Source organism: Eretmochelys imbricata, chromosome 4 (assembly GCF_965152235.1).
Source record: "Eretmochelys imbricata isolate rEreImb1 chromosome 4, rEreImb1.hap1, whole genome shotgun sequence".
Classification (NCBI taxonomy): Eukaryota; Metazoa; Chordata; order Testudines; family Cheloniidae; genus Eretmochelys; species Eretmochelys imbricata.
In genome coordinates, this window is record NC_135575.1 from 84,390,816 (window position 1) to 84,458,203 (window position 67,388).

General features: G+C 43.0%; 1 protein-coding gene across 2 annotated transcripts; it reads left to right on the plus strand.

Annotated features, from left to right (window-relative positions):
* Positions 1-29,243: 29,243 nt before the first annotated feature.
* TLR3 (toll like receptor 3) lies at positions 29,244-60,676 on the plus strand. 2 transcript variants are annotated; one of them, XM_077814551.1, is made up of 5 exons: positions 29,244-29,622; positions 47,137-47,582; positions 55,148-55,339; positions 57,658-59,486; positions 60,448-60,676. In XM_077814551.1, the coding sequence occupies exons 1-5, from the start codon at positions 29,244-29,246 to the stop codon at positions 60,674-60,676; spliced, it is 3,075 nt and encodes a 1,024-aa protein (XP_077670677.1). The 2 variants fall into 2 exon arrangements, with proteins under 2 accessions (XP_077670677.1, XP_077670678.1); XM_077814552.1 differs by lacking the exon at positions 29,244-29,622 and adding an exon at positions 42,758-42,836.
* Positions 60,677-67,388: the final 6,712 nt, after the last annotated feature.

Below are 67,388 nucleotides of genomic sequence, written 5' to 3' on the forward strand. Positions count from 1 at the left end.
AACTATGAACCCAGCATAACTGATGCAGGGGATGTGCTTGAGAGCTTGGAACAATAGCTCTGAGAGGTATGATTTGCCCTTGTTCATCTAATTGAGGCACTAACTCAGATGCTCACTGGGGATTTTAAATGAATATATATTTCATTGTTGATGAAAGCAGAGAGGAGGGGGTGATCTTATTCTAGAATGAGATTTCATTTTGCCTCCAAGTGGGTGTCACTTGGTAGACCACCATTTAATTCCCTCCCTCCCCCCAACCCATGGAGCCAACATGGCAGAGGGGAGACAGAACCCAAGGGAGGGCATCTGAAACTCACCATGGTGGAACTATTCCCACGGAGCTCAGTAAGGCACCTGAGCCTCACTGAAGGGGAGGCAAGATTAAGGAGCCCAGTAGTGCCCATGTATCCAAAACTCATTTAGGGAATACCAAATCTGAGTTGCTTAGAAGAGCACATATGATCATGTTTTGAACATCCAGACAATCACCTGTGAGTGGCATATCAAGTGGGCAGAGCTTGGAAGTGTACCACTGCACTCTTTTCCAGTTTGACTACTGACTATAATTGAAGGGGCCACATATAACAAAAAGGGTTCCAAGCAATTATAGGAGTACACATGGGGGAGGGAAAAATCTTGGTGAAATCCTGACCCCACAGAAGTCAGTAGGAATTTTGCCATTGATTTCAATGGAGCCAGGATTTCACATTCTATATTCTCTTAATTCAAAGAAATCTTAAACAGATCAAAGAGTGACTCACCAGTCAGCACACCTCCTTTTGGTATAGGAGGTTCTGCTCTTCTGGCATTCCCTGCTGACAGCTACTCCAGCTCTGCAGGGATCTGTTTCTTCTATCTTGGCCCTCTGGGCAGGTCGCACTCAGTGGTAACAAAGTCCAAACAGGTAGTTCAGTGCTCTTACACTAGGCCTTCAGAGGCTGACTCTAGGCCCAGTGTTCTTTATAGCCATTATCTCACAGCTACCAATAGTCCTTGCCTCTTTTATCCTGAGGGAGTGCGGGGCACCCTTCCTTCCTCCATGGTCTTCAGGGGAACCCAGGATCTCCTTTTACTGTGGGTTCCAACCCACAAATGCTACAGTGATCAGCCTAGGTTTGCTCCCTTAGGCACCTTGATGCTCCCCTAGACATCTTCCTACATCAGCTAGTCACCATGCCCTTTTCCAGGCTCTGCAGAGTCCTTTCCAACTCCAATAGTAAGCAAACTCCCTGAGCTTTCTCTTCAGAGAGCCAGTTCCTAGCCCTTTCGGAAGGGGCATGTCATCCCTAAGGTTTCTCAGTACCTCTCCAACTCTATTATTAGAGCTCCTGTCTCAAGAAAGGATCCCAAGGCCTACTCTCCCCATAGACTGGTGTTCTTCTCCCCTAAAGCCCTTTCTTTACATTAACCACCCAGGTCCTCTGTAGCTGAATCTCACCTGTAATTGAGCCTGACACCTGTGTAGTTACCAACAGGTGCCCTCATTAAGCTCTCCAGCTCCACTTAACCCTTTCAATATGTGTGTGTGTGTAAAATACATTCCATCATAGAGGTATATCAAATATGCTGTATTCACTCAGGGATACCAAATATTTTACCAGTACAGCCATAGGCCCAGATTTTACCTGTACAGGGGAAGGGAGATACAAGTTGCACTTCAATGCCAGCGAAGGCTGTAGTGACCAGGGGTCATTTGCTTTTTCCATCACTGCCCTCCCACTTTGATTGAGGATAGGACGGCTGTAAGTTCTGCTAGGAGCACCATAGGAACCCTGTGGTTCCATGAATCAGAGAACAACCCAGCCACCCCAATGCTCTGATAAGTACCTATACTGGTTGGCTGCAATCTCCAGCAGAGGAGAGGCTGAGGAAGACTTGTGCCACTGCTGGACCTGAATTGAAGTGAATCTAAGTCACAGTTTAACCATACTGGTATAAAATGCTTCTCATCCCAGTGCTACCTGCTGGCTAACAGCCTGTAAAGCTAGGGGTGCTCACTATCAGGCTATAGGTAACCCTGTAACTTGTTTTATTTGGTTTGGTGTAGAGGGAGGAGGAACAGAGGGGTCACACAAAGAGAGGAAAATCAGGAGGTGAAGAGGGAAAGAAGAAAAGAGGCATTAAGGAAAATGCAATTGGTAAGCTACTGTTTTGATCTTGCTGCAAAGCTGAACCCACCAGAAATGTGTTGTCCCTCAGTGCTAGTGCTAAGGCTTTTCTGTCAGACTAGCTGAAACTGATCTATCTATGCTAGGCTAGAATCTCTAGCTTACAAGTTAGAAGTGTTGTATAATGGATGCTAGAGGGTCAAGCCAGTCTTACAAGGTGCTAAGCATGACCCTGAGAAGTGCTGGACACCCTCTACTCCAGTGGAAATTTCAGCTGCTTACAGAATTGGCCCACTATAAAGAATCTGTTAATGGCACAATTGTTAAGGATTAACAGGCTGGATGCAACAGATTTGAATAAGTTTAGTTGTAATTACTAGAATCATTTTACAGACACACTACACCGGGTAACATACTCCCAACCACAGACACAGCAGTGCCTGCAAACTTAATTGCCGCAGATAATGTCATAGTGCAGATACCAGTAAGGCACAGTGTTTTTTCCCCTGAGCAGTTCTCTTATTCACTCCCACAACCCCCCCAATCATCTGACAAGTAATAAAGAACAAAGCAATCTGTCCCCTTTACATTCCTCTCCATAAGGGCTTAACTATGTCAGGTGCAAAACTGTGAACCTTATTAGGCTCAGGGGTAACCTTCACTGCTATGAAGATAGTCAATATGGAAGACTCCATGGAATCAGAGTAAAGAGCGGCTTAGTGAAATGAGATACTGCAGCTCCTATGAGTAAGGAGTCCTGTCATAGCCTCTAGCTCATAAATTATGTGTGATAACGGTTTAGTATTGGAGGACTGCAAATACACACCACTAACTTGGGGGGAAAAAAACCTCACTGCTTCTCTCTCTACAGAAGGGTGAGGGCTCCAGTGTTTTATTGCTGCAATGCCTGAGTCACAATAATGAAGTGCACAATACTGTTGGAAAACTTTCAACTGTGTGTGCATATGGAGGAAACAGCTGACTTGTTCCCTAGTGATTTATGCCACCTTATAGAAATTTACATATTCTCTCTCAAAACATCATGATTCATCTTAAGATTTTTCTGGCACTATCAATTGACTTGTCAAGTGTACGCAGGTCCCTTTTTTTATTTATATAAAATATGAAAACATTTCCTCAGTGTACTGTTGCCCCCCTTTGACCAGAGCAGCTAATCCAAGTTCGGGACCATGGTGGTGTTCCAGTTGGGAATAAAAATTGGTGGCAGTCTGGCAGTTCTTTCATGCAATTTTGTTTATTTATAAAGAACATGGAGAGTCCTGTGTCTCTGAATGCAAAAAGAATCAAATAGCAGCAAACAGCCTCTTCTGCTCACGGCACTAAGAGCCCTTTTTCCAGCCTGATTTCCTGACCCAAAAGAAACTTCTCCCTATGTTTCTTCCAGGGGAAGTCACACATTTTCAGTTGCTCCTTCAGCCTGTCACTCTCCTTAAGTCTACTCTGTTGTCAGTTTGTATGTTTACCTCTTACTCACAATCCCCAGCCTCTGTGCACCAGATGCTAGTTTCTGAGCAGCTTCCATTAGGCTTTGTTTTAAGTGTGGCCCCTTAACTGTCTCTTACAACTTACTTAAATGGGGGACTAATTTGCATATCAGTTTAAGGAGGTTTTAACTTAACCCATAAGATGGGTGAAACAGTATAAAACAGTACAGTAACTCTGTGGTTGTTACTTTCCACATATGCGGTAGATAAGTTTCTGAGGGGAAAGGGGGAAGCTGCATTTAAGCATCTTAAATTTCACTAAAACAAGTGTTTTTCTACAGCCTGCAATGTTTTGATTAATCCATTTACATTAGGGATCTTGGATGAAAAGAATGATTGCCCTAAAATGCTCCTGTATCATTTTCAAGTTGAAGCTTTTATACGACAGTTCAATCACAATGGGCTAACAGATTTGCCTGTTTGACCTTTCTGTTGCTGTTTAATATACAGTTCCCCATATGCACAACTGGCATTTGGTTTCAGCCACAGTTATAAAGTCAGTGACATATCACATTTACTGTCTACTTAAAAGCAACAAGAGTCATTTATGTCTCATCATTATACATGCAGGATATTTTATTAAAGATCAAAGTTTTGAGAATTCATTTAATAACAAACGGGAATGGTGCAATAATATATTCTAATTATGGAGGCAACATGCAGAACATATGAAAATACTGTTAGAAATAACTAATCCCCTTTGTTTGAAATCCCAGAAGGCTTTTCTTGCCCCTGAAAGCAACTGCCCCCTACTTTGGTCAGTAACAGGGGAAGTATGCCTGAGGGTCCTTGGGGAGAAAGAGAAAAATATCAAGCAGTGAGTTAATGCTTTAATTGCTGCTCCTCTTCCACCTTATCAGTTATGCCTCTTTCATTGTCTCTTTCCATTTCCTTGAAAACAGTGGTGAACTCAGCAGAGAGTGTCCCTTCTATGTTACTGAGGTACATGTGGAACATGAAATACTCAGCAGCACCATTTGAGAAATTTAAAGAGAGCATCAGTGGTAGAGATGTATCTGTAGAAGATGAATATACTGCCATGGTGGAAGGTAAAGTGGCTGTGGCATTGCCCATTTGTTTAACACTCAGAATTGTTTATTAATATTCATCAAGGCTACTAGAGTTACTAAGCATACAGGCCTCATTCCAAAGATTCTGCCCATCTCTCTCACTAGTGTATGATGTACAGTATTACTACTTAGCAGTGGTGCTAAGACAGTAGGGTGAGGAATCTGAAGAGCAGGGTTAGAGTTTTTTCAGGCTCTTTTAGATTGTTTGTACCTGAAATATAATTACAATTTAGTTCTGAAAAACCGGAAAAAAAAAAGAAGAACAAAAAAAACCCCAACCAACAATAACAAAAAAACCAAAGACCAGAACAAGCTTAAAAATGGACACAAGAGGTATTGATAGCTCAAGACAGAAGTCCTCCATTTAACCAGCAATCCAATCCTGCTACCACTGCAATCAATGAAACTGGTACCATGAGCAAGGAGTGGTAGAGCATTGGCAGTGATAATACAAACTCCCACACATTTGTCAGGATTGCTCCACCTTAATGATTATAAGATCCAGAGGGGCCTATACTCTGCTCTTCATACTCCTGCTAGGTTTTTTTTACATTTCTGATTGCTTTTCCACCTACATTCCCTTCTGTCTGACTCAATATCACTGGAGGATATTACCTTCTCTCACTAGTCAAATAATATCTGACAAGAAGCTGGTAAGTTTATTCTTGATTTTTTTTTTATTTACTTGCTTTTTTGCTACAGGAGGATAAAAGCAAGCTTAGGGACTGATTACTAGGACCTTACTCCAGTTTTATGCTAGTGTAACTGCATTGATTCCCCTCTTGCAGCATTGGCCCCTAATGGGAAAAATCAAACTCTAAATGGATATTAATTGCTTCAGACTACCAAAACATAGTTCACTTATGTATTCCTGGTAGCAAATCTCAGTATGTAGAAAAAATCCCAAACAAAAAAAACCACACCCACACACCTCTAGACTTAGGACAGACTTCAAAAGCTTCCTTCTTTCATGTTCTGTGTTCTTATTCCTTGGCATTCTTCCCCCAAGTCCCTGAGTAACAGCCTCCATTGTAGCCATTAACTAGCATCACTACAGGCAGTCTTTTACCAAATACCATACAGTTTAAAGTAGGGCTGTCAAGTGATTAAAAAACAAAATTGCGATTAATTGCACCTTTAAATAAAATACCATTTATTTAAATATTTTTGGATGTTTTCTACATTTTCAAATAAATTGATATCAGTTACAACACAGAGGGGTAGTTGTGTTAGTCTGGATCTGTAAAAGCGGTAAAGAGTCCTGTGGCACCTTATAGACTAACAGACGTATTGGATCATAAGCTTTCTTGGGTGAATACCCACTTCCTCGGATGCATGTAGTGGAAATTTCCAGAGGCAGGTATAAATATGCAAGCAAGAATCAGGCTAGGGATAACGAGGTTAGTTCAATGAGGGAGTATGAGGCCCTCTTCTAGCAGTTGAGGTGTGAACTGCTTTTGTAATTGGCTAACCATTCACAGTCTTTGTTTAATCCTGAGCTGATGGTGTCCACTCAGTCCTACTTCTTGTTTAGGCAATCGCTCAGACAAACAAGTGTGTTTACATTTGCAGAAGATAATGCTGCCCACTTGTTTACAATGTCACCTGAAAGAGAGAACAGGCATTCGCATGGCACTGTTGTAGCATCACAAGATATTTACGTGCCAGATGCATTAGAGAGTCATATGTCCCTTCATGCTTCAGCCACCATTCCTGGGGACATGCATCTATGCTGATGACAGGTTTTGCTTGATAACAATCCAAAGCAGTGCGGACTGATGCATGTTCATTTTCATTATCTGAGTCAGACGCCACCACTAGTTCTTTTGTTTATCATTTTTACAGTGCTATTTTTCAAAATATACACTTTAATTTCAATTACAACACAGAATACAATATATATGAAAATACATTTCAATTGGTATTTAATTGCATGAGTTAACTGTGATTAATTGACAGCCGTAGTTTAAAGGTATCCAGCTGACAACATACCAACTTCCCCTGCTCCCCCACCAACCTCTTACAGTGGCTTTTTTTTTTTTTAAATTAATTTCGCTCCTTGTCCATTGTGTAGTGAACACCAGGGATTTTAGTTTTCCTGTGATAAAAGCCACAACATTCTCAGATAAAAACAAAAATATCTATTTTAATTGCAGGAAAATTGAACACTGAACTTTTAGTTTCCCTGGCCTTCCAGAGCTGGGCAGCTGGGGAGAGGCAGCTGCTGGCTGGGTGCCCAGCTCTGAAGACAGTGCCACTACTAGCATCAGTGGAGAAGTAAGGGTGGCGATACTATACTATGCCACCCTTACTTTTGCACTGCGCTGGAAGAAATGCAGCCTTCAGAGCTGGGCGCCTGGATTCTCTGTCAACAGAACACAGATCTGCAAATTCTGCATATTCCCCCATGGCAACTGGATTTCTAGGATCTCTGGTGAACACTAATGCTTGCTGTGAGGATGCCTATGTTTTCCCCCAGCCTCTTACTGCTACAGGCAAAATAAATAAATAACTAAAACCCATAATTTAAGTTTGTTTTTTGCAAGATTTGTGGAAATTCTTAAACCTTCACACTTTCCCAAATGTGTGTGGCCCAGAACAGGAAAAGTGTCTCAAGATTCCATTGAAAAATTCAAATTGATGGCTGCCACAATATCAAGCCAAAATATAAAACTCACTTTAAAAAGCCATTTTCTCCACTTCTGCTTCAAACCCTGTGAATAGAAAATAAATTTGCCTCTCAGGAAAACTCTTTGGAGCAGTTTGAGAGTCTGGAAACAGCTGTGTGAAGTGTACACATTACTGTTCAGGGTTGAGGCTCAAGAGACAGACATTGGTGTTCTGCAAAAAAAAAAGTGAATGGTTTCTGTATGACTTGAAAAGCTGGGTTTTGTTCTTTTAAAGGCTATGGAGTGGATTACTATTTAGAATGTGCCATATTTAACTATGAAAACTATGCTAATTTAAAGAGGGAATGTAGAGGCAGAAAGACAAGCTTAAGGGAAAAGGGTAAATGAAGGACATGCAAGAAGTAATATTTAGTAAGTACTTGGAACTGGAGTTTGTTAGAAAAGAAGGCACAACACTTGATTAAGTGCATGAGAACTCAGTTCAGACTTGAGTCTGCTCAGCTTTCTAGAAACCACCCAGCTCTGAGGCTTAACAGAAGGATTAATATAGTTAGTCCTATACTAATTTTGCATCATTTGAGGCATTCAGATACTGTTTATAAGGATATGGAATAAAAGTCTAGTAGTACTTATTTGAAATTTATTAACTCATACCTTTCCTTACACTAGGAAGAGAATGTTGCTCACATGCCACTTTTCTTAATGCTGCCAAGCAGAGTGAATGGAATTTATGCATGTCACAAGTTATGTGAGGTCATTATTTGCCTTTCAGTGATCCACTGAGCTAACCTGATTTATTTATTGGAACTGAATTTTCCCCAGTGTGCTCTTTGCATCCCTTGCCTCTGTCCTATATTGCGGCAAAGGACCCTATACAAAACAAATTGTTGTTGAGTTTTACAAGTCCAATTTTTTTTAAAATCCTCAGACCTTATGCCCCATTTCGAAGTAGAATTGAGATTAAGGATGCATCCACACCAACTCTGTTGTGTGTAAACTCATCCTGCAAACTCAGTAAATCTGCTTTCAAAGTGAGTTTAAAGTTTAAAATGCATTAAAATAGTAGATGAGTTGCAAGACACAATGTGAAATGGCTCAAGTTAACCCACAACCTACTTCAAGTGAAGGTAAACCCTAACTCATCTAAACACAAATAGAATTCCAGGTGCAATCCTGCTGTGGGTGGGGTCGGGATGAGGGGAATGGCTGGCAGTCTCCTCAACTCAAACTGAAATTCATGGCTGCAGAGAGATCTCCTCATAGGAAGAGCATGCCCTACTCTGCGACACATCAAGCTCCACACACAGTTTCTGAACTGATATAATTATTACTTGGTTGTGTGTTTTTTTTTTTGTTGGTTTTTTTTCCAGACACAGAAATACAACCCCTAGTAGGGATGCAGGTTATAACAGTATAGCTTTTCATAGAATATCAGGTTGGAAGGGACCTCAGGAGATCATTTAGTCCAACCCCCTGCTCAAAGCAGGGCTAATCCCCAATTTTTGCCCCAGATCCCTAAATGACCCCCTCAAGGATTGAACTCACAATCCTGGGTTTAGCAGGCCTGTCATAAATATAAAGGGAAGGGTAAACCCCTTTAAAACCCCTCCTGGCCAGAGGAAAAATCCTCTTACCTTTAGCTTCTTAACCCTTTACAGGTAACCTCGGTGGCACCTGACCAAAATGACCAATGAGGAGACAAGATACTTTCAAAAGCTGGGAGGAGGGAGAAAAACAAAGGGTCTGTTTCTGTCTGAATGATGCTTTGTCCGGGGACAGAACAGGAATGGAGTCTTAAAACTTAGTAAGTAATCTAGCTAGGTATGTGTTAGATTCTGATTTCTTTAAATGGCTGAGAAAATAGCTGTGCTAATAGAATGAATATTCCTTTCTGTGTATCTTTTTTGTAACTTAAGGTTTTGCCTAGAGGGATTCTCTATGTTTTGAATCTAATTACCCTGTAAGGTATCTATCATCCTGGTTTCACAGAGATGATTCCTTTACTTCTATTAAAAGTCTTCTTGTAAGAAAACTGAATGCTTTTTCATTGTTCTAAGATCCAAGGGTTTAGGTCTGTGGTCACCTATGCAAATTGGTGAGGATTTTTACCAAACTTTCCCCAGGAAGTGGGGTGCAAGGGTTGGGAGGACTTTGGGGGAAAGACGTGTCCAAACTACGTTTCCCAGTAAACCCAGATAAAGTTTGGTGGTGGCAGTGGAAATCCAAGGGTAAAATAATTTTGTACCTTGGGGAAGTTTTAACCTAAGCTGGTAAAAGTAAGCTTAGGAGGTTTTCATGCAGGTCCCCACATCTGTACCCTAGAGTTCAGAGTGGGGAAGGAACCTTGACAAGGCCAATGCTCAAACCACTGAGCTATCCCTCCCCCTTTTCTTGTACAGAAATAGCTATACCATTATGAAGCACTGTTATACCAGCATAACTGTATCCACAAAGCCATGCTACTTTGTGTTTTTAAAAGCGCAAAGATTTTCTCTGAGCTTCCCTGCCCTTCTCCCACTGCCTTCTTTCATTAGAGGCCTGATTCTGCAAGGTATCAAATGTCTCAACTCCCAATAGAGACGAGTCAGCAGAAGTTGGTACTCAGCAGCTTGCAGGACTGACTCCCTGGAGTGGACCTTTTGCCTCAATAGCAGCTCATCCCTAGTGCCATAATTCACCCTCTCCTCCCACTAAAAAAATCCACTCAATAGTGGAACGTGTTTTCCAACTGAAAAAAAAATTATGCATCATAACAGCTAGACGCTTTAATAATAATAAAAAAAAAGAAAGTCAATGTTCTAGAGAACAAATCAGTGTCTCCAGAGAAGCGCCAGTATGGTATGTGTATGCATACAGTTGTTTATGAGCCCTGCTCACATGCGTTTCATTGACTTCCATGGAACTACTCTTGAGCATGGTTTTCTCTAATATCTACCAATATGAATCAGTCCTGCAGGTAACTTGGGTTAGCGGTTAACATTTTAAACCCTATTATTAGAGCTGGTTGCAATTTTTCCATTTAAACACTTGACAGAAGAGGGGCAATTTTTCCCTCAAAAACATTTTTGGCAGAAAATTTGCTTTGGTAAAATTTTATTCTGAAAGGAAAAGGCAGGGGGCTGACAGAGGGGAGGAGTAAGAAAAGATTATTGGCTTTCAAAAACTAACCCCCAAAAAGTTTTTTGAAAACTGAAATTTTCTGCTTAATCTTTTCAACAAAATCACACTAAGTCGTCACTGGATATTAAAAAATTAAAGTCCCACAGAAAATTAGTAGAGCTGGTCAAAAAGTATCAAATTCAGGAATAAATTAACTAATTTTACAAGTAATGGAGAAACATGAAGTTTATGAGGGGTCTAATTCTGTTACTCTTAGGCCTTGTCTACACAAGAAGGTTCTATTGCTTTAACTATACCAATAGACCCTATATAAATAAGGCAGACAACCCTCTAGAGTGGACACAACTATACCAGGATACTTGTTGTGATACTGTTTGGAATCTGGGGGACACTTGAGGATATTATGATCAATATTATAAAATTGAATGAGTTATGCCAGATATGCCACGTAAGATTATCTGCAAAAATGTTATAATTTGCCAGATATGATCTCATTTATGTGTTTGTATCACCTTTGTATTTTGGGTTATAGATATGTATGTCTGTCTATTTCAAACTTGGGCTATGCTTCTGGGTTACACCCCCAGACAGTTTGGCATCAGTACTGCCTACCCTGCTTAATGGCCCATTAAGGACCATCAGCGATAGAACTGATCCATTGGGAGAAGGCAGATACACCTTTATGACTCAGCAAGGCATGCAGGGGCATGACTATGGACAGAACTCCAAGGTCTCCAAGCCATGTGCTGGGCAGCTTGTGTTTGAAACAAAGGAAGCACAGGCGCCATGGCAAAAGACTATAAAACAGGAATGGGCAAACTACAGCCCACGGGCTGGATCTGACCCATCAGGGCTTTGGATCCAGCCTGCGGGATTGCCATCCCTGTGGTGCCATGGGTCCTGCTCTGCTCTGGGAAGTGGCTGGCACCATGTCCCTGCAGCCCCTGGGGGCTGCCCTTGTCCTTGGGTACCTCCCCCAAAGCTCCCGTTGGCTGTGGTTCCCCATTTTCCCACCCCCATGTGGCCCTTGGGCCAAAAAGTTTGCCCACCTCTGCTATAAAAGGTAGCTGCATCTTCTCCATTTTATCTTCAATCCTGCTTCTTACCTCTGGAGGAACTTTGCTACAAACTGAAGCTCTGAACAAAGGACTGAATGACCCATCCAAGCTGTGGATGTATTCCAGAGGGACTTTCAGCAACCTCACCAATACTGCTAGGAACCTGATATATGGAAGTTTTTGTATGCATGTAACTGCTTTACGATTTAACAGCTCTCCTCTTGTTCTTTCTTTAGAATAAACCTTTAGTTTTAGGCATTAAAGGGTTGGCTGGCAGCATGGTATTTTGGGTAAGATCCAAACTTATACAGGCCTGGTGATGTGGCTGACCCTTTGGGGTCAGAAGAACATTTTGTATATGTGAGCAGAGTTTTTTACATAGCTTCTCACTGTACTGGACCTAGGTGCTGATTGGGGACCAGAGAACTGGAATGCAATAAAGGGGGCTGTGAGATTTCTTTTTTGCTTCTTGATAACGAGTGTGGAGGATCAGAAGCACAGTTTGTGACTGCGTGGGGAGTTTAACTTCACTGTTACTACCAAGGCTGGTGGGTATCTGCTCTCCCTTTTGCAGCCTGCCCTGATCTTGGCATTTCCAGAGAGGGCTGCCCCAGGCACCACCGGTCACACTTGTGTTTGTACCAATATAAAATATTACTGTACACAAAAGTGAATAAGATAAACTGCATCTGTGCTAGAAGTTGTGTCTGTATAACTACTTTAAAAAAAAAAATCCATATACTTCAAACTGAAATAGTTATATCAGTACTAAATGTGTATGTGTTAAGCTAGGCTTTCTGCTGAGCAGTAATTTACCCTGCCTCTAATCCTACTGAAAATCAACTTGATTAGAAGTGGCTGAATTGGGCCATAACCAGAGAACATTTCAGAACAAACTGTAAAGTTTTCAAATAGGTAACTGAAAGTAGGGAAGCTGAGAAATCACTAAGGGCAAGGTTTCTTATTGCAGACACTAGCATAGTAAGAAGAATTTTTCTTGCAAGGACATTCCAGTGCAGGTGTAGTATTGAAAAATAAATCATTTTTGTGCAACTGGTACCGTGACAACAACACTGCTTGCTGGATAGAAGATCAACGTTTAGGGCTAAAGATGCCTTAGGGTCTTTCTGCTCAGTTTGCTGGAGTTCAGACACTATACAACAGTAGTAGAAGTAGTAGTAACTGAAATGGCTCTTTGGTTGTTTTGGTTCGGAGTTCTTCTTTGGTTCAATTTGATGTTTCAGTTACAGATTTAAGTTTAGAAGTTTGCTAAATGTTATTACATGAGCAACCAGGTTGTGGATATCCATGACAGATAACAGTGTGACAGCATCCCTAAAAGCTCTTGGAACTAAGCCCTAATGCATTTTTAGGGCAAGCTTTTTGTTACAGTACAGTTTCTGGTTACCAGGTTCTTTTTCAGCTTCCCAAACTAGACTTGTTATAGAGATGACATGGTTTATATTTGTTGTATCTGACATCCAATAAAATGCTTGTTCTGCATGAGACTTTGTTTAATAAAGTTTTTAAACTCAGCTGCTTACAAGTAAGTTTCTATAATACAAATATTTCTGCAAATAGGTAAATAAAATGGCATATCTGTAGGACACAATGATTTCTTTCTATGGTAGATCAGACATCTCCATGTTTGGGGGCACCTGGATTTCTGAAGCACTTTGTATTACATCTTTCAGAGTAACAGCCGTGTTAGTCTGTATTCGCAAAAAGAAAAGGAATACTTGTGGCACCTTAGAGACTAACCAATTTATTTGAGCATCAGCTTTCGTGAGCTACAGCTCACTTCATCCCGATGAAGTGAGCTGTAGCTCACGAAAGCTGATGCTCAAATAAATTGGTTAGTCTCTAAGGTGCCACAAGTACTCCTTTTCTTTTTGTATTACATCTGTATTCTTCAGTTGCTCAATTTCATGGCAATCGAGTAATTAAGCTTTTCAAACAGAATCCCTGGTAACAAATAAGGAAGAAAAAAATCCAAGGACTTCCTTTCTCTCCCTCCTCCCAAAAATCTTGATAAAGGCTACATGTTTGAGAGATGAATCAGAGAAATTGGACAACAGCCAGAAAGTGAGATTAAGAAAAGAAGGAATCTTAGTCTGACAGCAGCATGAGAAAGTCATTTCTAGGACTTAATAGTATGACACCAGCGAGCCTTTTAGTCCTCAAATCTGCCACTGTGTTTATGTTAAAATTGAATTAACTTCAGCTCGGTTCACTCTATGTTGTGTGCAGCAAAGGAGTGAGTCCCCTCTAGGAAGTAGATTTGGTCTTAAGTATACAAGGTTTCTAGACTTGAATAGTTTGTTTTAGACTAGTCAGGAGAATAAACAAAAGAGACCCCTGAAAAAGTGCTCAGTAGTTGTTTGGAGCCAAATTCTTGGCTAGCATAAACTGGCATAACTCCACAGAGTATGCTGAATTACACCAGCTAAGGATCTAGCCTTTAATATATAAAATATTAAAGCGGGAGCTGGTAGCGGCCCCTATAATTAGGTTGCCTAATACTTTCCATTAGAGAGGATTCCTGGCACATTTTCTTTGAGAAGCTTTCACATATCTATTGTGTGCAGCCGGCCTTTGATAGTCAGCAAGCGGAATCCCCTGAGCTACAACAGTGCTTTTCCTTTGTCCCATGAAATTCCATTCAGATTTGGCTGAGTTATAAACAATTAAAAATTGCCACTCTCGCCTCTCAATAGAGTTCAAGAAAATGTTGGCATCCTGTCCAAATAAAAAAAAAAAGTCACTGAACATTCCAAGGCCAGGCTCACACCACCACCGACTGCAGTAGGAACATCAGTGAGCTGCCAGAGCAAGGGGATTGAACAGGAGTAAGAGGTAGACACAGACTTTGTCCAAGAGTTCCTCAAACATTGTCCAGGAGTTCCTCAAACTTCCAGGCAGGTTAAGAGAGACAAAGGGTGGACTCCCCACAAGCCCCCCTCAGATACACCAGAGGGGACCAGTAGTCGAGCTCTTTCACAGGGGGCATTTTTCATCTTTAGGCCACTAGAATGCAACAGTGTCAGCCCCCTTGAACAGCTTATCAGCAGGCAGTGTCGTAGCTTGACTTCAGTGAAGCAATGACACTTTACACCACCAGCAGAGGGTCTGCTCCTTTATATTTAGGCTAACAGTTCTTTATCTGGAGTCTGAAAACACAGAAATGATGCATCAGAAACCAATATACATCCCTAATTGAAATCTGTTCTAGAAGTAAACAATGTACTGTATGCACCACTTTAGTCTACTGTAATACATATCCTTTGCCTCAGACCTGCTTGGGTTTATAACAGGTTCCTTTACTTGCTGGGACTTCTTTAGCTTACAGCGGAACTGTGCAGCGCTCAAAGTAATCGGAAAACTTCTCAGTGCATGGATTGTACTGTACAATAGAAAGGTAAGCTTGAATTCAGCTCTCATTTGAAATGGGGTCAGTGGTTTTCTTTAACTAGTACAGTCAAATATGTGACTGGGTGTGACTGTTGTGGGAGAAAAGGAGTTGGTGGGAGTTCTCAAAGTGGGCAATCTGAAGGTTACTGTTGTTTTCTCTCCCCCCGCAAAACACACTTCACAGTAATGTTGATTAAAAGAAAACACCCTTCTGTTCTCGTCTCATATAGCTATTGAGTGATAAATGTATTTGAGTTAAATTTCTTTTGGCTAAGGCTCAGACATAGTCAATGATTTCTAGTTGCACCAACAATGAAAGTAATTGATTTGCTCTGATTCAGAGAGGAGAGCTATTGCACTCCCGTCAGTACCTGGCCCAGACTGGGGAAGCTAATGATCCAACCAGTGGACGAAACTGGGTGATGAATTTTGGTCACATGCCACATGAGTCACATTGTGGAAACAAGCTTCTTTATAGAGGTCTTCTCCTTAGCATATCCACAAGTCCTAAGCAGAAGTTAGAGACATGGTATTTTGTTAGAGGAAAAATTGAGACTACACTTTAGAAACAAAACAAAAAAATCAGAAACAATTGATTTGACTCCAAGTACTTCAGGATGGAATGATAGAATCAGGTTTACTAGGCCAATAAAACCTTTCAGCTTTGGACAAAATGAAAGACTGAAAAGAGTAGATCAGCCAATTGCTGGCCCTCTATATACAGTTGTATATAATCTAAGCTTGTGGGTTTGAGCAGAGTGGATGTTCAACTAAATTTATTGTGCACCTAATCAATGCATCTCAGCAGTTACATCATCCTCCCTTCAAACTTTTATTCATCTAGCTCCACGCCCATAGAATGAGGTATTTGGGTGCTGACCTAAGGTCTTACACCAATTGTAAGACAGAAGCCTCTGTCACTCCATTTTCTGAAATCAAATTTGGACAATCCAACAAGTGGACAGCATTGGTGGCATTATTCTGTTCCAATTCTTGCCTTAGTTTTTGGGAAATCCTTTTAAGCAGTAGGGTTAGGGGAAAACCCTTCAGTTAATTACTACTTCTCCTGTACTATTCCTGTGGAGGTTGTAAACTGTCTCTAACACCAGTTTAAACCTCTCATATGCAAACTAATTCAGACTTCTTGGACTATATTAAAATCAGTTTTTGATGCATGGCGTTCTGCTTCCAAATAAATAATGAAGCTTTTAACACTGGCTCAATATTTCCTAAAAAGTCCTCTCCTCTTAGAATTGAGTACAGAGTTTCTTTCTGGTCTTGTTTTCCATGTACAAACTCCAGTATAATCAGGTTCTCATTCCTTCAGCTTTTGAAAGAATTACATTTTGTTATGAGAGAATTAATCTTTTTCCTTGGGATTGTTCTTGTAAGTCATTTTTCATGCAGCTGTCCCGTCATTGGGTTAGCATATATTTCCACTCAGACTTAGCTGGAAAGTTACTCCAATCTTCACTTTCATATTTGTCTCTGCAGACTTCTGGTTGTTTTCTATATCGTGTACACACACTTGTAGAGTTTTATTTAGCTTTTTCTTGTATTAGTACTTGAGGCAGGGCAGAATTCATCTGCTTAGTATCAAGTACACATTGCATTAGTGTCAGGAGTGAGAGCATTCTTGGTCATCTCTCATCCCATTGTTTCACAAGTTACATGCTGAACAGAAGGTGGTATTAAAGAGAGAGGGCCCTGTTATAAGACTTGCCATCTTGAAGTGCATCCCCTTGCAGCAAGGCCTGGTGTTGTGGTGCACTGTCTCAGTCTCCCCTCAAGAATCTTCGGCCTGCTCCAGCCACAGAGGTGATTTGGCCTCTGACTAAGCAACTTTAAAGTGTTCCACCCCTTCTTGGGAGGACAGTCCCTTAGTCCAAGTCTGAAACATCAACACATCTTCAGCCCCACTGGTCTTAGACTTCAGCCCCTTTTCTTGTAGGTGTGCTTCCAGCATCAGTGGCTTCTCATTGTCTCACATCAGCTCCTGAGCTCTAATGATCAAGGTCAGGTCTACCCACCCTCAGCCGATTCCTCTCTAGCCCAGCTTTTTGCCTTCCATCGAAAGAGCCTGTCCACCCTCCTCCCCAGCCAGCCCTTAGCTGGTATCACATGGCAGCACTCACTGAACGTGGCAGAGTGGCTCAAGGCTTCCTGGCCCTTAAAGAGGTAGCCCCTCTGTTGCTGGCCCTATTCTTCCCTGTGTCTAGAAAACAGAGTTCAGACTAAATGACACTCCCAATATTTTAATTGCAGTGCATGGAACACATTAGCAACCCTCTTGCCCTCCAACTAAGGTCCCTGGAAGCAGGGCTGGCTCCAGGCACCAGCATTCCAAGCAGGTGCTTGGGGCGGCAGCTTCTTCCTTTTGCTGTCCACGGCAGCAGTTTTTTTTCCCCACTGCTTGGGGCGGCCAAAACTGTAGAGCCGGCCCTGCCTGGAAGTAGTGTGGAGGCTGCAATGGGAATGGTCTGCTGTAGGATTTGTGATCTACTGCAGATGAGGGGGAGGGTCTGAATTTCTGAAGAGTCCTCGTTAACCCACAAGAGGCACTATTGACACTCAGGGTACACTGCTGAGGAAAGAACTCAGACTGTTAAACAAAAGTTAGCTGCAAGAGTAAAGGAACTGCCCTTGTGGTAACACTACTGCCATGTTCCTCTCCAGGCTATTATCCCCTGTGTTAGCTAGTACCAGTAGTAGCTATGAGCCAAGGGAATTATGGGTTTAGCTCAAATGGGAGAGACCTGTGCTTTGGAGCTAAAGGCCTAGAATTCCCTCTCCACTGAGTCTGTAGCAGTAGGGTTATTACATCAGCATAACATGGACATTCACTGAGGCGGAATGGTGCCTCCGTTGAACAAGTGACCGCAGCTTTCCAAAGATGATTGCATCCATTCTACCACACTTAAGTGGGTACTAGCTAGAATCATTGCTATTGGTAAAGCTGGCAGGTTGGTACTACACAAGACAGAGTGGCTATCAGGGCCTCCTCTATGCAGCCAATTTTGGAAACAGGGAATTTACTAAGTCCTGTGACTTGGCCATTGCATATTATCTAAACTGCCCATGTTCCCTTATCCTCTCCATGTTGCTTATAATCTGACATGTACATCTGAGATTGATCTACAGATGCAGGGGGATGTGCAAAAGTTACAACTGCTGAAAACTGCTATCATGCATGTCCTGTGAATGCACCTGTTTTATATGGCCTATAGGGGCATGATTCAGCACATAAGGCTGCCCCCTATATGCCTTCTTTGTGCAATGTAACAACCCTGCTGCCCAGCACAGGACTCACGTAAACCTTGTACATGCCTATGCCTCCCACTATTCCAAACAGGATCATGGAGGTGCAAAGGAATTAGTGTAATAGAAACTATCAGACGTGCTGCTCTGTAAGTACTGTTTGCCAGTATAACAGAGAACGATTGGGCTCCTGTTGTGTTCCACCCCAGAGGTGGTACGTTATTCCTGTGCCTAGTATGTGCAGAGTATCAGTTTGTACATTTCTGGTGAGGATATGAGTACCTACCCTGGAAGCCAGACTGTTTTTAACTTATTATAAAGCTGTCACATACAAATGGCCTGTCTTAATTCCCCACACTAGAAACAGAAATAAAATCAAAACAATATCCATCTCACCACAAATGCCATTCCCTCCCTCACCAAGACCTTGGAAAAATATAGATGAGCCTTGCAATGTGCTCTGACCGTCACCACATTTATTTTGGACCAAGCTAGGACTAAGTTCTAAAGTTGCCAGCCCCTCCTGGAAAATGCCAAGTAGCTGCCATATTCTATTGATCTTTGTGCAATATTTCCACAGAGTTGTGTGTGTAGTAGGATAGAATATAACTCATGTACATTCTGTGGTACTGCTGAGCCTATAATAAATAGCTACCTCCCACTATCCTTCTGCTGAGAAAGGCCTCTAAAGTTCTGCATGACAGAGCCTGCTTTAGATTTGCAAGAGAATTCTGCTTTTTCCATCTTCACTGTACCTTCATGTATTTCAAATTGAAAAGAAAAGGCCAGCATTTAGACAGATACATATAGCATTATTAGGTGAGGTGAACAAAGGTCAGGGCAAACAGCTGGAGCTCAACTCTGTCTTTGTCTCCCCATCTCTACCTACAAATTATGTTCAGAAAAGGCAAGAAAGAGAAACTAAGATTTCTGACATACATTTAGCACTGTGTGAGAGAGATCAAAATAATTCTCACAAAAAGAGCTATTTTCCCCTTCTTTATGTGGCCCCTTTGGCTCCATATGTATTAGAGATGGGCCCAAACTGCAATTCCAGATCCATACAATCCAGACTCTGGGAAGTTCAGAGCTGGATGCAAATTTTGAAGTCAAAACTCATCTTTGATAGACCACATTCTATTACTGAAGATAGATCAATGTAACACCAGTGACTTCACTGACCAGATTGTACTTTTCCAGAATAAAGAGAGTTGGATATCCAGTAGGCCCTGTACATTGTCCATGTGTAACATACCCAGTTTAGAGTGACCATCTGAAAGTCTTGAGACCAGGTCTATCAGATAACTGACATTTGCTGATCTCTCCTTACAAGTTTCACTGCACCCAATGAATCTGAAGATATGCTTACTGCACTACATTCTTAAACTCATTAAATATTATTTCAGTTTAATCCAAATCAATGCTTTTTACCTATATTTGAATGTAGATGAGCTCCAAAAGTCCTGAACAAGCAGTTCAGGGGATTTGTAAAAAGCCTTTTTACATGAATATCAATAGCTAAAGCTGACATTTTAGATTTCTTACTTAAAATTTTAGTTTTTTTCATTTAGTTAAAAAAATAAAGAAAAACAGCATGTGAGTACAAGGTTAATCAAATGTTGTGTTACTCAAACAAGTTGTACTGTCTCAGATGTAATTACAAGAAGAACTGAAAATAACTAAAGTGCTATACAATAAACAGGGAAATAATTGCCAGGGATGAACTGCATCCTAAATACTCTATTTTGCAAGAAAAATATATTTAAATTAGCAAACATACATTTTTGTGACTGGATTTAGTTACTTGTATTTATCAGAGCTGTTATAGTTTTCCTGCATAAATAATTCTGATTCATTTTTAATGTAACCTAGATAAACAAAATTACATTGTATGTTTTAAGGAAGCACAAGTTGACTTACTGTTGAATGAATACCTGTATTCATAAGCCATACAGACATCAAAATACTGGTGCTTGTCAAACACTACCTCAGTGTTTCTAAAGACAAACTTGGAAAGGTATCCATGAGAAACACATACTGTGAAACCTGGGAAGCAAATTCTCATAGCATTCCTACAATGCCAGGGAAAGAAATATGCAAATCACTTCAAACCCAGACACTTAAGGCACAGCTTACAAATTACAGTCTTTTCTGCATAAACCCTAGCTCAATGCTTAATTATTCAACTGTAGTTTTGTACTCCTCTTACAAAACGAAGGAATTTCAAGCATGTTGTTTGGGAGCTGCTTGCAAGCCCTCTTCTATGAACCTTGTACCTTCCACTTAGCTACTGCTAAGCAAGCAGAGAAAACGCCATGGAGAAGAGTTTGAAGCAGTAGTTTTTAAAATGTTAATGAATAATATGATCACTTTATTAGAGAGCTTTTCTATGAGGTATTTCCAGGGACTATACTGTATTTTTAAAGAGAATGTGTTTGTGTACACTGAAGGTTTTGTTCGTTTGACGTAACAAGTCACTCTGATATTCTTTGACCTTTTCTCATCACCTTTTAAAAGTTGGTCATTTAAAACTTCTGTGGAGTGAGGCAGGGTGGTACTGGCAGAGAACAGCATCTAAAAACACTTGTTGTGGATTTTAAGAAGAACTGACCTTGTGTCCAGTTGATTCCAAAGGCCTTTTCTGTGAGGCAACATTAATCATTCCCTGAGTTACTGCCCTGGATGTCTATTATGTCTAAAATGTGAGATAACAAGGTCATATATAATGTGACTAGAATGAAATGTCCCGGCAGCTGTAAATTGCATGACCAGCACTTACTCAGCAAGTCACTACTCTGTTGGTACTACTGCCCATGACACTAGTACCAGGAGTTACAAATGCACATGGAAGAATTGCTCTTGAACAATTTCCCTGAGAATTAGAGAGAAGCTAGCCTGTGCCTAACTGGAGGTGTGAATACCTGACAAAAATATTTATTATGGCTCTGTGTTACTGACTCATGATTCTAATCACAATATTTGGTGGTTTTTTTCTTAAAGTCCCAGCTTTTGCAGTCACGGGATTAAATGAAATTGGTATTTTATTTGAAGAAAGGTACTAGCCTTCATGGAGAAGAACCTGAAAGCATGAACACTAGACAAAATACCTGCCCCTCCTCCACAAAAATAAAATCCAGTGATTTGAACCCAGACTTGTGATTTTAGGGGAATCTGACTCATGATTTTTTAATGGTTGGGGTTGGCAATCCTGTGATTATTGCCAGGAAAATTCTACCCCACTCCCACTCTTGCAGCAACATCCAGAGTTAGCAGTTAGAGGTTTTTTGGCATCTATTTATCTTAATACCTAATTTCAAAGGATATCACTCATCTTAGTCCCAAAGCTCCTTATGTTCTACACAACTTTGTGTCCCCTTCACTTTTGTTGAAAATTTACATCCAAAATAAAGAATTATGAAAAACTCAGTTTATAGACAGTAATTTATACCAAACATTTGAATCCAAAGCTTTTAAAGTTTCTTGCATGAATAATTTGTCATCCCCCCTCATTCTGGGTCTTTGTATCTCATTGTGTCCTAAATTTGGGCCTTGACTGCTTTAGCGGTATGGGTAGAAATATCTTTAGAGTTGCAGTACAAATCAGTTCAGTAATTCCTGAAAGAGGGGAGAGAGAGTTACCTATAATTCGAAGATCTGCACTTTGATTTTGTCCCATTCTTTCCTTAGGAAGTATAGCAGCGGCAGCAGAAGAGGACCTTGAAGGTTAAACACTGCAGCTGCAAGCAACACCCTTCACTTTTCCAAGGGTTCAGTGGGTGTAGACTGATCATCTTGTTTTGTTTAAACTAATGCAGTGTCCACACACAGCAGTCCCTCCAAGCATCACTGTACTTGTGCATAGTGGCTGGAGATCACTGGGAATGTATCAAACTTTTTGTGGGAATGCATCAGTTTTGACAGAACTTTCATCAAGAAATATTTCCTCAAGGTCAAGATGGACTGTCAGATCAAAATGAGATCAAGAAAAAGAGAGAAGTCACCCAGGATGCAGAAGACCCAGATTCAGATTCCTATTCTGCTTTATTTGGAGGAGGGATCTGAGCCCAGGTATCACATCCCAGGGTGTGCACCCTAAACAACAAGCTATTGGCTGTTGTTGGATGGGTTCTTTTCAGTCCCTTCTATTGAAGCTGTTCCACTCTGTATAAATAATACAATATTCATTCGGAGAGAATGAATATAGCTGTTTAGCATTCATTTTGACATAAGAAACCACCAAAGCCTGGAAAGGTCTGTTTTGTCCTGGTACAGAATAGAAAATAATATTCATAGAATATCAGGGTTGGAAGGGACCTCAGGAGGTCATCTAGTCCAACCCCCTCCTCAAAGCAGGACCGATCCCCAATTAAATCATCCCAGCCAGGGCTTTGTCAAGCCTGACCTTAAAAACTTCTAAGGAAGGAGATTCCACCACCTCCCTAGGTAACGCATTCCAGTGCTTCACCACCTTCCTAGTGAAAAAGTTTTTCCTAATATCCAACCTAAATCTCCTCTCTTTTTTATTATTTATTTTATTGAAAACCTGGAAAAGTGTTCATAGGATGGGAAAACCATTTCTCACCAGTTCCAACTGTGACACCTATCCCTCATTTCAGGCTTTGTTGCATCATGCTGCCCCCCCCCCCCTTTTTTTTTTTACATTTTAAAATGTTTCAAAGAATGCTAGTATTATGTCAGAGGCGCCAATCAGGATGAAGCCCCAGTGTGCTAGGTGCTGTACAAACACATGAGGAGACAGTCCCTGTCCCAAACAGCTTATGATCTGACTCAGACAAGTCCCAAATGGGTAAAAAACAAACAGAAGGAAGGACAGAGAAGATGAAGAAAACACGAATAAGAAAATAAGCAAAAATGATGCCAGCAGCCTTTTAAAGGAGGCCACCAGGGTTACAAGCTTTGAAACTGATGTACCCTGACAGCTACCCCATTTAGCAGCAAAAATATGTATAGCTAGAGGGGAAGAAAAATCAGCAATATTTTACCTTTTGCTGTATCTTTGGAGAATGTTCAGCTTTCCGTTAGAGACACACATCCCTCATCCCTGCTAGACAACAAATCTGATGTATTTCTAAGACATTTATCACTTATCTGTGTGCTGAGGACCTAAGACAGACCCAGGTCCAAAGCTAGTACTGAAATGAAGCAGTCTAAGGCCTTGTCTATACCACACAATTTTGTAGGCAAAAGGCAGCTTTTGCTGACAAAACAGTGGAGACACTACAAAGATACTTCTGGTGACAAACTCTGCTGTTTTGCCGACAAAATAAAACCACCTTGATGAATGGCATAAAGCTTTTTTGTGGCAAAGTTAAAGTGACAAAGCATCAGTGTAGACACTGCCGTTCATTACGTCGCCGTAACTGGGCTACCCCAGTATCCCACAATGCTCACCGTGACTGCTCTGCTGACTGTTTTGAACTCCGGCTGCCCTGTATCTAGCTACACAGGCATGCATCCCTCCCCTTTCAAAGCTCTAGGGAGCTTTGACATTCGTCAGCATGGAGAGCTCACAGGGCTGCTGAGGATACCGCTCCCTGTAGCTGAGGAGGCTGGGGAGAACTTGGAGGGAATCACAGAACCATTAATGTGGAATCAGCAGTCAGGTAGCACAGGCTGCTGGGGAGCGGGGGGAGAGGAGAAGAGAGGGGGAAGAGACTGCTGTGCCTTCCAGAGACAGGGGCTCATGGGGGGGGGTCCCCCTCTCCAAGGAGTGGCTGCTCAGGCTGCAGTCTGAACTTGGGTGACAGTGTGTCAGCATCTTGTCTCTAACACACACTCTGTCTCTCCCCCCTCCCACACATACGCTCCCTGTCTCACATTCTCCCTCCTCCCCACCCAACACTTTAGTTGAAAAGCGGCTGACAATCTAGAAGGATGCCCATGGAACAATGGAACTGAGAAACCTGCATCATGTGACACTGTACCTGCCCCATGAGGCATTGTATACCCTTCCGAAAGCAACCTGAGGCCAGTTGCACAGTAGGATAGCTACCCATAGTGCTCTGTGTTGATGCAAGAGCTCCTAGTGTCGATGTGTTCTGCTGACACAAGGAGCATAGTGTGGACATGCAACAGCGGTTTAATTAAACTGCTTCTACTAAAGCAGTATAACTTTTGTCAACAAAACTTTAATGTAGACAAGGCCTAAGGGTGAGTGAGGAATCTCAGCCTTCACAATGACTTGACAGAAGAAGAGTTTTGCTTTCCACACAAAGGAAGTCAGGAAAGAATTGACTAGGCAAACTAGGTAAAAGCCAGGTGACAGGGCATACAGAAGTCTAGCCCATTTTAAAATGGAAAATTGTTGTATTGGTCAGTTAATAACAAAAGTTGTGGCCCTTTGTAACTACACACACACAGAATTCAGTACTCTCTACAATGGAGATAATAAAACCTTGGATCTGAACATTTTGTGGAATTTCAATGACCAGATCCAAATGCGAAGTTTCCTGAGTTGTATGATGTTCAATTTTTCAGTTTCGAGACAACAGTTGTAGGATAGGTTTGAGCCATGAGTCTGGAGCTGACTGGAGAATAATGGTTCAGATCTGAAGTTCTGGTTCTAGTCTACCCATTTTTCCATTCGGCTTTAGGTGTGGCCAAAATCTGAGAACAGCCAGCCACACTACATTGCAGCACAAGGTGATAGAAATCTCAGAGACAGAGCTATCTGAATGATTAGTGAGATTCCAGTGAGGTTGATGCTAAACCCAAATGCTGCAGTACACAGGGCTTTCTATCTGAAGATCTCAAAACCTGCTTCAAAATGAAAAGCTAAGTAATCTAAGCTAATTCCCACTCTGCAGACAAGAAAACTGAGGGAGCAGGAGGCAAAGTGACTGCCCAAGGTTACATTGCTGCTCAGTGGTAGAGAGGAGATAGACCCCCAAGTCTCCTGACTTGCACACTAGCCGTTGGACCACACTACATCCCTAGCACAGATTTCAACTCAAACCTGTATCCCGAATCCTCCCCTAGCATTTGAATTCTGCTACTTCAGCTCATGTTTGATGAAATGTCAAGGCAGTCCTGAAAAGCTAGCACCAAACACTAAAGCCACATAACCACATCGCTGGTCATTTAGTGAACCACTAAACTACAGATCTGAATACTCCTACATTTAGTCAAAGGGGTGTCAAAATCCAGAATCAAACATGAACTTTACAACTTTGGGGAGGTTCACGTTTGGTGTCCAGATTTAGCCAATTCGAGAAATAAGCGTCAGCGAGCAACCCAGAACTGAACCCAGATCCCAGGAATTTTTGAGACTGTGTCATCTTTTCAGCAATAATCAAAGGAAAATGTGTATGGGGAAAAACACTGCCAACTGAAAGGGAGAACAATGGTTTGTCTAATAGCTCGCTAGTTTCAAAATGGTTGCTTTTGGGCTGCAGTTGTCTGTCTTTGCCAAATTTAAAGAGCAAGCCCAAGAAAGGTATGCTAAGAAAAAGTTTCAGTAGGAGGGCAACCTGCAGGAAGTTGTCAAAAAACATATCTCCTAGTGTAATGGTGTGTTCTACTCACCACTGGACAGCATCTCCTCCTGCTGGTTCTGGGGATTAGCTGTGCCTGGCCAATACCCCTTCCTGCAGGTGCACTCCACCTCTCTCTCTCTCCATAACTTGACCCTCCAGCCAAGTCACTCAGTGGTTTCACCTTCGGGGGTGGTCTTACAAAATCTCTTTCCACAAGCAGCATCAGGTAGCCCTTGTACCTGCTGGCCTAACTATGTCTTTCCAGAAATGACTCCGACAGCCTTTGTATCCACTGCCCTTAGCAATACCACTTTTGCAGTGGCTAGTAGGGGGAACTGAGGCCCAGCCCAGTACAGGGCCTTGTAGTGAAGAATTCACCTTGTAGTGAAGTATTCTCTTCTGCTTTTATATATGTTAAATGCATAGTTATTAAAAAATATTCACATGGATTTTCTTTGTAATTTCACTAATATTTCAAAAAATTAAGGCCCTAATCCTGCAACTGGCCCAGTGCTGAGCCAGTTGCAGGGCCAAGGCCTCAGACGCTCAGCTAACTTGGTTATTGTTAGTTTGGGATTTTTTGGTTGTCTTGTGGACTCTAATTATATATAACCCTCATATATATAATTTGTTCTAATCATATTGGCCATCCATATTGTATGCAAAGTTAAGATCGCCATCTAGTGGTAGTTTGTTGGAATAGTGGCTTGCCTGTCAAAGAAAGGTCTGCTTTCTTAATTAAGAGACTGACCAATAAAAAGCCTAACTGTTACCATTAACACTGCACAGAGAATTCACTTTCCAAAAATAGATAATATGTGACATTTTCTGTAAGAAATTCTATAAGAAAATTCTAAAACAAAATTACAAAGTTTACAATGGAAAAATAATTGGCATTTTTTGACCAGCTCTAGGTCTTGTCATTTGTTAAACACAAAAGGATTTTGAAAAATTCTATACATATTAGCTTTTTTTTAAAAGAAAAAAAAACAACACAAATTTTGTCATTGTCAGTACAATGGCTGCAAACTATAGGCAATATCAGAGCAATGACTGGTAGATAGTCTCTGATCTCCAATAATTAAAGGAATGTCAGATGAGCCATTGTGACAAAGTGCAGGTACTGAGCACTTCTTGAATTCCGGAGGTGGGCTGGCACAAGCTTGCCCACGTCTGAAGCCCTCCCCGCAGCCTAAGGGGATGAGTGACTAAACCCAAGGCCCAAATGATTTGGGCGTACAACTAATAAGAAAACAGTGACAGGAGTGAAGTTGTGGGGCCATAAACAGGGAACTGGAAGGGGACATGGAACAAAGAACACTGGCCAGCGCCCGCTGCTTCTCAAAAGTGTCTGAGGAGCCAGCAGACGTGGCCCAGAGAAACTCTGCCCGGCTGCAGAAATAGGCCCCAAAGTCGCACAGCACCTCCCCGTCCAGCACCTTTTCCTGGTTTTATAGATGGCCGCTTTGGGTGACCAGGCGTCTGTTTTTTGACCAGAACACCTGGTCGAAAAAGGATCCTTGCGGCTCTGGTCAGCACCGTTGACTGGGCCATTGACTGCAGGCAGTGGCAGACGGAAGAGGAGAGGGTTGGCAGCAGGAACTGGGCATCCAGGGTCACTGGCAGTGACAGGGCTGGGGCCCTCCTGGCTCTCAGGGGTCCCAGGCACTCCTCCATGCCCACGGGCAGTCTCTCCGCATGTGCCTGCCACCTGGCAGAGGAAACACTGGGCCTCTCCCAAGGAATAGTGCACCCACTACCGGGCCCCCTGATGGCGCATCAGGAATGACCCCTTGAGAGCCTCTCTGTCACATGCTGCCAGGGGTAGCTGGATCTACACCTGCCAGCGGAAAAGAGGATGTGGTGAAGGCGGGGTCCTTGTAGCCCAACGGGAGAGGCTAATAATGGATAAAGCTTCCCCAGGGTGTAGAGGAAGGGAAGAAGGGCAGCATTGGGATGCACGGATGGGACAGAGTTAAAAACTACCTGTATACCCAGGTCCTCCAGGGATTTGAGGGGGATGTAGAGGCCACCCACCTGCCCTTCTCCAGTGCCTTGTGAGTAGCAGCCTCCCATGCCAGGAAGAAGACAACATTCCCATACGTCTTAAACGCCACCACGATGGCCACGGGCCCCACCACCCGCACCAATGCTCGCACATAGGTCTCCATGTGGGGTGAAGTAGACACTAGGTGCCAACGGACACCATGCTTCCTGATCAGGGTGGATAAGGGGCCCTGGTCACTACAGATGGAAGTAGGGGAGATGGCGGGGGCAGATGACAGTGTGGTGGACAGAGGGGTTGCAGACACTTCGGTGTACGCTTTGGGGACTGAGAGATGGGCGCCCCCAGAGCTGGTGGAGAAAACGGCAGGGAGAGAAGGAGCTGCGGCCGATGGCAGGGCAGTGGCAGGGGGAACGTTCATGACCATGGGAGGTTTCGCCTTCCAGGCGGGGCTCTTGCCCTTCTTCCTCCCCTTGCCCTCCTTACCCACTGCTGGTGGGGGTGGAATCCATGGCAACAGAGGCGTCCCCACCTGTACCCGCCACTGCCTCAGTGGGGGCAGTAGCGATGGACCCGGCAGTGCTGGCTGAAGTGGCAACTGTAGGGGTGGCAACTGTGGAAACCCCCTTCCGCAATCTCCCCTGCCACCCAGGGAAAGGGGATGGGGATAGGAGAAAGCACTGGAGGGGATGTGCAGGTAACGGGGAAGAGAAAGGGGAGGCAGCTAACCACTCCTCCACATTAGGCTGCAGGCAGGAGAGGGGTCAGAGGGGCCTTACATGGAGTGGGAGCACTTGCGTCCTTTGCCACCGCGGCGCTTTAATGTTGCTGTGCCCCCCCCAGCCCCGTCAGCAGGGCCACGGCAAAGGACCCTGCAGCGCTTTAACATTCCTGCCCCTTTTGCCCCCCCCCCCCCCCCCGGCTGCCGACGGGCGAAGGGGGGAGCAAAGGGAGCAGCTGCTCTGGGGCTGGTGATTTAAAAGGGCCCGGGGTGCTGGACGCTGCTGCTGTTGTAGCAGCGGTGGCATCCAGCACCCCAGGCCCTTTAAATCAACACGGGAGCCCTGGCCGGTGCGGGCCAGCCGGACTGGAAGGGCTGGCTGGGGGATGCTGATCTCCAGCCCCGCCCCTTCCACCTGAGGCCCCGCCCCTTCTGGGGGCCAGAGCCGCCCCAAACCGGTAAGTGGCCTCAGTTACTTTCACCCCGACCATAGGGGTGAAAGGAATGGGTTGAAAAACAGGTCTGGGGCAGACCGGCAAACTAACAAAAAAACTCTAGGGGACTTGGGCAGGGTAGGCGGGACAAACAAAGTGGTCAGCAGTGGGCAGACGGGGCAGGTAGCAAAGGAAAAAGGGGCAAACTCCTGCTGGAGGCAAACAGAGGGTGGGAGGGCCCCACCAGCCTATGGCAGCTGGGGAAAGGCGGGGGGACAAGTCCATGGGGAGGGGGAGGACACGTGTAACCACCTGTGCTTGTGAACAAAGTCCTGGCTGCTGTTGCAGTCCCGAGTGGCAAAGGGCTGCGGGGGGGGGCGGGGGCGGGGGGGAAAGCAGCTGAGCTGGTAAGTAGAGGCAGTCCCAGATGGTCTGTGGGAGTCACAGAGGAGATGATGGTGGTAGTGAGGGAACGGATGGACTGGGGAGGAGTGGGCTCGCTCCCCGACAACAGCAGCAACAACTGCCACAGCACTGTCAGAGACGAGGATGGAAACAAAGCACAGTCCGGGCAACAGCAGCAGTCACAGCAGCGACAGTACCTCTGCAACAGCCTCCTCTTCCAGCAACAGCAGCAACTCGTCTGACAGCAGTAGCAGCAGGCAGCGGGCCAGGAGAGGCCCCAGTGGTGGTGGGGATGCTCCCTCCCTGGGAGGAAGACCAGCAGGGCATCCAAGCTACAGCAGCAGCCAGCCTGCCAACAAGCAAGACAACAAGAGGGGTCCTGGCTGATGTGACTGCAGGGAGTGAGTAGATGGGCCTGTGCTCTGATCACTTGGAGGCTAATTAGTGCCCTAGGAGATGCTTGTTCTGAAGTTGCTTGAGACCATTCCATCCTTGTCCCCAGTTGTGTCTTGCTTTTTACACAAGAAATGTTAAATGAAGGAACCACAGGGGCATAGCGAGATGCAAATAACTGTTTCCTGACTGTATACCACATGCAAGGCCTAGCGGCATGTACACACTGCTGCTCCAGTAGGTTTCAAAATATATAACATTAGGTCAACTTGGCTTTAGAGTTGACACCTCAATGATATTAATAGAAGTCAAAGGAGTTCACACCCCTAAGGCTGTCTACACTATAAGTGAGTGGCATGATTCCCCTCTGTGTTTTCACATACTTATGCTAGCTTTCATCAAGCTAGTGCAAATATAAATAGCAGTGTAGCCACAGTAGTACAGGGAACAGTAATGGAAGCGTGGCAGAGTCATGCCTAGTACAAACCCACCTCAAACCAGTGGGTATCTACTCATCCCAGCTCAGCCATGCCTCCACTGACATTACCAGGATACTGCGGCCCGCTGCTATTTATATACACGCTAGCGTGAAGAGTACCAGCACAGGTATGTGGACATGAGCAGGGGAATCACACCCCTAGCTCACAGTGTAGACGTGGCCTAAGAGCTTTGATTTCAGGTTGTCTGCACACTCAGGAAGAGAGTGCTATATCACTTACACTCATTTCATATTCACCAAATTATCTTTGTAACCATGAGGGCTAAAAATGTACAGTACTTTGAAAAGCCTTTTAAAATGAATGTGTTATATGGGCCACAATAAAGCAGGCCAGCTGTCTGGTACCCCCAATTTAGATGTCTAGATTAGAACCTTTCTATAGGCTGGCATGAAAGGGGTTAGCTAACCCCCTTTGATAGAGGAGGGATTAAGGTTGCTGCTGGGCAAGCTGTGGAGAATTAGTTAACGCATTCCTTCCTAGGCACACTAAGAACAGGGTTTTGCAGTAAGAGAATCACTAGGGAGAGTTCTGGCCCTGAAAAAAGAATTAAAGATAACTTCTTCTTGAGCTGTAGTACATGGGCTTGACGCAGAAATTAGTTGGCAAGATTCTTTACCCTGTGTTATTTGAGAGATGAGAGTAGATTATCATAATGGTCCTTTTTGGCCTTAAAATCTGTTAATCTATGAACTGGAGGATTCAGCCTAGCTGTCAGACTTTTATTCTATGCTTTTTTTCAATACTAAGTTTCAAGACTAAGCATAGGAACCTAGGGAGTGATTGGTGAATGTTAAGAAATAACCCTGACCCTAAAAATGTTTGTCATCTACTGTTTCCCTGACTTGCCATGATTTAGATCTTTTGTGACAGATCTCTACCAAGAGGAAATGAGAATTATCTGCAATTCCTGATATATAATTATTTCTCAGCATACCCTGTGAGATAGCTAAGTATTAGCATGGTTTTATAGATGGCTAAAGTGAAGACCAACATTTTCAAACTTGGTTGCCCACAGCTAGACACCTAAATCCTTTCCTAAACAAGTGGTCTGATTCCCATTCCCTCCCCCCAATCAAAAAAGAGCTTCCAGTTTATTTGGTTATTTATACATTCCTCTACAAGCAGCAAAAAGGAGTTATCCCTTTTAATGCTTTGATTGCAAGACCCTTGAAGCAGGGATGGTCTTTTTATTCTGTTTGTACAGGACCTAGCACAATGGGAGCCTGGTCCATATCTGGGGTTCCTACGCACTGTGGTCATACAAATAATAAATAGCAGAACAGATAGAATACAAGTGACCCGACATCAACAGATCCTGCATGTGAATTTCTTTGGATACGTCTACACCGCAAAAAACACACACTGTGGCAGCACGTCTCAGAACGTGGGTCAACTGACTCCAGCTCACCTGATGGGGCTAAAGATAACAGAGGAGACATTTCTTCTTAGGCTGCAGACCAGGCTTTAAAACCCAGCTTGGGGAGTGGGTGTCAGAGCCTGGGTTGCAGCCTGAACGAGAATGTCTACACTCTAATTGTAGCCCTATAGCATGAGTCACCTGAGCAGAGTCATTTGGCCTGGGCTCTGGGACTTATTGCCTTTTCTTGGGGCAGGGTACCGTAGCCGCACCCTTTGAGGTCAGAGATACATATGTGCAAAGCACATGCTGCATCAACATTTTGAAGCCACAAGATGGCACTATATCACATAGGGTTGAATATTCTGTTTATCTTCAAAGTGTACAAGGGTACATACTGAGGAATACTGTAATGTTAACGTAAGGCACTCTTCTTTAATAAGTTATTATATGTACATAATCTTTTGCTGTTTGTAATATGAATGCAAGTGTGTGAGAGTATTTTATCATTTGATTTGTTGCTGAGGAACAAGTGATTCCAAACTGGAGCTGGGGAAATTTTATAACAAGCAGTCTATTTTCTTTTGTTTGGTTTGTCAGTTTTCTGCCACTAGATTGAGAGTCCAAAATTTCTTCTGACTTTAGAGTCATTTAATTAATAATTTCAGTGAAAATGCCTCGCTCTGCAGCTCAATTGCAGGCAGCTAGCGGCAAATATTCCATACGCAAAATGGGAGCTGTTTTGATTAGGCAGAGTTCACAGAGCTTGTTTTTGTGAGGATAAGAATCAGGTTTTCAGGGCTTGTACTCATGGAGGCTGAAATCATAAGTCATTTCCTGAAATACACGCTTCAAGTTCTTACTAGTGAACTTATATTACTTAATGATGGAGGGGGCTCGGGGATGAGCTAAGGAAGGTGATAAACCTTACACAGTAAGCACCTCTCCTATATGCCCAGTGTATCAGACAATGTAGAAGCGTGACTCACCACCGGCATGCCCCTCATGGGATGGCTGGATCCTCAGCTAGCACCCCCTACTGACAGCCACTTCAGCCCTGTGTTATCTGCCTCTTCTCATTAGCTCTTCAGCCAGGTCATTTAGAGTCACCCCCATACCGGTGGGGCACAAAATCCAAACAAACAATAATCCCTATGGCCTTAAACCAGGTCCCAGCTCAGTAATCCTTCAACCCCTGGTCTGCAGAATCTTCATACCACCTTTTTCCAGATGCCAGTAGGGGAACCGAGCCTCCCCCACTTCTTGGGGACCTAGCTCAGGGACCTTGCATTGACAGGACCTGCTTCCTCCTTGTGGGACTTCCTACCTCAGCCATTTGCCCACCTTCCCAACAGCCCCCTTTCCAGGCTCACTGTGTAGCAACACTCCTGTCAAACTCCCTAAGGTCTCAGCCTTCACGGCTACAACTTAAAGGATTCCCTCTGGAGTTCTCTAGTAAGTCCTCAACCAAAAGTGTAACTAACTTCTGCCCTCCCCAGGTTTGAACTTTAGCCCTTCCCAAGTACTCTGCTCCTAAGCTGAACACCAGCATCCCAGGACTGCCTCCCTAGAATCTTGCCCTTATTTTGAGACCCACCACAAGAGCTAACTCCCCTCCTTTGGCTTTTTCTCAATTCACTTGATTGCTATCAGACCATTCAGAGACAGCAGAAACACCCAACCTTCCACTTTCCTGGGTCTCCCCCTTTATACTCATCACTTGGCCCAGCTTCTCCCGCAGAGGGCTTCATGTTAAGATAGGGCTGGCCCACTCTCCAGGTGCACTAACTGCTCTCTGTTTCCAGTTTACTCTATGTGGGGTAGGTACATACAAGGATAGATATCAAAAGCAAAAGACCTCTAGGTCACCTAGTCTATCCTACTCTAAATGCATGATTGCTCCCTGCAGTACATTTTCCAGTGTTTTCTCCAGTCTAGTTTTAAATGTCCCGCATGATGAGGCTTCTTCTACACCTTTTCTTGGGAAATAGTTTCAGTGAGCTCTATTAGGCTGGGGAACAAAGTTTTCCCTTTCTTAACGTTATCACAACTTCTGTCAGAGTTTCAACCACACTAAATAACTCTTCCCCTTCCTTAGTATTTTGGTATTGCTAACTCCAAGCTTTCAAAAATGAGTCAGGCCCCCAAAATCAGGAGATTGGTTTAAAAATCAAGAGACCTAAAAAAATTTAGGATCCTTTTTATTTACCGGTGCCCAAGTCTGGACTGTGGTGAGGTATATAGCCCTGCATAGCCATCCGTGAACAGAAGCCAGCCACCTGGAGTCAGATTAAATCTTTTGTTGTGGAACCCAGTTAGGTACTCCACTTAGAATGACCAGAGGAGGAGGAGCTGCTGCCACCCAATTTATACTTTTAGCCCAGTGATTAGAGCAGTCATCTAAGATACGGGAGGACCCCGATTCAATTCCCTCCTCTCTGCCAGAAGGGGAGAAAGGATCTGAACAGGAGAGTGCTCTGACCACTGAGCCAGGGAGCATTCTGAGGCATGGCTCCCTCAGTCTCTGATGCTGATGTTATTGCACTGTGGATAACTAATAAAAGAGTCACTGGAGCGGGGAGACTGATCCCAGGGCTCCCAAGTCTGTCCTAATTAGGGTGACCAGGTGTCTGGTTTTTGACCAGAACACCCAGCTGAAAACAGATCCTGGCAGCTCCAGTCAGCACCGCTCACCGGGCCATTGACTGTCTGGTTGGCAGTGCCATGCAGCAGGATTGGCAGTTCCCTGCTAGCCTCCGGGCCACATGCTCCCAGGAAGCAGCCGGCATGTCCCCACTCCGGCTCCTACACTGCCCCCCCCCCAAGTGCCACCCCTGCAACTCCCACAGACTGTGGTTCCCAGTCAACGGGAGCTGTGGGGGTGGCGCCTGTGGATGGGACAGCAAGCAAAGCCGCCTGGCTGCACCTCCACATAGGAGCCAGAGGGGGGACATGCCACTGCTTCCAGGAGCTGCTTGAGGTAAGCACCGCCTGGAGCCTAAACCCCTGACCCCCTCTTGGGCACCAACCCCCTGCCCTCATCCCCCTCTTGCCCTCTGAACGCCTTGATCCCAGCCCAGAGCACGCCCCTGCACTACAAACCCCTCATCCCCACCCCCAGCCAGAGTCCTCACCGCCCCACCCCAGCCCTGATCTCCCTCCTACCCTCCAAACCCCTCCGTCCCAGCCTGGAGCACCCTCCTACACCCCAAACTCCTCATCCACAGCCAGAGCCCTCACACCCCCTGTCCCTGCCCAGAGCCCCCTCCTGCACCCTGAACCCCTCATTTCTGGCCCCACCCTGGAACCTGCAGCCCCAGCTTAGAGTCCATACATCCTCCCACACCCCGATCCCCTGCCTCAGCCCAGAGCCCCCTCCCATACTCCAAACCCCTCAGCCCAACCCCCCAGCCTCCTCCTGCACCCCAAACTCCTCATCCCTGGCACCACCCCAGAGCCCGCACCCCTAGTTGGAACCCTCACCCTCTCTTGCTTCCCAAGCCACTGCATCAGCCTGGAGCCCCCTCCTGCACTCTGAACTCTTCATTTCTGGTCCCACCCCAGAGTCGTCCCCCCCATCCCCTGTCTCAGCCTGGTGAAAATGAGTGAGTGAGGGTGGGGAGAGTGAGTGGGGGGGGGGAATGGAGTGAGCTCGGCTGGGGCCTTGGAGGAGAGGCAGGGCATGGGGCAGGGCAAGGGTGTAGTAGAAAGTTGGTAACCCTAGCCCTAACCACTGGATTAGGATCAGTCATTCTCACTCACTCTCTCTAACCCTTTGAGGATAAATATAACCGTCACTGGGCTAGAGGTAGAGAAAGCAAAGAGTGTAAGTGTAACCCTTCTGCCCGTCAGAGTTGGCAGCAACAAGGGCCGGGTTCAATATCTAGGGGATCCATTCCAATAACACAATGCAAACCGGCTCGAGCCCCCACCCAGTGACCTGGGACAAATATATACCACCCCCGCTGGGCGCCTCCAAGAGGCAATACTTCCCCTCTCGCAAGCACATAGCCTGAGTGTAGCAAAAGCCTTTTAATAACAGAGAGAAACAATGTGGCATTATGTTGGGGAAACACCACCAACAGGATTCATAACACAACCCATGAGCAAAAAAAAACCCACCCCAGGCAAATTGGGGCATGCCCTTTTCCCTTTGGTTCTTGAGTCCAGCAACCCCAAATCACCCAAGGTCCCAAAAGTCCAATGCCCCAAAAGTCTCTGTCCCTGGTCAGGGCAGCCCCAGAGTTCGAAAGTTTATCTGCGGAGCTTTACCTCCCAACCTGGGTGGAAATGGGACGGGGGTAAGAGGCACCTTACATGATCTGAAGCTGACCGCCCCATAGCTCCATAGCAGCGCTCCGCTCCGCCAGCCGCCCCACAAACTCCTTCGCTCCGCTGCGCTCCGCTCCGCCAGCCGCCCCACAAACTCCTTCGCTCCGCTGCACTCCGCTCCGCCAGCTGCCCCACGAACTCCTTCGCTCAGCTCCACGACCCACAAGCAGCTCCTGCCATCCACACACTGCTCCGCGTTGAACTGCTTCACCAGCCGTGCCGCAAACTGCTCCACAATATATCTTCAGGCTCCCCCACTACTTAACACAACACTCAGTGATTTCAGCTCTTAGGTGAATTCAGCTTGTAGTAGGGGAGCCCCAGTGCTGGTGCACTGTCAGCCCAAAGTGAGCTCAGCAGCCTATAACTAGACTTCTAATGAAATCAAAATTAGCTCTGATATTCCACAGTGGAGAGAGGAGGAAGTGCAATTAGCATGTAAGGCCCTCACCAAGGGGCCCATGCCACCAAGTATTAATACTTGTCCCCAGCCTCTCTCTATTCACACAGTTTTGGAACCCATGACCCTTGCCTAGCGAGTGCTACTTAGTTGATGGTGAATCCCTCCATCATAACAAAAGGCCACGTACAGTTCCAAGCACAGTTCCCATAATCAGGGTAATAAGAATTTATTCTTCCTGCCCCAATAACAGAGACGCTGGGGATCCCACAGCAGCCAAAGTGACCATTTGAGCAGCTATGGTCTCATTCTAGGCGTGGTGGGTGTGCCTATGCAAATGACATCGGCCCCTGAAGTTCTTTTCCACAACTTGCCACACCTCACCACCAGATGTCAGGGTGGAGCTCATCCTGACACTGCTTACATCCTCCCCCCAGCCGAGACTTTGTCGTCCCGACAAATCACACCCCCTTTATACCAACTCATTGGTTTCCTCCAAAGGGCCTCAGGAAGCCCACTTTAGCTTCCACAAGCCTGTGTGCTAAATGTATTGGCTCCTCACTAGTCACCCCAGGTGCATCATAAGTTAACCGTTTCACTGGTCTTATCACCCTGTCTCGTCTATTGAGAATCTCTGTTGCCGAGGTAGGGGGAACATCCTCTTGAGTGACGGATGGAGAGGCTTCCCTGGAGGGTCCCTCGGCTACTGGTGTAGGCCCCTGCACTCCTAGTTCTAACGCTGGAGGGTCCAAGGTGCCCAGGACATCCTCTACCTGTCTGTCCCCATTGTCCAGTAACCTGTGTGTGTCATCACAGGGGGGTCTCATCAGCAGCACCGGGGTATCAGAAAGGGGCCTAAATAGTTCCGCCATTGGGTTTAGGGCGGAAGAGGGAAAACTCTCGTTTGGTTCAGCTGATCGAGACTGAAATCTTGTCTCCATCCCAGGATACACCAGGGTTGTGTCTTCCTCCTCAGACTCACTCTCAGATGTGCAGAATAGGGGTAAGTTAGCTGCAGGGGGCCCACTGTCTGTGTTGGATGGCGGCTTTGGTCTAGCACCTCTGTTCTGCCTGGCGGCCCTGCCGTGGCCCATCTCATAAGGGGTGCTTACCAATTCCCCCACAGGGAGCAAAAGGTTTCTATGCACCGTCTTTATTTGCCCTGGACCGTCTTCAGGTTTGATCTTGTAGACCGGCAGATCTCCCAGCTTTTCCATCACCAGGTAAGGTATTGCCTTCCATCTGTCAGCTATCTTGTGTTTGCCAGCAATACCCAAATTTCGCAGCAGGACTCTGTCCCCCGGCTGGAGCTCCTGCGAACGCACTCTAGCATCATATCGATGTTTGTTGCGGTCTGCGTTCTTCCGAGCCGCAGCGGTAGCTAAGCGATAAGCATCCCGCAGCTTTTCTCTTAGTCGGGATACATATTGCTGATGAGTTTCATAGCTATCTCCATCCTCTGATACACCAAAGCACAAGTCTATGGGTAATCTTGGTTCTCGCCCAAACATCAAGAGATATGGGGTGACTCCCGTAGCATCGTTCTTTGTGGCATTGTAGGCATGCACCAGAAATGCGACATGCTGGCTCCAGGTTGCCTTCTGCTCTGGTCGCAAAGTTCCCAACATATCTAATAGGGTTCGATTGAACCTCTCTGGCTGAGGATCACCTTGGGGGTGATAAGGCGTTGTCCTAGACTTTTTAATTCCTGCTATCTTCAGCACCTCCTTCAGAAGGTGACTCTCAAAATCCCGCCCCTGATCAGAGTGTATCCGAGCCGGGAATCCATAGACTGAGAAATATTTGTCCCACAATACTCGAGCAACGGTGGTGGCCCTCTGATCACGTGTGGGATATGCTTGTGCATACCGTGTAAAATGGTCAGTCACTACTAGAATGTTTCCAACATTCCTCTTGTCTACCTCTACAGACAAGAAATCAATGCATACCAACTCCAAAGGTTTGTTGCTGGTGATGTTCTTGAGATATGCAGCCCTCGTGGGCAGAGTTTTCCTTTGAACACATCGAGCGCAAGTCTCACATTTCCTGTGAACATCTTCAGCCATTCGGGGCCAATAGAACCTACTACGAATAAGTTCCAGGGTCCTCTCCATCCCTAAATGCCCAAAGTCATCATGCAGGGCCCTCATGGCCAGGGCTCTGTACTTTTTTGGCAGTACTAGTTGTGCTCGTTGTTTTTGTAAAGGGTCAGTGGTCATTCGGTGTAGCACTCCCTGAATCAGTTTTAGTTTGGTCCATTCTCTCAATAGTAGTTTACCCTCTGGGTTAGGTGGGACAACCGCAGCTGGGCTTCGCCCCTCCCTTTTGGCAAGTAGTGTATCACGAATGTCAATATCTTGCCGCTGGGCTTCTTGCCAGTCAGCCGCATTGAGCATGGGCAAAGGAGATTGGTCTAATGCAATATAGTTCACTGAAGCAGAAGGCATGCATTCAGGGGGCAGGCCCAAAGCTTCTGCAACACATCCCTGAAAGCCCTCACGGGCCTCTGGCTCTCGGCGACTCACACTGCAAATAGCTCTCACTCCATCTGTGGGTATCACAGCAACTTCTGGAGCCTGCGGACGCCTGGACAATGCATCTGCATCTACATTGCTTCTCCCTGATCGGTACTGAATGCTGAACTCATAGCTAGCCAAGGCAGCCACCCATCTCTGCCCTGTAGCATCCAGCTTAGCACTTGTTAACACATAAGTCAGTGGATTGTTGTCTGTCCACACCTGGAACTGAGCACCATACAAGTAGTCTCGAAATTTCTCAGTGATGGCCCATTTCAAGGCCAAAAATTCCAGCTTGTGGGTGGGATAGCGAGTTTCACTATCAGACAATCCTCGGCTGGCAAAGGCTACAGGTTTACATTTGCCTTCCACTTCCTGGTACAGGACTGCTCCCAGACCCTCCAAACTGGCATCAGTATGCAGGATAAATGGTTTGCTTGGGTCAGCAAAAACTAGGACTGGAGCATGAGTTAGGCAAGTAATGATTTCTCGAAAAGCCCTTTCACATCTCTCATCCCACCGTGGCCCAAATGGTGCAAAGGGGCCATTGTGTCTCTGCACAGGAGGCTTTGGGGACCTCTTTTATCAGCTGGGAGTAACTTGGAGGATGTTCCCGTCGTTCTCTTAGCTGGAGATGAAGTAGAATCGGGTTCTGATACTGAGTTCCTCTTACAATTTGAGCCAGTCTGGTCTGATCCATCTGCTCAGCAGTCACTGCTCCCCTCATGACAGCTCTCTGAAGCAGTCTCTCCAGTCTCTGTATGTAGGCTGAAGCCTTCTCGCCCTTTTGTTGTCGGGAATTAAGGAACTTACAGTAGCTGTCTTCAGGGCCCTCTACGCTCCCAAAGTTGTGTTCAAGGGCCTCTAGGCAGTCCTTCACACTGACCCCAGGGTCAATGAGCTTCAGGGTGCGAATCACATCTAATGCTGGGCCGCCAAGGCTCTCTATAAGGCATCTTCGCTTTTCTGCATCTGGTACGGCCCACTCTTGCAGCATTTCAGTGGTATGCTCTAACCAGGGTTCAAACTCCTCCTCCCCAGCAAATAATCTTAACTTACGACAAGAGTCTGACTCAGCATGGGGCAGCACAACCTTTTCCAATATTTGCCCCAGAGCTTTTGTCCAATCATCAGCCGAGGCTGCAGCCCCTGAGCTAGAAGCTGCTGAGCCAGGGCCCAACAAACCTGACATATTAGCCATTATACAAACAGTAATTTCCTCAAAATATAAGCACAAACAAAACAAAAAAAAATATAAATTGTTTCCCAATGTAGTGGATCACTCAACAGGTGCTTGCGAGGGGTACTGACCCAGGCTATCCCGGACGAGCCCCCAAAAATGTAACCCTTCTGCCCGTCAGAGTTGGCAGCAACAAGGGCCGGGTTCAATATCTAGGGGATCCATTCCAATAACACAATGCAAACCGGCTCGAGCCCCCACCCAGTGACCTGGGACAAATATATACCACCCCCGCTGGGCGCCTCCAAGAGGCAATACTTCCCCTCTCGCAAGCACATAGCCTGAGTGTAGCAAAAGCCTTTTAATAACAGAGAGAAACAATGTGGCATTATGTTGGGGAAACACCACCAACAGGATTCATAACACAACCCATGAGCAAAAAAAAACCCACCCCAGGCAAATTGGGGCATGCCCTTTTCCCTTTGGTTCTTGAGTCCAGCAACCCCAAATCACCCAAGGTCCCAAAAGTCCAATGCCCCAAAAGTCTCTGTCCCTGGTCAGGGCAGCCCCAGAGTTCGAAAGTTTATCTGCGGAGCTTTACCTCCCAACCTGGGTGGAAATGGGACGGGGGTAAGAGGCACCTTACATGATCTGAAGCTGACCGCCCCATAGCTCCATAGCAGCGCTCCGCTCCGCCAGCCGCCCCACAAACTCCTTCGCTCCGCTGCGCTCCGCTCCGCCAGCCGCCCCACAAACTCCTTCGCTCCGCTGCGCTCCGCTCCGCCAGCTGCCCCACAAACTCCTTCGCTCCGCTGCGCTCCGCTCCGCCAGCTGCCCCACAAACTCCTTCGCTCAGCTCCACGACCCACAAGCAGCTCCTGCCATCCACACACTGCTCCGCGTTGAACTGCTTCACCAGCCGTGCCGCAAACTGCTCCACAATATATCTTCAGGCTCCCCCACTACTTAACACAACACTCAGTGATTTCAGCTCTTAGGTGAATTCAGCTTGTAGTAGGGGAGCCCCAGTGCTGGTGCACTGTCAGCCCAAAGTGAGCTCAGCAGCCTATAACTAGACTTCTAATGAAATCAAAATTAGCTCTGATATTCCACAGTGGAGAGAGGAGGAAGTGCAATTAACATGTAAGGCCCTCACCAAGGGGCCCATGCCACCAAGTATTAATACTTGTCCCCAGCCTCTCTCTATTCACACAGTTTTGGAACCCATGACCCTTGCCTAGCGAGTGCTACTTAGTTGATGGTGAATCCCTCCATCATAACAAAAGGCCACGTACAGTTCCAAGCACAGTTCCCATAATCAGGGTAATAAGAATTTATTCTTCCTGCCCCAATAACAGAGACGCTGGGGATCCCACAGCAGCCAAAGTGACCATTTGAGCAGCTATGGTCTCATTCTAGGCGTGGTGGGTGTGCCTATGCAAATGACATCGGCCCCTGAAGTTCTTTTCCACAACTTGCCACACCTCACCACCAGATGTCAGGGTGGAGCTCATCCTGACACTGCTTACATAAGAATTAACCTGTAGTCCAGCGGTTGATGCATAGTCAAGTATATTTAGCAGCCTGTTCTGATTTGTTGGTTTCTCCATGGCTGGAAGTAGAGATGGCAACTGTTTGCAGCTGAAGCACAGAACCCCAGGAACTGGGGCCTTACAATGAAAGGAAAAGGAGGGAGGATCCCTTCTGATGAATGAGACTTGGCAGTTCTGTTTATTTTACCACGGAAAAAAAGACCTTCTGAGGCAGAGCTTTATTGTTCCATAGGCTGCTCGGTGTTATCGCTTGCTTATCTGGTAATGGTAGAAAGAAATCAAAGGGCATAAGGAACAGGTGCCATTCATGCTCTCTAGAGGAGTCACTTCTGCTTCAAAACATTAGTTAGCAGCGCAGCCAAGGTGCTGTGCAGTGTATGGGGGAGGGGAGGGAAAGGGCTTGTATTTGTTCGCTCTCTTTCTGCTGTCCTTACCCCTGTTACGCTCTGGGGGCTCCAGGTAAATCAGACTCCTCAAGGCCTTCACCCCACATTGAATGGAGCAGAAAGAAAGTTTGCAAATGGCTAAAGTGCAGGGATGTAATTATTGCTTTTATATTTCACTGAACTGAGGCATCAAGCTGGAAATCTAATGCGAGTACAACTTTTATTTTTAATATGGTTCAGCTTTAGAAGCTGGATGTGTTGTTCTGCTGCCCCTTAAGGCATTGTGTACGCTGGAAAAAGGCAAACCTATATTCCAGCACCAGTGCTAGCAATCATGTAAGCACTAGTGTGATCTGGGTGCTGGCATTTTGACCACTTTATCATGAAAACTTCTTGCGACCAGGGTAGTAAAAACACCAGTGCCTTGGCTGCATAGCACTCGGCACCCGTTCAACAGCACATTGCCAGAATAAGGGTATACATTTTTCTGGTGCAGACCCACTCTTAATGGAAAGACATGAAAATTAAGCAGAACTGGGCAGAAGGAGAGGGAGAATTGGGCAAAGAGAAGGGATTAAGAAGCCAGGCAATTTTGAAATACCTTGGAAAGATAATGGGGAATGGAAACTACTGCGGGCTGAAAAAAGTAACAATGCTTAATGGCTTGGATTAGTTGTTGGAAATGAACCTTGGGTAACATCAAGGCTTAAGGAGGCTACTGTCTCTTTAAATGGAACGAGCTGGTCAGATGCACCGAAACAGGAATGGTTTGTTCAAAGCAAACAATGAAGGAAGGGAGAAGTGGGAAGAGGGAGAGCTTTCTGTGCAGCTGCAAACAGGACGGTGTAGCTTCTCCTTTTGGTACTTTCCTCGGCTTTTACTGTATGACACAGCTTTTGCTTAGAAGGTTTATCGCGGTGAAGTCCCCTTTCCTAAGAACAAACCAGCAGGAAAAAAGAGGGAACTTTCCCAAAGCAGACATTGTCTGCCGGAGTCTGGTGAGTGGGGTGGGGAAATCCTATTTTTAACAACTTTGAATTAAGGAAAAACTAGAGCGGGTTCTCAATAAACAGAAGTTAGCAATAAAACATTGACAAGTGTGCAGCAATTACAAACGTAAAAACCCAGATGAGGATATGTACAAGCAATGTAGTTTTTAAACCTTAAAACGCTGTATTTGTTAGCCCCAGGTCTTCTGTTGATTTTCTATGACTCCACAGATCTGTGTGCTACTGGCTAAGGATTACATTATTTGTACGAAAAATTGAAAATTCTAATCTCCAAAGAGTCTGAGATTAAAAACAAAATAAATTGAGAAGCTACTCAACCTATTTTTTTTTTTTTTTAAAAAAGTCGTATTTGTTACAGCAGAAAACGCCCACGGCATATGTACTCTCCTCCGGTATCATATTTCAAGGGATCTTTAAAACAATGGGGCCAATCCTGTAAAATGCTAATTGCTCCTTGGGAAGCACTAAGCATCCTCAGTTCTGAATGTCACTGGAAGTTGGGAATGTTCAGTATCTTCCAGATGGTGCTCATGACCATACAGGATTGGGCCCTGGACCCAAGGGTGAACGTTAGTGAGGTTTGCTTTGTTAAAATTCTGACCCTATTGAAGCCATTGATTTCAGGGTAGCCAGGATTTCACCTTATGTTTTTAAAAGAAAAGGAAGTTAGGGTTTGCAAGATCAGGCCCTTATTTATAAGGGTAAGCTTTACATAATGGGGATACTTGCATGAGCAAAGATTTTGTGCAGCAATAAGGATGTATTCCATAGAGTTTACAGCAAGCTTTAGAGTTGTATTGTAGTCTTATTAGGAAGAGGATCAGCATTTTCTTGTGGTATTGTGAAAAGTACAAGCAGGATCCTGTAGTCAGGGAGCTGTGCTAGTGACATCAAAGGACTGCTTTGGAGGGCTGGAATCCAACTGGATTGCGGTGTTCTGCAGTGTGTATGAACAGAATGTATTCCTGTCAGATGGGACTATATATTCCTGCACAATAGATCTGGCAGAAAAGTTTTTTAAAAAGCAATACAACATAATATGGGGAACGGGAAAGCAGAAATGGCACATTTAACTGAAGTTGTGTTACACTCAGCAGAATGGTGCTTCTGTTCGGCTGGCAGCAAACACAGGCTCAGATTCTGCAGTAGGATCTTCATGGTCAGATCCTTGCAATTGCATGAAGTCTGACTCAATTTAATTGAGCTGTGCTTGGGTTCAAGGGTCCCACACCAGATCTGATTAAAGGATTAGGACTGTAGGTGTGTGCTCTACTTATGGTAGATTTTAAACTAGTCCATAATCCAACAATATATAATATTTAGCAATATCACATGGTGGGAATATGGGGAAATGGAAAAATTTAAAGACTCAATGTAAAAATCTGTTAATGATTCATACAATGTATGAGTACATTAATTGAACCAATGGTCATAATGGGTCAAGTTCTTCTTTATAGCAGTGTAAATATGGAATAATTCCACTGAATTAGGCCTGTAATAAGCTCTATGAGAGCTTACTCTTGCTTCATTTCAAGAAAATCAGAGCTTTCATGGAGCAAAAAGAGAAAGAAAGATTTAAAATATTATTGTAAAACAATTTGGCAGCAGAACACAGGTATAGAAGCAGTACCTGTAACTTAATTTGCTTTTTGAAACAGGCTTGTTATTTTTACTGTAAAACAAAAGTGTCTAACATGTTTAACCAAATTCATTTTTAATATCTTTTCAAATGAGCTAATTGAATATTCTATAGAAACTGACTATCTACTTGTACTCTTTCAAAAAGACACTTAAAAAAGAATGTTCTGTTGTATTGAGAACAAGAGTCAAAAAGATACCTGGCTTCAGAATACTTATTCTAATAAAGCAGGGATGGCCAACCTGCAGCTCTGGAGCCACATGCGGCTCCTTGTATAGACACCAACTCCGGAGCTGGAGCTACAGGTGCCAACTTTGCAAGGTGCCAGGGAATGCTCACTGCTCAACCCCTGGCTCTGCCACAGGCTCTGCCCCCACTCTACCCCTTCCCGCCCCCTCCCCTAAGCCTGCAGTGCCCTCACTCTTCTCCCACAAGCCTCCTGCATGCCACAAAACAGGTGATCGGGAGATGAGGGGAGGGAGAGGGAGGTGCTGAGCAGTGGGTCTGCTAGTGGGTGGGGGGTGCTGGGAGCGGGAGAGCTAATGGGGGGCTGCTGACATATTACTGTGGCTCTTTGGCAATGTACCCTGGTAAATTCTGGCTCCTTCTCAGGCTCAGGTTGGCCACCCCTGTAATAAAGCATTGGAAACACTCTAAATTGGAAAGTGTCTAAAATGGACAATTCTGCTCTGAGGTCTATCTAGGACTGTATTTAGCCCCTGATTCTACAAAGCATTATGTATTTTAATTAATCCTTATTCAGTATGGCACACAAGTACATGGTAACTAAGTGCACGAGCAGTCTAACCAATGGGACTACTTGTGTTTAAAGTCAGGCAGGTGCTTAAGCACCTTACTGAATCTGAACCTAAAATCATTGTGGATACACGGGTGTACCTAATTGCAGGATTTGGTCTGATATACTTGCAAGACCACAAATGTTCTTACCGCTATTGCCAGTAACATCACTGGTTAGTTGGATGAAGAATTTTATTTAAAGGTAAAAGTTATCACTTCTGCATTTTATTTGCCCATTCTGGTGCTCTTAACTTGAATTTTGACTATTTAGTTTCACTTTCATTTCTTATCTGTTTCTTAGTAGCTTGTTTTTCCAATCCTCATGCAGTTAGGACAATGCTGAAATGTTTGGGTTTTAAAAGGGGATGTTTAAAGAAACATTGTTTAGTTTAAAAGATTAACTGTAAGTAAATCTCCTACCAATACATTAGAATATTAAAAATGGGAAAATGTTAAAAATCCAATATACCCATCACTTTAACTTGTTTTTTATATTTCTCAACTTGGAGAGAAGTCAGTTTCACTACTGGATTCTTAAGGTTGAAGTTTCAAAGAGTACAGGGAAGTGTTTATTTTTTGTTTGTAAAACCAGCTGGTTTAAGAGTGATATTGTTGGACTATTTCGGTTGGTGTTAGGTTTTATTAAAAATCCCCATGACAGGTGACCTCACCTGAAGCATCTTCCAGCATCAGGTTGCAGCAGAGCAGGCATCCCGGCTTCAGCATTCCTCCTTCAGGGTGCCTAGTAACACCATACAAGTGTCTCTGATTCACTAATATCCTCCAGGGGTGGGCAGGGGAGGATTTACTAAAACATAGATCAAATAATCCATAGCAAAAGCCCCAACCAGTCCATTTCTCATACCCAGTGATATAGTTAGTAAAATCCTATAGCCTTTAGTCCATCCCCATAACACATACCACACTCCAGCATCTTCCACCACACACAGGTTCTTCTTCAGTCATCTCCTGTCCTTTTACCACAACAGTCACCCCAGCCCTCCTAGCTAAAGTGAAACCCTACTGTTCTCAGGAGGAATCCTCCACAGCCTCCCCGCTGGGAGTTCATCCTCACTAAGGTAGCGTCCCTCACTTCCCTTGACCTTCTCACTGGGCAGCTGAGCCCAGATGACCATGCATGGAGACACCAGTAGGTAAGACCCACTGCTGTTCCCTGGCCTTTCACCTTCTGGCTTAGATGTCACAAGCAAGTCCCTCTGGCCTTCAACCCTCTCCAGTCCTGGATTTTTGGCTTGAGAATGCACCCCTCTTGTTAATCACCTACCTTCAGGCACTACCAAAAGCTTCCTTCAGAGACCCTTGCAACTCTCACCTGTCCTGACAGACCTTTCAAGGACCTCCTATTTATAGGACCCAGGTGCCCTCTCTTAAGCTTCACTTAGGAGGGAGCTGGTGAATAACAGGCACACTGGCTTCTTTCTTCTTTAGGGCTAGTACCACCCTGTGACATCTTGATTTTACAAAATTTTAATTTTGGGCCAAGTTTAAATTGGCATTTAAAAAAAAAACAAAAACCACCCCGTTTTCACTGAAATAAAAAAGTTAAAACATTTCCAGTTGGACTTTAAACAACAAAAACAAAGTTTAAACAAAACCTAAATTTTTGGTATGTGATTGAGTTTAATTTTTTCAACAAGGGAGTGCTACTGTATGGGAGGGGCAGATTAAATGTTTTAGGTAATTTAAAATTATCAAATTGTGTTGTAGTGTATATAGCATAGGTGAGAGTACTTGATTATAAGTCTGGCTTACTTTACAGTAGGTGTTAATATAATCATTTTGGTAAAATATGTATAACTTGTACTGTATGTGTTCATTTTTCTTTTGTAGATAGAACAATGAGAGATCCTCTTCCCAGTTGGGCCTGCTTGTCTTTCAGCCTGTTGACCTCCTTGCTTTGTGTAACGGCTGAGAACCAATGTAAGATCAGAAATCAAGTGGCTGACTGCAGTCATCTAAAGCTGAAACAAATTCCTTCAGATCTTCCAATTAATATAACAGCGTTGGACATTTCTCATAACCAGCTAAACAAGCTACCACCTGCAAATTTAACAAAGTACAGCCAGCTTATTTACTTGGATGCAGGATCCAACAGCCTCTCTAAACTTCAGCCAGAACTGTGTCAAACTTTGCCCCTGTTAAAAGTTTTGAAACTGCAGCATAATCAGTTGCGTGAGCTCACTGACAATGTTTTTGCTTCCTGTGCCAGCCTGACTGAGCTCAATTTAGGGTACAACATAATAGAGATCAAAAGCAATCCTTTCAAAAACCTGAAGGTAAGATATATAGAAATATTGCTTTTCATTTTCTAAAAGGGAAGAGAAGAAATTACTGAATTAAAATCCAATGCATCTCCAGAGCAGGTCATGGTCCTCATCTGGGAAGGTCCAATACACTTAAAATTCAATTTTTAATTTTGTCAGCTAATACTGATGTTTATTTTTAAGCATTTTATTATTTTTATCAGTTTGAATGGTCACAGCTATGGGAAATTATGGGTTGGGCCAGACAATTCTTTAATGGCAGTAGATGTTGAGATTCAAAAAGTTAAACTTTATAACTGTTAAAACACAAGTTGTTAACATCATATGTCAAAATATACAAGGTAAATAACCTTAAATCAAACTCGAGCAGAATTTTTCTTACTTTTTGTATCTGTAAATTTTGATTATAATTGGTGGAAATATTTCCATCAGTCGGTTTGTGTGTGTACAGTTAAATTGATGTTTATCGACATTTACCTATAAATAGCTATGCCTTCCAAGCCTAAATATACCCTCCTTCTTTCTCTGGAGAAGAAGCAACCTATTGTTACTATTAACTTCTTGAGCCCTTTTATTTTCCCAAAGAATGTTCCAGATAGGGCCCACTGGATTAGAGCAAAATGGAGTCTGTGCCACCTCTGTGGGGTCCTTCCCTCTATCCCCTTCTTCCTCTTCTGAAGTCTGTGTCCAGGGTCTGTGATGGGGGAAGAAGGGCAAGTAGGCAGGTCTGGAGACGTGGGTGAGGTGGAGGCGGAGTTTGAGGTTACATATTATTCCCCTTCAGTCCCTGTGGAAATGAGAGAAGATAATGTAACCTGAAGAAAATGAAAAATCAGATAGGAAAAACAGCAGAATGTAGAATGACTTAAAATCTCCTAAATTTACTGCAAGTTTTTCTTCTTTTTGGCCAAGTCTAGTAGGTAGTATATTTTGTGTGTCAACTTTCCATACTCCAAGCACACACATTTGTGGCTTTTTTTACCAAGCTGAGGGATTACATTTCTTTCCTTTTTCAGGCCTCTATGAGCTTTTTGGGGCCTATATGAATTTGTAGCTGCTAGCCAACATGGTCATCTGCTTAGAATTTGTTAGCATTCTTCTGCCTTAGGTGGTTGTCAAAGTAACCACAATTTATTTATCTGTAAACTGATCTCCAGCAGCTCAAGTGAGTGTTGTGGTTACCCTGACCAGCTAAGCTCTCTTTTGGCAGTTGGGGAATCATGAGAACACAGAATCCTGGCATTCCCCCTATGCTACTTGGTGATTACCCCAGAGTGTAGGGATATGATTATTTAGATAAACAGGTTTTGTGCGTTTAGCCACTTCAGGGCCTAATACTGTGAGGCTGGCAAAATAGTATTAAAATTCCCATTTTTTATTTTGAGGCAATAGAGCCTCAAATATATTAACAAGCTTGCCCAAGGTCACAAATTATTAGAATTCAAGTCTAACTGTGAAGGCCAATGTTTAATGTACTAAAATACAGTGCCTCCTAGTTTACTTTAACTGTCTGTTTGACCACTTATAAAAATAGGACTGTGGTAATACTTCTTTGTAATCTCAAAGGACATAACAAAAGTGGGTAATAATTATTAGATACATTTTACATGTGGGTTAAGTAACATGGTAAGGAGAGTTTCGCGAGAGAGTTCTCCAGGTGAAGGAGGAGTGATTACGGTTGGGGTAAGTTTGTTGTCTGTAGCATGTGTGTGTTTGTGCTTGTGGTGTGCTGAACTGGAGGAGCAAAGGGAGACAGAGAGGTATAGAGACAAGACTTTCCATGACACAGTAGAATGGTCCTACCCCTGTTCTGACAGCCTCTGTGCTGTGGAGGAGGATGAAAATCTCAGGGAAGGAGAACATCCAACTGGAGCAGAGGGAAATGAATCCATACTTGGGACCCTCCTTCCAGATGATGATGTGGTATCCTCTCGCACTGAGGTTAGCTCTCCAAAGGAGGGAACTCCAGTTATTAGAAAGAGACAGGTAATCGTTATGGGGGATTCGATCATTAGAAACATAGGTAGCTGGGTTTGAGATGACCGGGAGAACTGCATGGTGGCTTGCCTGCCTGGTGCAAAGGTTGCAGATCTCTCAAGGCATCTAGGTATTATGTGTAGTGCTGGGGAGGAGCCGGTGGTTGTGGTACATATAGTACCAATGCCATAGGGAAGGATAGGAGAGAGGTCTGGAGGCCAAATTTAGGCTGCTATGTAAGAGATTGAAGTCCAGGACCTCCATGGTAGCATCCTCTGAAATGCTTCCAGTTCCATGCGCAGCGCCACTTAGGCAGGCAGAACAGCAGGGTCTCAATGCCTGGATGAGATGATGGTGTAGGTAGGGAGGAGGAGTTTAGATTTATTAGGAACTGGTGAAACTTTTGGGAAAGGGGGAGCCTATACAGGAAGGATGGGCTCCACCTAAACCAAAATGGAGCCAGATTGTTGGCATTTAAAATTAAAAAGATCGTAGAGCAGCTTTTAAAATAAAGGCTGGGGGAAAGCCGACAGGTGTGGAGGAGCACATGGTTCGGACAGCGACATCCTTAGGGGAGGATCTACTAATGGAGATTCTCTGTATCCTAGTAAGGAGGAGAGGATGGAAGATGATAAAATACAGGTAGGCTCTGATGAGAAACAGTCAAATGAAGAAAAGTCCCATTCAATTACATCATGCAATGGCAGACAGCTGAAAAGTGACAAGTTTTTAAAGTGCTTATATACCAATGCTAGAAGTCTAAATAATAAGATGGGTGAACTAGTGTGCCTCATATTAAATGAGGATATTGATATAATAGGCATCACAGAAACTTGGTGGAATGAAGATAATCAATGGGACACAGTAATACCAGGGTACAAAATATCTTGGAAGGATAGAACAGGTCATGCTGATGGGGGAATAGCACTATATGTGAAAGAAAGCGTAGAATCAAATGAAGTAAAAATCATAAATGAACCAAACTGTACCATAGAATCTCTACGGATAGTAATTCCATGCTCTAATAATAAGAATATAGCAGGGATATATTGTTATACCAATAAAATAAAAACCAGCAGGATCTTATTAAAGGGGATGAGACATAATGTCACATTTGTTGTGAATACAAAAAGAATCGTAGTAGGCAGTTAGTTATAGCTATAACATTTCATTCAGTTTCACATTCATTCACACTTTCGTTCATACACACATATTCTGCAGCTGCTGTATAGTTACTGGTCCTGAATGTAGCTTGAGTTTGTGGCTTGCATTTGTAGCTTGTGGAGGCTAACTGGCCAGGAAAGCTGGGCACAAGGAAGAGCTGGGTCTCTGTTGGGCATGCACCGATGCCCTTCCTTGTTGGCAGCAGAATGTTGCCCTTCAAGGTCTTCCATCTCACCCATCCTTTTTGTAGGCTTTAGTTTGAATCCAGCGTCTATGGGTCTTGCTGTGTCACGCTGCCTCTGGGTCCGGTGTGATCGATCACCCGTCAAATGCAGACATGACTTTCAGCCTAGGACCTGGCTTTGATGTTTCTTCAAGTGTACTTTGGTTCTTTTCTTTTGAGGGTGGACTCCTCTTACTTTGTCAGGGCTGTTGTCTGCATCTTCAGCTGTTGGGTGTTTACACTTTATTTCATCAGGGCAGGCTGGGGCTGGAGGTTGAGTCCATCATCCATCCATACCTCATTCACACATCTAAACTAAACTAATAAGATTACAGCAGGGTTTTGCAAAAATGAAGGTTGCAGCAAGCTTTTACAAAATGAAGTGAGCATTTTAAAATGGAGTTTGGGACAAGTTAAAATGGAGTTTGAGTTACAATATGGACAAGTGTAAGGAATGCCAAATAGTGAACAGAAGTTACAATAGAGACAAGTATAATGAATGACAAACAGTGAGCAGAAGGTACAATGTTGAAACAGTGTAAGTTTCAGCGATTTAAGCAGCATTTGGATTGAAAGTGAAACTCAATTAGCCAGTTATTGGGGATAACCGGCTTTATGAATGAATGTTGTTTCATTCATAAAACTTTGCTTATGAAGTTATATTAATAAAGTGAACAATTAAAAACAATTTCATTGATCAGTTCTACGATATTACCGACCACCTGACCAGGATGGCGATAGTGACTGTGAAATAATGAGGGAGATTAGAGAGGCTATTAAAATAAAAAACTCAAAAATAATGAGGGATTTCAATTATCTCCATATTGACTGGCTTCATGTCACCTCAGGACACAATGCAGACACCTTAAATGACTGCTTCGTGGAGCAGCTAGTCCTGGAACCCATAAAAGGAGAGGCAATTCTTGATTTAGTCCTAAGTGGAGCACAGGATCTGGTCCAAGAGGTGAATATAGCTGGACTGCTTGGTAATAGTGACTATAATATAACTAAATTTAACAGCCCTATGGTGGGGAAAACACCACAGCAGCCCAACACTGTAGCATTTAGTTTCAGAAAGGGAGAATACACAAAAATTAGGAGGTTAGTTAAACAGAAATTAAAAGGCACAGCGCCAAAAGTGAAATCTCTGTAAGCTGCATGGAAACTTTTTAAAGACACCAGAATAGAGGCTCAACTTAAATGTATACCCCAAATTAAAAAACATAGAGAACCAAAAAAGTGCCACTGTAGCAAAACAGCAAAGTAAAAGAAGCCGTGAGAGGCAAAAAGGCATCCTTAAAAAGGGGAAGTGAAGTCCTCATGAGGAAAATAGAAAGGAGCATAAACTCTGGCAAATGAAGTGTAAAAATATAATTAGGAAGGCCAAAAAAGAATCTGAAGAACAGCTAGCTAAAGACTGAAAAAGTAATAGCAACATTTTTTTTTTAAGTTCATCAGAAACAGGAAGCCTGCTAAACAACCAGTGGGGCCACTGGACAATCAAGATGCTAAAGGAGCACCCAAGGATGATAAAGCCATTGCAGAGAAACTAAATGAATTCTTTGTGTCGGTCTTCATGGCTGAGGATGTGAGAGAGATTCTCAAACCTGAACCATTCTTTTTAGGTGACAAATCTGAGGAACTGTCCGAGATTGAGGTGTCATTAGAAGAAGTTTGGGAACAAATTGATAAACTAAACAGTAATTAGTCACCAGGACAAGATGGTATTCAAGAGTTCTGAAGGAACTCAAATGTATAATTGCAGAACTACTAACCATAGTCTGTAACTGATCATTTAAATCCACTTCTGTACCAAATGGCTGGAGGATAGCGAATTTGATGCCATTTTTTAAAAAGGGCTCTAAAGGTGACCCCGGGAATTACAGGCTGGTAAGCCTGACTTCAGTACCGGGCAAACTGGTTGAAACTATAGTAAAGAACAAAATTGTCAGACACATAGATGAACATAATTTATTGGGGAAGAGTCAACATGTAAAGGGAAATCATGCCTCACCAATCTACTAGAATTCTTGAGGGGGTCAACAAGCAGGTAGATGGGGGGATCTAGTGCATATAGTGTACTTAGATTTTCATAAAGCCTTTGACGAGGTCCCTCACCAAAGGCTCTTAAGCAAATAAGCTGTCCTGGGATAAGAGGGAAGGTTCTCTCATGGATTGGTAACTGGTTAAAATATAGGAAACAAAGGGTAGGAATAAATGGTCAGTTTTCAGAATAGAGAGAGAGGGAAATAGTGGTGTCCCCCAGGGGTCTGTACTGGGCCCAGTCCTATTCAACATATTCATAAATGATCTGGAAAAAGGGGTAAATAGTGAGGTGGCAAAATTTGCCACATGATCCAAAATTACTCAAGACAGTTAAGTCCTGGGCAGACTTGAGAGATCCTTTTGTAGCTCTTCGCAAACAGCGTGACTGGGCAACAAAATGGCAGATGAAATTCAATGTTGATAAATGCAAAGTAATGCACACTGGAAAACATAATCTCAACTATACATATAAAATGATGGGGTCTAAATTAGCTGTTACCACTCAAGAAAGAGATCTTGGAGTCATTGTGGATTGTTCTCTGAAAACGTTCACTCAATATGCAGCAGCAATCAAAAAAGCAAACAGAATGTTGGGAATCATTAAGAAATGGATTGATAATAAGACATAAAATATCATATTGCCTCTATATAAATCCATGGTATGCCCATATCTTGAATACTGCATGCAGATGTGGTGGCCCCATCTCAAAAAAGATATATTGGAATTGGAAAAGGTTCAGAAAAGGGCAACAAAAAAGATTAGGGGTATGGATCAGTTGCCGTATGAGGAGAGATTAACAAGACTGGGACTTTTCAGCTTGGAAAAGAGACGACTAAGGGGAGATATGATAGAGGTCTATAAAATCATGACTTGTGTGGAGAAAGTAAATAAGGAAGTGTTATTTACTCCTTCTCATAACACAAGAACTAGGGGTCACCAAATGAAATTAATAGGCATCAGGTTTAAAACAAACTAAAGGAAGTACTTCTTCACACAATGCACCATCAACCTGTTGAACTTCTTGTCAGAGGATGTTATGAAGGCCAAGACTATAATAGGGTTAAAAAAAGATCTAGATAAGTTCATGGAGGATAGGTCTATCAATGGCTATTAGCAGGGATGGTATCCCTAGCCTTGGTTTGCCAGAAGCTGGGAATGGGCGACAGGATGGATAGCTTGATTATTACCTGTGCTGTTCATTCCCTGGCATTGGCCACTGTCGGAAGACAGGATACTGGGCTGGATGGATCTTTGGTCTGACCCAGTATGGCTGTTCTTATGTTCTTATAAGCTATTGCCTACCGTGTCAGAGACAAAATATTTTATTCTCCATTTCATTTGATTAACGCAGTGCAGGAGAGAGTGGGGAAAGCAAAAATGGTTCTAAGCCTCCTTTACGCTAGTTCCTGCTGTTCTGGCTTGGCTGAATAGCCTCTCCTTACTATAGCATGGGGGACTGTGATAAGAGTGAACATAGGGTTATTCCATCAGCTCAGCATCAATCTGGGGGTCGCATAAAAGGGCCTTAGAACAACAGAGAACTGGTCCAATGGATAGGTTCTAAACACTTTTCTCACATTGGTTGGCTGTCTTAGGCAAGTCTGAGCAAACCCCTTAAACTCTGTGCTCCAGTTAACTGCTCTGTAAAATGTAGATACTTGCTTACCCCATCGGAATGTTGAAATGCAACTAAATAATGTTTACTAAGTAAAAGGATTAAGGCCACTCAGAGGGAGTGGTGAGAATAGAATTCAAGTCCTGGGCTACCTGTCTGCTGACCTTTAGGCCTTTAGCAGGAGGAGGAGTTTTAGATAAGCAGCTTGCTTTTTACCATGTCATGGCAGGTCAAGATCACCCAGTGGTTGAAGCTGGAGGTAGCTCGCTGGTTCCTTTTCCCTGTGTGTGATGTCAGAGGGCTTTCTCCTGCAGGAGACTGGAGGTTGGCAGCCTGCTGCCATGTTGATCATCTAGTTTAAGGATTCCCATAATGAGTGACATCTGATGTAGACAGACTATTGCCTTCCAACGTATGCGTTTCTCCCTGTTACAGTGTTTGTTCTGTTGCTCCCTTAATTGTGATGTGACCAATTTTTAACCTCAGAATGGCTAAAATAATTCCAAAGGTATCTAACTTGTTACTGTATTTTCACCTGTTCTTTTTTCCAGAATTTGAACATACTGGATGTATCTCATAATCGTTTGCTTTCTACAAAATTAGGATCCCAGCCACAGTTGGAGAGCCTTCGTGAGCTTGTGCTGTCAGAGAATAAAATCACTGAGTTAAAAAAGGAAGAACTAGATTTTCTTAGCAACACTTCCTTAAATAGGCTTGACTTATCATCAAACCCACTGAAAGAGGTAAGAAATACAAGACCACATCCTCAGCTGGTATAAATGATTTATACCAGCTGAAGATCTGACCCATAATTTTTCTATTTTGCAATCACTGATAAAAGAACAGTATTCATTTTGGTCAGAGGTAATAATGTTCTGTTGTAATAAAATACACATTATTTTATTCTTGATATTGTGAGTTGATTTATTATGTAGGTGGAGTAAGATTTTTGATGCACTTAACTACTCATTTCCTTTTGTTTAAGCATTTGGGATTTGTAAAGATGCAATATTGTTATCACTCAGTCTTAACTTGTTGTAAAGGGAATGATCCAGCTTCCACTGAAATAAATGGAAGCAGGATCGTGTCACCATTAGTAACCAAAAGTACATCTATGCTGCATTTTAAAACCTGTGGCAGTGAGTCTCAGAGCCCAGGTCTCGTGCTAAAATCAGATAAATCAGCTACATGTGGACAAAGCGTTCAGGCTCTGAAGGTTGGGTTGGGGAGGGCTTCAGAGCCTGAGCTCCAGTCCAAGCCACAGCTTCTGCACTGCTGTTTTTAGTGCCATAGGTCGAGGCCTGTGAGCCTGAGTCTATAGACCAGGCCTCTGAAACTTGCTGCTGTGGATTTTAAAATGTAGTGTAGACATATCCTAAGAAACCACATTCAACCATAGTAGCTAGAGAAGATAAGCAGCAGCATGAATGCTCAAAATAGCCATACCATCTCTTCCCCCAAAACTTAGAGATTTTTCGACCAGGGAAACGCAACAAAATACTACAAAACCAAAAAATAAATGTACTAATCTCTTTTTTTCCACAATACTGTCTGTCTGGTTTATGTTTCTCTCTAGTTTTTTTCTTGAAAAGAAGCATTGGTTTTTTCTTTCCCTCTTTCTCCTTTGCATTTGTTCGCTGCTGTTCACTTCCTTTGCTCTCTTGCATTGTATTCTCTTCCCCATTGCCCTTCCTTTGTTCATTGTCACCCTCTTTCCTTGTTTCTTACCTGTGTGCCATTGCCCTCTTTTGCTTTTCGGTTTCTTGTCTTCCTTTCTTTTCTCTCCTGCATATTTCTCCCCCTCCTATGGCACCACCACTACCTCTCTGACTCTTTAAACTGAAGTTCCAGTGGCTCAGGTTATCAGTGCATTGTACTAGAAATGCCAACATCTAGGTTTTATTCCTAGTTCTGCCATAAACAGTCCTCTGGTATCTTGGACAAACTAGTTAATCAGTCTGTCCCTTCATTTTCTAACCTTTGCCTAGCTCACAGAGATGGTGTTAAGCTAAATTCATTCATGTATGCAAAGTGCTCAGATACTATGGAAATGAGCACAATAGAAAAGCATACAAATAGATTAAAAAGTGGATGTCCTCTATCCAAGTTTACTCCATGTATGCTATTTTATGTACTACACATGCACACTCCAATCAATGCAGCATTAAAATATGGTTCTGCTCTGAAAAGTGATTGCAAAAATGACATTGTTGAGTTCTGAATTTGTCTCCCTGACTTTCAGGATAAGTGTACTCATTTCACAAGTAAATTGGTGTTGGTTTTGCTTTGTTTTGTCTTCCCACGCCCCTGACAGCTCTGCAAACACAATGTGGGATCTGAAAGTCAAACTGTGTTCTTTCTGGCGCATGTATTTAAATTACTGCCACAAATGAGTACTTGTGCCTATCACTCATCAATTCTGGTAACGAATCAAGAAGAGGGGCAAATATTCTGATTTGTAGCTGCCATTCATTTTGAGGAAGCAAATGTTTGAGCTCTAGTTTTATGAGTGCATACTGTGCCCATAAAAAGGAGACTGAGTTCATCTTGACTGTTATTGTAGGCCTAAATACTCCCCCTGCCGTGTGCCAAAGTATTCCATGTTCTCTTTCATTTAGTGTCATATTGACACTTCTTGACAACAGATCAGTAAATGAAACCCCACAGGAAATGCATGGCAGAGAGATTTGTTGTGTATATATATTTACAAGTTACCTCTAAAGATTCAGAGTCAAATGAAAATTAGACACAGAATTTCAAATCACTTTCATCTATTTACTGTAAAAGTAGGGTAGGTTTTTTCATTACTGATACAAAATATTAATTTTCAGGGGTATTACTACAGGGTTTTGAACCATTACTATAGAAATATAATGCATTTTAAAACAAAGTTTGGTTAAGTCCTGTGGAATTTAGTGAAAATCTATGAGTTAATTTAAATTGTGTGCTTGGTCTATGGTAGTGATTTGAAGAACTTTCCATGTTTTGGCTTTGTGGAACAACTTTCTTAGGTGATTTTTTTTCTTCTAATGTCAAAATCATTAATTTTTTTCCCTTCTAGTTTCACACAGGCTGTTTACATGCAATTGGAAATCTGTATGGCCTTGTGCTGAACAATGTTGAGCTTGGTGAAAATCTCACAGAGAAACTTTGCTTGGAATTATCAGACACAAGAATTCAGAATCTGTCACTGAGCCAGATCCAGCTTTCTTTTATTCACAAGTCAACCTTTCACGGACTGCAAACAACAAACCTCACAGCTTTAAACCTTTCCAAAAATTATTTGAACGTGATAGAAAATGACTCTCTTACCTGGCTTTCAAGCTTAGAGAATTTAAACCTAGAGGATAATAGGATTTATCACTTATTTTCTCATTCATTGTATGGATTATCCAATGTCAAATATTTGAATCTGAGAAGATCACGTGTCAGAAAAATTGATGATTTCTCCTTTCGTTGGCTAAGCCATTTAGAGTATCTTCTTATAGATAGTAATAGTTTTCAAGAAATTACTCCTAATATGTTCACAGGCTTGGACAATCTGAAATATTTGAGTCTATGTAACTGGACCAATGGCTTACAAATAATAACTAATAAAACATTTTCATCACTTGCTAATTCTACTCTGCAGTTTCTTAATCTTACAAAAAGTAGAATCACAAAAATAGAAGGTGGAGCATTTTCTTGGTTGAGACACCTAAAAATTCTTGATTTGGGACTCAATGAAATAAACCAGGTGCTCACAGGTCATGAATTTAAAGGTCTGCAAAATATTGAGGATATCTACCTTTCCTACAACAAAGAGTTGACTTTGACAAGCGAATCATTTGCTTTTGTTCCAAGCCTTAGAAAACTGATGCTACGGAAGGTAGCTTGTAGCAATCTGGACCTCTCTCCTTCACCTTTTCACCCTCTACAGAATCTAACCATCCTGGATATCAGCAACAACAATCTAGCTAACGTAAAAGATGATTTGTTTGATGGACTTCACAAACTTGAAATTCTGGATTTGCAACATAATAATTTGGCTCGACTTTGGAAACATGCCAATCCAGGTGGTCCTGTCCTTTTTTTAAAAGATCTTCTTAACCTGCATATACTTAATTTGAAGTCTAATGGCTTGGATGAGATTCCAGTACAAGTTTTCAAGGGCTTGTTTCAATTAAGAAGCCTGGATTTAGGATCAAATAATTTGAACTTACTTCCAGCATCTTTGTTTGATGACCAGATATCTCTGAATTCATTAATCCTTCAGAAAAATCTTATAACATCTGTTGAAGAAAAAGTGTTTGGTTCACCTTTCAAGAATCTGAAAGAACTAGAGATGGATTCCAATCCATTTGACTGCACCTGTGAAAGTATTTCCTGGTTTGTTAATTGGCTTAATGTGACCCAAACAAACATACCTGGATTAGATACTCATTACCTTTGCAACACCCCACCTAAATATCATAGTACTCTGGTGATGTATTTTGACATTTCACCCTGCAAAGATAGTGCACCTTTTCAATTACTGTATATAATAAGCACCACTGTGATAATGCTTTTCATCTTTATTGTCATTCTTATCCATTTTGAAGGCTGGAGGATAGCATTTTACTGGAATGTGTCAGTAAATCGAGTACTTGGTTTTACAGAAATAGACAGGCAACAGGAAGAGTTTGATTATGATGCCTACATTATTCATGCAAGAAGGGACAGGAATTGGGTGTCCAAGAACTTCATTCCTCTGGAAGAAAATGATCAGTCTCAAATTAGGTTTTGTTTAGAGGAACGAGACTTTGAAGCAGGTATATCTGAATTTGAAGCCACTATTAATAGTATAAAAAGAAGTCGGAAGATTATCTTTGTTGTCACTGACCATCTCTTAAAAGATCCCTGGTGCAAAAAGTGAGTATGTGCATGTGTGTATGTGCACGTGTATGAATAACACTTGTTCAGCAGATCTTTAATGCAGTCATCTCTAAGCCCTGGTCTACCCTGGGGGCGATTGATCTAAGTTACGCAACTTCAGCTACATTGCATTACATCGACTTACCGTGGAGTCTTCCCTGCGGTGAGTTGACTACTGCTGCTCCCCCGTTGACTTTGCCTGTGCCTCTCGCGGCACTGGAGTACAGGAGTCGACGGGAGAGCGCTCGGGATCGATTTATCGCGTCTAGACTAGATGTGATAAATCGATCCCCACTGGACTGATTGCTGTCCACTGATCCGGCGGGTAGTGAAGACATACCCTAAGACAGTGGTCTACTTTCTTGAAAACAGAAAGTACAGGGAAAATTATACTTTGTGACATGAGTGTAACTGTCTGAAATTTAATGGAGGTACTCCAGATGTACCCCGGGGTAACTGAAAGCAGAATTTGGCTCATAAACTACCTGCTTATCTAGTCAATCAAACCATCATTGCCCTTCAGATGATCTTCCATAAAAATAGATGTTTGAGACGAGACAAGACAGCGAGTGGTGAGATTGTTAACATACAAAGATCATTTTTGAGCCAGGGCCTTACCACTGCCGGTTTGTGTGGCTGACAGAAAGAAGTCTGTATACTAAGGGAGCCTAAAATTAAGATGGTTAATTTCTTGGAGGGCAGATTATTCTCTTTTTTAGTTACATAAATAACTCATTTTTTAATTTATTACAAGTATTATCATAAAGGTTAAATGTTAAAAACTATATACAAATTAAAGCCCTGATCTGGCACTGACCTTTGTGGCGCTATCACAGAAAATTATTTGATGTCACTCATCCCTACATAAATCAGCTGATTCAATGATTCATAAGCTCTGTGTAGTTCTATAGCATGTACTTTCAAGATACCAGTTTTTAATTCTTATTTTTTGCTTAAGGTTCAAGGTGTACCATGCTGTTCAGCAAGCTATTGAGCAAAGTCGGGATTCCATCATACTGATCTTTCTTCATGACATTCCAGATTACAAACTGAATCATGCACTTTGCTTGAGAAGAGGAATGTTCAAATCTCGTTGCATCTTGGATTGGCCAGCTCAGAAAGAACGGGTCAATGCATTTCATCAGCAATTAAAAATGGCACTTAAATCTAGCAGCAACATACATTGAATTCTAAAGTATAAGATTGAACTGTTAGGACACTTAATTTCAGACTGACTAAAGGACAACAGTCCTTGTGGGGAAAAATTAAACCAATCCACAGCAACTCCTCTATTTTTCCTATTATGTGTTTTTAATTGGTAATTGTTCTTATCCTTTGTATATTGTTTCACCTGTGTTCTGAGTTCATACAATGGTCACGACGGACACAAAAAATAGGACCAACAACTCTTTCAATCTGTGACCAAAAAGAATCAGCCTATTTAAAATAGAGCAGAAATAGAGTGAAGAAAGGGGTGGTGAGAAAGAGTAGGGGCAAGGTAAATTTCCACATGAAGGAGTGCTGAAAGACTGGAGGAAATGAGAGGAAATGAATAAAAGGGAGGAAATGTGATACAGATATACAAAGTAATGAATGCTAGAGAGGGAGTAAGTGCCTGGGCACGTAGACCTCATTTGTTAATTCCTTCAATGTTGCAGAGGGCTGTGTGCAGGCCCTCTGGATTAAGATGAATTTCAAGCAATGTGAGAGGATCTAGAACCTCTCTCCTGTTTCTTAATTCTAATAGTCTTCTATCCAGATGCCTCCCCTCTAAAATAGCTTGAATTTAGGGCATCCCCAAAGGAAATGTTATAGAATTCTATAAATTCAAGAACAGTAAATTGATATTTCTAGTCCTAAATTTTTTTTTCAAATGGAAGATGCAGTTTGATAAATATTACTTCCATAGCAGATAGAAAATGTATTTCAGATAACTGGGTATAAGGACCTTATCTTGCAAAGTTCTAAGCACTCTCAACTCCCATTAAATTCAATCCATTGCAATCTTGGGACCTAATTGCCACAGGTACAGTGTATATAGTTCTAATTCCTGAAATATTAGGATTACAAAGAACTTTTTGTATATAAAACAAATAATATTAGAGGGGACATCCTGGCTCTACTGAACTCAGTGGCATTTTGCTATTGCCATCATCTACAGTGCCTAATCTACAGTGCCTAATCTTGCTTCAATTCAGTGGGTGCAGATATGGATCAAAGAAATTAAATGTGCTTTGTTTTAGTCTTTTGTGCATTTGTATCATATATGCAGTATGGATGCGTCTAGTGTGTAGCATGTATTTTTAGTGTCTTAGATCAGTGCTACTTGAAGTGGTGTTCCACGGACCAGTGCCGGTCTGTGAGCCATCGGCTGCCAGTCTGCACGCACATTGGAAAAAAAAATTGCTGGTCCCTCACATCAGACAGTGCTTCTCAAGCTATCTTAGATGCTATGTACTTTTTTCTTTTTAGTTCTACCTTTTGGTTTTGTCACTTAAAATGAGTTGGAGAAAAGTGTTTAAATAAGAACAGCATACTAGTACTATGTGTTTTGTAAACAGTACGATTAATACTCAAAGGGAAAATAAGAGTTGTAAAAGTGACTTGACAAGAGCACACTCACAGCTACTCATAGGACAGAATTTGATGGAGGAACCAGGCTATTGCTCTGACAGTACTGAACATTGAGGCCCTAATTCCCTACTCCCTTGTACCAGGCTACTATTCTGATCTGGTGAAGTCTCAGGCTCATTTGACACAGGTATAAATGACTATACAAGCTGCAAGGCAGTGAAGAATCAGCCCCTAAAACTTTTAAACTCTTTTAGGGGCAAATCTTCCATCTCCCATAATGGAATGTCCCCACTAAGCAGAGAAATTGGTATGATTCTACTGCATTGGGTGTCTAGACCATGGAAGCCTATGCAAGGGGGTATATACCTTCTGTGGTGCTTGGAGTTCAGCTTCCCAGCCATGTGGGGAGGATTCTTTCTACCTTGGTCTCTGTGGATTTCACTGATATTAAGCCTGTTAGTTGTGCTGTGCACTGAATGGGGCCTTTGTGGTTTTGTACAGACATAATCACATACTATTCAAAATGCAATATGTCTCTTTAAGAGGTTGTCTCTTTACCTAGAAATCTATTACTAAAACATAGGAAAATTCTTGTGGATTGTATCAGTGAAAGAAAACCACAGCATCCTGATTTGCATGACATTTTACATGCACATAAATCTTAGTGTGAATGACGGCAACAGTCAACTCCTCTTCTCCTGCTGCCAGCTTGAATCAAGTGGCAGCTAAAAATACATTCCTGTTTAAGTATACAATTTCTTTGTTTCCCACAGGGAAACTGGGACCGTGACTAGCAAAGGAGGTTGCTTGTAGGATAGCCAATGATAGAGGAGGTGGTCCACATCACAATCTTTCTATTGAAATTTGATGCATGTTGTGGGGGAGGTGGGGGAAACCTTTGAGGAACCCTGAACTAAGAAACAGGCTCTGGTTGAAATGTGTAGATTTTACATTGGATTTTTAACTATTTTTTCCTTGTAATTTTCAGAGATCTATTTTTCTTGGTGAGCTGTTGCACACTGGAGCTTTGCAAATCCTCATGGTTTTACAATTAACACGGTATTTAATTCAGCCCTGAGTTATATATGCAGCTCACTTAGGTTTTCCTCATTCAGTGAAAACTGTTCTAATATGCATAAAACTCTACAAGCAAGATAAGAAATAAGTGCTATTTCCTGTGAGCAGCTGGATAGAGTACCTACCAGAAATCAATATTTAGTTGGAGAATGAAAAAAATCCTATCATACTATTTTACCAATATTACTATTATTTCTTAGTGTTCCTAAAAAATATCTATAGGTACCCACCTCTGGCTTTCCGCTCCTCTCCCATAAATTAGAAATATACAAATGAAAGCTTCTCATATTCATCCACCAAATCCTCAGCCCCTCCCTTCTTCAATAAGTTGAGAGAACAGATGGGTTCTGCAGACTTCCCAAATACAGGATCTGGTGGACCAAAGGGAAAATGGGTCCCACAATGAAGTACCCTTTTCAGAGAACACCCTGACAGCAGCTCCCTTTCATTGACATTGAGGGTGATCAACCATGAGCATTCATGCTGATCTCTACAATGGCTTATGGCAGGGAAAGAGAGGTTGTTTCTCAGGTAACTGTGTCCCAAGCTATTTACGACTTTAGAGTTAAAACCAATACCTAGAATTCTAGAAGATTATTGTGAGGAAGCAGAGATCTTGGAGTACTATTAAGGTACAGTTCCACTGAATAAGTGGCCCACTACATGGTGCATTAGCTTCAGCTTCTGACTGGTCCCAAGGTAGCCTCCCATACCTCACATTACAGCAATCTAATCTTGAGGTGACAAAGGCATGAATAGCAGCATCAGATAGGAAAGGCAGCATTCTTCTCACCAGGCTCAGACAGAAAAGTGCCCATGGTTGCAACCACTGTCTGAACATCCAAGAGCAGCTCAGGATTTAACAACACTGTTACAAATGATGGTCACAATCCCTCAGTGATGGGGTGCTCATATAAGTTCCATTAAACCATATGGCTGTTTCCCCAAGCCCACCCTCCTATCTGTTCCTTGTCTAGATTAAATCACAGCCAGCTTTCTCTCATCCACATTCTAACTTCACCTGAGATGTTGTGTAATTCACTGGGTAACTTATACTTGGCTGGGTCACTCAGGACTGAGACATAGAGCCGGATGAATGCATTGTGGCCTATATCATATAGCAAGAAAAAATCAATACTAAACCATGTGGGTGCACAAGGCTCACAAACTAATTATGCTAGTAACCTCTGCAGGAAACTCCTCATAAATATTCTTCTGAGGAAAAAGTTATTCATGGGCAAAACAAACTCCCAAAGCAAGCATATGGAAGGATATTTTCTCATGCTCATAATTAATAATTTCTATGGATTGACCTGCTTGGTTGAACTTCCTCCCACACTGATACCAAAATGTATATGCATATAAATTGTCTTGAGTGACTTGTCAAATGTTTTGTGGGAGGCACCTCTGCTATTCTACTTGAGCTCAACATGGATTTAGGATCTTCCAAAGATTTTGAAAGGTTTTTTTAAATTCATGAGTCAAAACCACATTTGATTTTGTAACTGAAATACGACAAACATTTTCTCTCATCTGTAATATATCTTTTCTATTTGAAAAAAATTATTATATTGCAGTAGAAGTATGTCAGCACACTAGGAGAGTCCATTAAACTTTAGCATTACTCTGAAAATAGACTAAATATAGCTCCTTACTCTGCGGGTATGTGTATATATTCAAAGTAATAACTGCTTAGTTTAGGGGCTAAAGTGAGGGTTTTGTTTTACTCCTGTAGATCTGGAAAACTAAGAATAAACTGAATTTTATTCCTTCTTGTAAATCAACAGAGTTGTTCACTAAATTGCAGTTATAAGGCCCATCAGTTATATCTGTACAAACCAAATTAAGGCAGTGAAGTTGGACAGGGGTTGCTGTGGCATCTCTGTGACAATGGGGGCTGCACTGTGACTGTGGGCAGAATTACATTACCATTACTTTTATTACTGATGAAACATGCAAAGGAAAGAATTCAGGATAGCTGACTTGAAGAACAGCAGAAATCGTAATATGTGTTGTCTATATAAGCATTTTGTTAATATTGTAGCTGAAGACTAAAGAGCTGTAGATGTGAGTGGGGAGAAAAATCTTAAAAGTAAATTAACTACCCAGTTGTTTGTTCTATTGACTTTTGCTTTGGATCACTTTCTTTTGATCCATAATCTTTTTTTTCCCCCTTTGGCAGAAGGAAGGGAAGAATTATAAAGAATACTATAATTCAGCTGGGTGTGTATTGTACTCATTTGTTTCTGCTTTAATTGTATGACTTTTACTATATATATAGAATCCACACAAATATGGGTTAGCTGGCTTCAGCAAAGCATTCAGGCTCAAATCCTCAAAGGAAGATAGGTACTTGAACCCCAGATTTTGGGGTAGGAGTCAGAGGCCATCCATTTCCTTTCAGCTGTAGCCTTGGGTACTTACCTGAGTGTGGGAAACCTTGGTTCATTTCTCCATGCTGCTTGAAGAGAAGAGTTTTAAACACACTCACTGATCTCCAGGAGATTCTGTTTGGGGGCTCTCCCAGTTTCTCTTGTTGAAGTTTTAATTGCATAATTAAATATTAATTAGGCCCAAGAGAGAGTGAAAACACCTCTAAAGCCCAGTAGTTAGGACAGGCACCTGAGAGGTGGGAAATCACTGTTCAATTCCCTTCTTCTCATGACGTAGAGGAGGGAATGGAGCTAGGAATACTGACATCTTAGGTTAATACCCTAAACACTGGGCTAAAGGCTTTGAGGAAGGCTACCGCCTCCACTCCCCTGGTCATTTTATGTGGACTTAGGCAAGCACCCAACTCCTTCTCACAAGAACTTGTTTAGTGGCCCAATTCATCTGACTGCAGGAGATGGGTTCTTCTTGGTTGTGGATTGCTAGCAGATATAGGCACCTCTCTGCAACCTGGACCTAGGTACTGAACTCAGAGACAGAGATAGAACTTTGGACACACCTTTCTCATCAGCTAACTTAGCCATTGGCTATCTTAGGCAGCTCTGCAGCTAGTGTACTGGCTTTTGCAGATCCCATTCTCTGGAACATCTCTCTCCCTATGCATTGTATAGGGAGCCTAGGTGCCTAACTCAGGGTTTGTGGAGTCCATTATTGTTCCAGTGACTTTCTAGGCAGTTAAAGTTAGGTGTTGCAACACTGAGTGTTGTAATGTCCTAATCCATTTGTCGACCTGGGCCAAAGCCACAGACAGATACATAACTGCGGAGGGAGTTGGGAATTGGCAAAGCCCCCACAAAGGGGACTGTTTGACTACTTGTGGACTTCTGTTACTGTAAAACCATTTGTTTTACAGTAACAGATTTCATACGATGTACCTCTTTATGTAAATAAGTCATACAAGAAAAGCTGTTTTGCCTGTCAAATGTACATGTCAATCTGTAAAAGCATCAGTTTTAACAGCTTTTTAAAAAATGCACTGATTCTATGATAACAGATGCCATATAATAAAGTTTAGCTAAAGAGAAAAAATTAACAAAAAAGAACAAATACCCTTTGTGTGCATTGGTAGAGATTGAAGGATACATACAGCTGATTACAGAAGATCTAACATGAAAATAAAGGGCTTTGTTTACAGATGAACTGATATGTGATGATTCCTTAATTACAGTAACAGGATTATCCTCATTGTGATGCTCTCATCTCATCTTTCTCATCGTCTTTTCAGTCCAAGTGACAAATTCTCTCTTCTTGTTTAAGCCATGAAAGTTGAGGAGGTGAGGCGTTAAGGAAGTGATGCCAAGTTTACACTTTCACTTACGCTTGCCTCTATTTAAAGATTAACTTGTGGACCATTCCTTGTGTGTTCTCTAAATCTTTACTGTAATGAAAAATAGCAAAATTAGACTTCTCATCCCAATTCAATATAACATGCTGTCCAACAAATGTTAGCTATTAACATGTGTAATAAAGGTATTAGTTGTGAAACAGACTAAATATTGTCTGTACTTCAATATTTACAAGTTAAAATTTTCATACTGAGTTCTTAAAAAATTGTTTGTTCTACAGAAGGGATTTCAAGGAAAACAATGTGCCTGAAATGACTGAGTAAAATGATATTAAATCAATACACTAATACTATTTTTATATTATCATAGAATCATAGGACAGGAGGAGACCTTGAAAGGTCATCTAGTCCAGTCCCCTGCACTCATGGCAGGACTAAGTATTATCTAGACCAGGGGTTCTCAAACTGGGGGTTGGGACCCCTCAGCGGGTCGTGAGGTTATTACATGGGGG

Coding starts and splice junctions, on each gene's coding strand:
- TLR3 (XM_077814551.1), top strand. CDS start 29,244: ATGGTCTGTGGGAGTCACAGAGGAGATGATGGTGGTAGTGAGGGAACG. Junction 47,583..55,147: donor ATCCTTTCAAAAACCTGAAG/GTAAGATATATA, acceptor TCTTTTTTCCAG/AATTTGAACATACTGGATGT. Junction 59,487..60,447: donor AAAGATCCCTGGTGCAAAAA/GTGAGTATGTGC, acceptor TTTTTGCTTAAG/GTTCAAGGTGTACCATGCTG.